At 35.7% G+C, this 72089-nt stretch overlaps 2 protein-coding genes across 6 annotated transcripts; one reads left to right on the top strand and one right to left on the bottom strand.

Moving 5' to 3' along the window:
- Positions 1-40864: 40864 nt before the first annotated feature.
- NPY5R (neuropeptide Y receptor Y5) lies at positions 40865-48328 on the bottom strand. Of its 2 annotated transcripts, none has more exons than XM_039876281.1 (2): positions 48275-48328; positions 40865-42451 (listed from the first exon to the last, which is right to left on the bottom strand). In XM_039876281.1, exon 2 carries the CDS (start codon positions 42440-42442, stop codon positions 41102-41104), a length of 1341 nt encoding a protein of 446 aa, XP_039732215.1. In that variant the 5' UTR covers positions 42443-42451; positions 48275-48328; the 3' UTR covers positions 40865-41101. The 2 variants fall into 2 exon arrangements, with proteins under 2 accessions (XP_039732215.1, XP_039732214.1); XM_039876280.1 differs by having other exon boundaries at positions 48008-48300.
- On the top strand, positions 47600-66716 carry NPY1R (neuropeptide Y receptor Y1). 4 transcript variants are annotated; one of them, XM_039876286.1, is made up of 3 exons: positions 47600-47736; positions 64011-64860; positions 64968-66716. In XM_039876286.1, exons 2-3 carry the CDS (start codon positions 64162-64164, stop codon positions 65418-65420), a joined length of 1152 nt encoding a protein of 383 aa, XP_039732220.1. In that variant the 5' UTR covers positions 47600-47736; positions 64011-64161; the 3' UTR covers positions 65421-66716. The 4 variants fall into 4 exon arrangements, with proteins under 4 accessions (XP_039732220.1, XP_039732218.1, XP_039732219.1 ...); XM_039876284.1 differs by lacking the exon at positions 47600-47736 and adding an exon at positions 58203-58347; XM_039876285.1 differs by lacking the exon at positions 47600-47736 and adding an exon at positions 58302-58431.
- Positions 66717-72089: the final 5373 nt, after the last annotated feature.

Below are 72089 nucleotides of genomic sequence, written 5' to 3'. Positions count from 1 at the left end.
TCACAGCCTTAGTTAAATTATTGGAACATAGCTGAGGCATTTAAGATCTCAACTGTTGGGAAAATAAGCTTATCGACAACTAGATAATATGTACTTTTGGTTAAGTAAGGATATCAATCTGAGTTACTAGTCTGGGAGTCATAAGTAACATTTGCTAAATAGAATAGTATGGTTAGATTATAGGAAGTAAGTAAAATTTGAGAAATGTCTTTTTGCCATTAAATATCATTAAAAGTTTTGAACATGATCTACCAAAGATATACTCAAATGTGACTGCATATAATAAAATATAAAAATTCAAGTAATATGATTTTAAGAGTTAGATAATTACAGACCGAACAGATATTTATTAATATCTGCTGCATTAGTGTTTATTTACCAAATATTTATTAAAAACCACTCCTTAACATTCACTCTGCTGGACACAGGTAAGACAAGGATGAATGCTCCACAAATCTGCTCTGAAATTACAGTTTGATAGAGAAGGTTGTGAAAGACCAAAACAAAACCACAATATCATCTACAAAGTGGCATATTAGATAAGTATAAGTATATAAAGTGCTCTGAAATCAGAGAGCAAAACATGGTTTTAATTTTAAAATATTTACAAAACTCTTCAAAATAAAATTGTATTTTATTGAAACATGGTGTTTTGGGAAAAGCAAGATCAGAATTTTGACTCTGTCCCTGACTGAGCCGGTGCAATATGTTTGTGTTTTAGCATCTCACATTTAACCGTGAGAGTAAGAATAGCTATACCAGGCATTGTTTTAAGTCCTTTATAGATTTTATCTTACTTAATCTTTACAACAACCCTATGAGCTAAGTACTAGTAATATTGTTTCCATTTTTCAGATGAGAAAAATGAGGCGTGGAGAAGGTAAGTGGCCCGCCACGTTCATAGCTAATACGTAGCAGAGCAGGGGTTAAAATCTAGTCAGTCTGACTCTAGAGGCTGAGTTCAGAACTGTTACACTCTATAGCCTCTGGCGATTATGATGATATATTTATTTTAATTCAATGTTTGGATTTCACAAGCCACGGACACATAAGCATTACTCTTTTTATATTTTGAAAGACCAAGTAATACCTTTTAGTGATGTGAATAGTCAGATTTTATTAGGCACCTATTTATATAGAGCCTCTCAGTCTTCCCTCAGCTTTTTCTACTGCCTCTCTCTCTCACACACAATTAGCCCAGTGCTCATTTGCAGAATAGGTCTATCTAACAAAATTTCTACTCAGAACTCATCATCAAAGAGCTGTTTAGGAGTTAGTAAATTTCCCTGAAAGGCTCCGAAATAAGAAAGAGCTCAGAAGGATACAGACCCTGATCGATGCAGGATGAGTTCTGGAACTTTGATTTGGCTCCCCAAGTTCTTGCTTCTTGCCTCAGACACATATTCTCTGACCCCTGATAATATATGAGGTTTCAAAGTAACCTATTGTGGGCATACCACACACAGCACATTTCCATTTTTATATTCCAGATTATGTGACATTTTCCACAGAGCCATGCCTATAAAACCGTAGATTTTGGATTTATTTTCACTTAACCAGACACACCTTATTGAAAACATTCGAGAGATAAATAGCCCCCTCCTGGCAAATGTTAGTCTGTTTACTCAGAGGTTCAGTTATCATGTTGACAAGGAGATTACACTGGGTTACCAGCCTTTTTACATTTTCCCGGAGGAGAAAAGAAGAGGATCACAGACCAATGCCTTAACTTCTTTCACATAGATATCTTACAGTATTACTGTGAGAACTGAATAAAATGATGCATATAATGTGCCTGGCACATAATAAATACAATGTATTAGTCAAGATTTTCCAGAGAAACAACCAATCATATATGAGTATAATATGAGAAATAATATGAAGAATTATTATGGAGGCTGAGAAGCCCCACAATATGCTGTCTGCAAGCTGGAGCCCCAGAAAAGCTGGTGATGTAATTCAATCCAAGTTCAAAAGCCTAAGAATCAGGAAAGCCGATGGCGAAAGTCTCAGTCCAAGGGAAGGAAAAGAACAATGTTCCCGCACAAGCAGCAGTGAATTCTCCCTCTATCTTTTGTTCTCGTAGGGCCTTTAATTGATTTGATGATGCCCACTCACACTGGGGAGGGCCATGTGCTTTACTGAGTCCACCATTCAAATACTAATCTCATCAGGAAACAACCTCACAGACAAACCCAGAAATAATGTGTGGCCAAATGTCTGGGTACTCTGTGGCCCAGGAAGGTTGACACATAAGTCTACCCCTTGTCAACTTGGCACCTGTATACAGACATCTCCTTAATCCATACATACACATGTTTTTTCTATCAGTTTCAATAAAAAATCACTTAAGAAAAAAAATTGTTTCCTGTAGTACAAAATTTAAGGGCATGTATTGAGTACATAGCAAACATAAATTTCTCTCCTGTTCCTTTCTACTACAGCCAATAGTTCCCTTGTCTAGAGGCAACCACTGTTACCATTTCCATATTGTTTACACGGTTTGGGGGGATATTTCAAACATTTAAAAATGTTTGGCTGTTGAAAAATTGGTGTTTAGTGTTTGGGGGGAATTCACCAGAGAAGAAGAGGTTGAAATGGTGGGTGCATTCTTTTATTCTCAGGAGTTGTGAATGGTGAAGTAAAAACAAGTACAAGCAGGAAGCCTGAGTTTTAGTCCGATCTCTTTAATTCAGCTTTGGTCAGCCTTGTCCAAGTTATTCAATTTTTATGATTTAAGCTACATAATTTAAAAAGTTTAATTTTTAAAATAGGGTCGTAGTTCCTCATAGTTGCATCATTTTATGATTCCTCATATAACTCAACACAGTTTCAGTAACGGTGCCTGGGGTTGGCTCCAACAGGAAATTTACTTTAAGTAATTCAGAATAGTCACAATATTTTCTCTTTAATCAGTTGCTTAGGTTGCTATCAAGAGGTTTTTAAACTGGGCAATCACAAAAACCCTGGAAAATGCAACCAGATCTAATGAAATAGCACTTCTTTTTCTTTGGAGGAGAGCATGCTTCCCTAAAGTGAGATGTTCTGTTAAGACTTATACTTCTTTTTTTTTTTCTTTTTTGGAAATTATGACATTCTAAATTGTGATATGGTGAGAACTGTATGACTTAAGACTACTGGACTGATCTTACTAACTGTTGGAATAATTTCTTCCTGAACTAATTAGGCAATCTATTTAAAAAAAACAAAATTCTGTTTTAATTTAATTTAGAGACTCTGGGGATGCTTCATTCCGTAGCCAGTAACATACTCAGAAGGAAATTCTTTTATGCTTTGGAGTTGATACAATTAAATTGTAGCCACAGGATTACTAAGAATGTTTCTGCCTCCTATGGTTTTTAATCAAAGAAGAAAATATGTGACTTCCAGGTAAGATGGCAAAGTAGTACATAATTGTTTAACTCCCCTACCTGAACTTTAAATGAAAGTAAAATTCCATAAGCAGGTAAATAAAATAAAACTAAACAAAATAAAACAACACAAAATAGAAAAAGAAATAAGAAACTACGGGAGGAGTCTTTCTATACTGAAATTAGAGGAAAGCTACAACTTCATACAAACATTTTAAATAATGTCTGCCTCATACAAATCAATGTACCCAATTGAAAAAACAACATTAGGATATGACAAAAATCTCTGATTTCAAATTTAGAGCAACATGGCTGGAAATGAGAAAGTTCAGAAACAACACCCGACTGATAGCCATACGTGAAGGCATTTGGGCTGTGGGTGTGTCTCAGCCATGGGCCAGACAGAGGACCTCTGCTTGGCATCTGTTTCTTCACACAGAGCAGGTGCAATTCGGGTCGGGAAGAAGGAGAGCACTTACCCCACACCACTGAGATGTTTGCCTATCCTGCTGAAGTATGTGCCAACCATGTCTGGGATATTCCTTACTCAGCCCTTCAGCAATCCTTGGAACCATCCAGCTTTAAGTCCCTTTCCCAGCCTGGTCTCCATGACTCATGTGGCTCTCCAGTCAGCTGGACAATTCATCATCAGTCTGAACAATGCACGATCTGTATGTTCATTTCATCTTTCTCATGCTGACCCTGCTGCTTGGTATGAATTTCTTGCTCTGGTTCCTCCAGTAATGTGTACCTGTTACAATCCAACCCAAACTTCAGTCTCCTCATAAGCAACTTTTTTCACAATCCTTTCTTGATCCACTAATGTTTTTAGGACCCCCAAATACTTTTTTCTCCAAAGAAGTCCTTCTTGCTTTATTCTTTTATGACATCTCACATTCTCTCTCATAATATATTTCTGTTTATGATATTAAGTTCCATAAAAATTGTAAGGATAGTACAAAGGACACCCACATACTTATATATACTTACACACATTATATATATATATATATATATATTATATATATATATACACACACACACACACACACTCACACACACATACATACACACACACATAGAAAGAATTGATATATATCTATATAGACATATTCTTTTCCCAGAATTTCTGAGATTAAGTTGCAGATATCATTGCCTTCCTTTACCCCTAAATATTTCAGCATGATTTTCTATTAATAAGGTATTTTCTTACATAACTACAGGACAATTTCCAACTTCAGTAAATTTAGCACTGATATAATACTATTATTTAACTTACTATCCAAGTGCTCAAATTCCTATTTTGGTTTATGATTCCTTATATATGTTATTAATAGCATATAATATAATCATAGTATATAAAATAATAAATAAGACAAAGTTTTAACTATTTTTTTTTTATAATTTCTTACTAGCTTAGTGATTCCCAAATTGCTCCCTGTGTATTTGGGATTTTGTACAGTTGGCAAAATTAATGTGATTTAATGAAAGGAACACAGGGCCAAAAGTCAAGAAAGCCAGTGACAATCACTCATCTTTAAGAAATTTTTCAAAATCATTTGCTGTCTTGAGTTTCAAGTCTGCTTTGTGAAAACTTTTCGATCCTGGGCTTCTTTTTCAGAACTTTTTTGTGAACCATAATCTGGGAACTATACTGGCACTGTATGTATAATAATTCTTTGACAAGAATTCTTTTCCACATATGACAGACGAAGTAACAGAAGGTCAGAGAGGTCTGGTTGCATTCCAAAAGTCACTCAGCCAAGAAATGTCAGAGCAAGCATCTGAACTCATATCTGATTGCAAAACAGCTGTTTTTAATGGCTTATCAGATCTAAACCGGACATGTCATTTTAGCACTGAAGCGCTTCACCTTCTGGTCCCACCATGACTTTTGATTCTGACTTGTTTGCCTCCACTGATCCTCTCACAGCTGCCTTCGGTCTTCTGACCTTCCCACGCCTACAGAGCTCCTTCCTGCTCTGTGGGACGGAAAGATTTAACTCATGGTTTTCCTTTCCTCACCTTCTTTATTCACATCCACATCTCTATATCTCATCTATCTTCGTGGCCCAGCTCTCCCCATCTCTTTCTCTGACTTCTGACTCAGTCTCTTGCTCTCTTGAATTCCTTTCACATCTACTACCTTTATCATCATTTTAGTACTTTATTATAGTTTAAAATGTCTCCATTATCTCCTAGTGTGTTGCAAGTAACTTCATGGCAAGAATTATACCTAATATGTCTTTTTAATGCACTCCGTTGTTATTCTGATGCTGGACATGAAATAAAAGCTTAATTCCTACGGATTGAATTCCTTTATGAAATTGATATGCAAATTATTTGAAAAGCCGGAAACATGACATAAGCATATATCAATTTTATTTCCAAATTTTGGTTTTTGTTTCTCTTAATCCAATAAGATTTTATGAAATGATTTGTTACCTTTCAGTTATCTTTCTAAAAGCATACTCTTTATTGTTGACTGTAGGTCAACAATGAGTCAACATGTCTATAGCCGTTCAGAGTAAGCTTCTGTCAATAGTAATGACCAACACTGCCCATAAATACCCATAATATGCTAGACATTATTACAGTTTAATCCCATAAAGCCTCAAAGAAATGGGAATTGCTTCACCATTTTATACATATCATTTACAACCCCCAAACAGCTTATCAGGACAGCCACAGCTATAGATACATAAGGCAAATATCAAGGATATCAAGGGTTTGTCCAAGTTTACTCCAATAATAATGACAGCTGTTATTACTGCAGTCCTATAGGGTGCAACAAGGGAGAGGTGCCCTGATTCTGGATGGTTGGTCCCAGATACAAGTATGTTGAAAATAGAAAAAAATCAATTTATGAGAGTACTAAAGCTTACCAAATGTGCCTTAGAAACATCTCACCTTATGGGTTATAATAATAAGTTCAATAAGCAGAATTTTTCTATAAAATTTACTTTCCGAAATCATCAGGGAAGGACTAGCCTGTTCGGATAACTGGCTCCAATTATTAGGCTAGGATAATGTTAGTTTCTCATTTGATATAAATAAATTAGAATTCAGTATATAAATTACGCAATGCTCAGAGGATCTGACCACAGTAATGTGATTCAGAATCTTGGAGCAAGCACTTAAAATTGAGTTTTGGAAAATAGAAGCATGGAGATCAGAACCTGGGCCCTGGTAGTCCTACCGAAGTCGGTCCCCTCTTACGCTTACACCAGAGCTGAGAGACCCAAGTTAGAGAACCGAGTAGCAAAGAGTGGGGTGTTAAGTACATTTATCTTGTCTCTGACCTAGAAAATGGTCTGACTCTAAAGGAAAAATTATGTATCTTTATATCTGCTCCCTTTACGAGGAGAATGAAAAGCAGAGTCTTAAAAGTTTATGATTTTATGACAAAATGAAGAGAAGCAAAAAATTCTCTGTGTTGATTTTGATTAAATGTTCCCTAACAGCATTTGTTATATTGGTTTACATCAGATATATAAAGGTAGTTACACAATATATATTAAAAAATACTTTTTAAATTGTGATTAATATCCCAGATACTTTTGTTCAAATATTCCTTATGACTTACTACTTATTCGATTGTTCTTATTTTCACTATTTCATGTTAATCTAAAAACTGTCGTTACAAATATCATATCATGTTTATGAATTACTACAGTTTTCAAGATTACAACTTTTTGTACATCAGATATATTTTTGTTGGATTCTTATTCGTCACCTTACTATTCTAAATAAAAATTTCTACAGATCATAATGTAAGATGGATTTCACCTACTTCCTGCCCATTAGGTGTTGATTCATGTGCACTTTAGTTTCACATAACTGCACTTTCTTGTTTCAGAATTTATCTTATCTATCATTATTAAAGTTATTTATTAATATATTTATATGCGATTTGTTACTCAATAGATATTTGTCATGATCCAATTGAAATCAGGGCACCGCACCAGATCTTTCTAAAAAGCACGAAGATGAAGATAAAGCTTTGATTCTTACTTACTTCAAAAAACACCATCTCATTTCTGAAAATTAAAAAAAAATTTAATTACAATTGACATACAATATTATATTAGTTTCGGGTATAAATGAACACTATCTCTTAAAGTAAACTTCTGGTTAAGTAAATAGGTCTGTAAACTTTAAATTGTTAAAGTTAATTTCTTCTAAACAAAAGATATGCATAAAATATATATTACAAGCCATTAGGGGAGGTAATCGTGTATAAAATAGTTAAAATCTGTGAATTTGATAATTGGTATACATACAGTATAAACTGAGTAACGTGCAGGCAAAAGAACTGAGAAATTAATTCCTTCATTGGAGAAATAAATGGGAATGTCAAGATGGCCAATCAAGTTCTGAGGGGAATTGTAAGTTTTGTCTAAAGATTTATTGTGTTAAAGGTTTCAATATAAAATTGGGTGGAATTACCTTTTAAATACTTGGAATTATGTTAAAAAACCCACTTTAAAAGTAGAGGTTGAAGATATAGTTTCAAATTGTAAAACAAATTGGATGTAACATCAGATGTTGTTTCCACTGCAGATCTAGAACCAAAGATACTACTTTACAATTCTAATCTTTTGAAAGATGTCTTTTTGTTTTGTTTCGTTTTGAAGACAATTTTCCCATCATTTTTTACAGTACGTTGTTCTATGCTTGATTCAGAAAAGATGTTCCTCAGGGTCCAGTTCTAACTTAGCAATACAGAGTTGTCTCAGTTTCTTGCTAGTACATGAAATTGTCTCTGAAGCAGTAACACTCAAGGAAAATCGACAAAGTGATTGTGCTGAGTTTTTTCTCTCTGTGCTGATATAGTGGGAAACCAAAAGCACAAATATTGGAGTCGAAGCCCGAGTCCAAATCCTAGTTCCAGCAACTTAAGTTTTTAGAGCATTAGACAAGTTATTTAACTTCCTCTGAGCCTTAGCTTCTCATTTGTAGCATGTGGCTAATAATATCAACCTCAAATTTGGTGTGAATATTAAATTCAATTTATATTATAGTAAGCAATGAGTATTATGACAGTTGCTGTTAACATTATCATTATTACTATTGCTACCTAATGGCAAATTTGGTCATTTGGCATTGGTAGTATATCAAAATGGTGTTATTTGAGCCTTGTAAAATACAGTTAGGATAATCGTATGTGGCCACTTGACACATTTTGATGGATCTATATTAGTAAGAAAATAGAGAACTCCAAATACTGACAAATCCCTGAATTTCAGAAAAATGTGTGGGTACAGTTTAAAGAATTAATGATTAAATTCCTAAAGCCCTTAATTTAGAGGTTTGTCACATTAGTTTATGCTAAGCAAAAGATACAAGTATAAATCACACTTTGCGTTATCTCTAATTTTTATTCAAGACCAAGTCATTTGTGAAGATGTATCATTTCCTTCTTCAAATCTTACACTTTAAGCTCCTAATAATTATATTTCTTCTCAATTTATGATTATAACTATATGAGACATCGATTTATCCCATACCAAGTCTGAGCCCAAAATTAATTAGGGTAGGCTAAGCTGCAGTAACAAATGGACCCCTGAAACTCAGTGGTTTAAAGAACAAGAAGATGATTTCTTTCTTCTATAGCAGTTCAAAGCAGGTATGAATATCAGTAGAGTGGCATTCCTTTCTGCAATCACTCATTAACCAGGCTGACAGCTTCTCTGCCATTTTGATGTGTTGCCTCCAAGGTCATCTGGGGTCATTACCTTCGTAACCATTCAGAAAGGGAAAGAAACATGGAGAAACATATGTAGGAGATGATGTCATCAGTCACTTCTGAATATGGCACATGTGACCTCCAATCATATTCCACTGGGTGGAACCCAACTCACATAGACAGACCTAACTGCAGGGAAATGGAGTCATGTTTCATTGCCAAGAAAAGAGAGGATGATGGATTCTAATGAACCTCTAGCAGCCTCTGCCTCATTTTTAAATGCCAAGGCAAATGTACTTTGTTGAAATGGTTTCTGTATTCACTAGTTATTTTGGGGAGATTTGTCAGAGCCATACAATTTGCTCTGCTTCAGTTTCCTGGACATGTCACCTTCTATAAAAAGTAATACATAACCCAAGGTCAAATCTCCTTCTGTCACTATATATTTGACCCCCTTTAACCTTATGGGTGATAAACACCACTGCAATATACGGATGGTATATTATAGAACTGTATGCTTAAAACATATGTAATTTTATTAACCAATGTCACCCCAATAAATTTAATTTAAAATTAATTAATTTAAAGAATAATACACTATATCCTAAAAGGTGATGTAAGACCATTGGTAAATGTTAACAAGAGTAAGGGACAAAAAGGAACATATGTCTATTAGTTTGAAAATTGACCCTTAAGTGAAACCATTAATCCATGGCAATTTCATGTTCTCTAGGTCACCATGGTAATGGAATGAATTGGCTTTGTATGGGACAAAATATGTACTTCAAAAATGTGATTTATATAGTGAATAATTTTCTTTAGTTTTCATGTTTATTTTTACAAAATGAATGTTGTCATGGTTTTAACCCTTTTTCGGCAGCATTAGTGCTGTGTTTTCAGTGAATGATGTTGCAATTATATACAATTAATAGTGGATCAAGTCATTTCACTGTTTACACTTTTGTTTGCTGAAAATCCATGCAAAAGATCCCCCTCCTTTAAATTTTAATGTAGAAGCAAAATAAATTGATACATGAAATAAAAATCTGAAAAAATTAGGGCAAAATTTTCTAGTTATTCAGTGGCCATGGGGTTTGGACCTTGAATGTCACTGAAAATGACCTTAGTTCTCTATTTTCAGGTAAAGTTTCAGGTAAAAGCCCTGATAGTTTGTCAGTTGGCTTTCTTTCTACTCTCTAAACCCTGTCTGGGACTATACTTTGTTCTAAATCAGTTTTGCATAGTCAGTATCCATTCAACCTAGCAATTACCTGACATTTACTGATAAGATATTAAGTATAATGTTCATTAGAAGTAAGTGCTTTATGGAATACAAACAAATACAAGACAAAACAAGATTCCCATTCTGAAGAAACAATCTACTGAGAAATCTAGATCACAAAAAGTTAATCAAAAATAAACTACAAAATGAAAAGATAAAAATTTCTCATCAGATATTATTTTAAGCAAGGAAAGATCACTGAAATATGTCATAAAAGGGGAAGACTGAGTCTTTACATTGTTGATGTCATGCTTGCCAATGACATGTAAAGTGGCATTACTGGACCATATGGTTGTTCTATTTTTAATTTTTTGAGGAAACTCTATACTGTTTTCCACAATAGATACACTAATCTACATTCCACCAACAGTGCACCAGGATTTCCTTTCCTCTGCATTCTTGCCAATGCTAGTTATATTTTATCTTTTTTATTATAGCTAAAGAATAGATTATTTCAAATTTATATTTTAATCAAGTAACAATTTTCTTTATAAGTACCCAATGATTTCTTAACTGCTAGAGGATATAAGCCATGTACATTTTGGTTCATGCCAAGAATCTCTATCCTCAGTAATTAAAACAGCAGTACAGGCAGCTAACAACAAACACGGCAGTAAACAGTGATAGAGACTATTAATGCTCTCCTTGAACACATGAGAAGAAACCATTTTCAGTCTCTTCTGTAATTTAGGCCATGTCACTAATTATGGCCAGTGAAATGTGAGGGAAACTAAAGTGAATTATTTTCAAGCTGAGCACTTAAGTATAGTATTCTGCCTTTACCTTCCTTCTTCCTCTTCAGGAGGCACCTTGGGTGGCATGTGTTAATATACTAGAATCATCCCAAGATGAAAGGATCCTGGATTCCTCAAAGTCTGTGCAAAAGACTGAAATATAAACATCATTTGTTTGAAGCTCCTGATTTAAGATTTTTGGCTACTGTAACATAGCCAAATATTAATTATCTTGACTAATACATATGGTCAGGAAAAATGTTGTATAAAAATAATAACACATATTATACTTTCCAAGGTAAAAAGTTGCATTAGGATTAATTCAACATTTGTTTTGTACCTACTATGAAACAGAACTTCCATATACATAAAGACATATATTCACAACAAATCTTAAGTATTACTAATCTCATTTTTTATAGATGAGGAGACTGATTTAGTGAGGTTCTGACTGGTTCATCTTTACACAGCTAAAAGGGCCAGAATCAAACTTTGAAATCAAGCCGACTATCTTCACTTACTCCATGTAGCTGTCATGTCCTGAAGAAAGAAGTCATAGATTCGACCTGTCCTTTATGACTTCTAAGATTTTCAGACAGATAATTTAGTATTTAATTTCTCTTGCATAAGAGACTCTGAGTGCTACTAGTTTTGACAAATTTTTACCTAAGAATTCAGATTACCTTTTGCAGGAGCACTTTGATTTCATAGCTTATTTTATCTGCCAGTATTTTTCCAAGCTTCATCATAATTCATACAGTAATTATTAAACTCATTTTTTTACCAACCACAATTTTTCATTTGATACCATTCAAATATTTTATGAATCTCTCTCTCCAAATTGCATTGCTCATCTTCTTCCAGGATAACAGTATACGGCACAGAGCTGCAGGGTTTTTCCTTCATGGTTTTTCAGCACTCACTATATGCATCTCATGAAGCAGACAGCAGGGCGATTGAAGCCTGGGTACTTAGGGTATTGCCCTTCACCTGTAGGGCACCTGCAGGTTAGTATTGTCCCCCCACCAAAGGCTCCTCTGAGAAAACGCTGTTCAAAGTGCCACTCTCCCATCTGTACTCAAGCCTTTTGCACCTTCAAGTCCCGATGTGGTAACAGCTTCTCCTATTGCTAGCCTTGGGACACTGTATTATCCCTAACGAATTTCTCTAAATCTTACTCCTGTCTTCATAAACACTGCACGTATTAAAATATTCTCTTGTATCTTGTTTTAATCCATCATCTTTTTCCTTTTGGGAGTATGATATAATAATGTAATAGTTATAGAATTTAAATACAAATTAAATGCCTTTTCTCTGCATCCTAGCCAACACTTGTTGTTTGATGATTTATTGATCATAGCTATTCTGACAGGTATGAGATGATATCTCTTTGTGGTTTTAATTTGCATTTGTCTCATTGGTGACCTTGAGCATCTTTTCATCTGTTGGCCATCTGTATGTCCTCTTTGGAGAAACGTCTGTTCAGGTCCTCTGCCCCTTTTTCAACTTGTTTGTTTCTCTGCTGTTAAATGGTATGTGTTCTTTATATATTTTGGGTATTAACCCCTTATTAGATATGTAATTTGGGACTATCTTCTCCCACTTGGGAGGTTGTCTTTTATTTTGTTGATGGTTTCTTCGCTGTGTAGAGCTTTTTAATCTGATCAAGTCCTATTTGTTTCTTTGTTTCTTTTGTTGCCTTTGCCCATACAGACATATCCAGAAAGATGTCGCTAAGACTAATGCTAAAGAGTTTACAGCCTGTGTTTTATTCTAGGAGTTTTGTGGGTTCAGGTCTTAAATTTAAGTCTTTAATCCACTGGGAATTTATTTTTGTATATACTGTAAGAAGTTGGTTTAATTTGTTGTCATTGTTTTTTGTTTTTTGTTTTTTGTTTTGCATGTGTCTGTCCCGTTTTCCCAGCATCTCTTATCGAAGAGGCTATCTTTACTGTCTCTTTACAATATACATTGTATATTCTTGTCTCCTTTGTCAGATTGATGGACCATATAGGTGTGAGTTTATTTCTGGGCTATGTTATTACATTGAGATATTCTGGGCTACTTGGGCTATTTTATTACATTGAGATATCTATATATAATTATCTAGCAGGAAAGAACACCAGTCCTACAGAGCATTGGCAGTGTCTTGACGTGCAGAAAGTCTAAGAGTTTGCTAGGGTAACAGAGGACCACAAGGTGAGAGGCTTAAACTAAAGGAATTTATTTTCTTACCATTCTGGAGGCTAGAAGTCTGAGATTGAGGTGTTGGCAATGTTGGTTCTTTCTGAAGGCTGTGAGGAAGAATCTGCTGCATTCCTCTCCTAGTTTCTGGTGGTTTTGCTGGCAATCTTTGGAGTTCTTTGGCTCATAGATATATTACCCTTATCTCTGCATTCATGTTCATGTGACATTCTCCCTGTGTGGATCTGTGTCTAAATTGTCTCTTTTTATAAGGACACCTATCATACTGGACTAGAGCCCACTGTAACAAACTCACTTTAACTTGATTACCTCTGTAAAGACCCTATCTCCAAATACAGTTAAATTCTGAGGCCCTAGGGGTTAAAACTTCAACATATAAATGGCAGGGGCGGGGGGGACATAATTCAACCCATAACAAAAAGTAAGGTCAAAATTTATTGATAATTTGGATGTTTCACTTAAGGTGAGGATTAAAAAAATGCAGGAAACTGGATGGGGATTGGGTAGGGTCCGGATACAACAGTCCAGGATTGGAAGAAGATCAAGGCAAGGATTTTGAGGTGTAATGTTGATGCTCTCCACTGAAGAGTAGATAGGTCTTTCAGGAAGTTCCTGTGAAGTGCAGTCAAACTGGTTGCTTGGGCAGGGGGCACTAGGAAACATAAAATCATGCTGATGAAGATGGTGATGTAGCAAAGTCATGTTACTGCAGTGTTTGTGGGACAGTAATTTCAGTCCTCTGCGTCCAGGTTGAATATAGTGGTAGATGGTTTTGGTTCTTACTTTGGAGACTAAACTTTGAGAGAAACAATCACTTCCACACAAAGGAAATTTATTTATTTATTACTATTTAGTTTGGGAAAATGCCTGCATAAAGAGCAGATTTGATTAAAAATAATTCATTTAATTATAGAAAAGAATTATGACAATTTTACTCCCCAGGGAAATGAAATCCATATCCATTAGAGTAAGCACAATCCAAAAATACAAGAAAAAAAAAAAAACACTTTTAAAATTACTTCTATAGATATTTTTTCTGAATGATTAATAGAAGCGTCCAGCCGTGTTTGTTAATCTCCGTTAACCAAAACCTTTGAATTGCCATTGTTGCCATATGCTAAATTCTGAAGCAAACTGCTTTATAGCATCACTTCATGATTAATCAAATGGGTGTCTCTTTTCTCCATTCAGATGATTAAATGGAAATGGGAAAATGTGGATTTTCATGCTTTGAGCTTTTAAATCGGCTTTTTGAAATATATGTTTCAGTTTGACTTTTTTTTAATCCTCAGGAACTTCTCACAGTCTAGTGCTCTGTTCTGTGTGGAATAATAGAATCATCAGAGATGTTAACAAGTAGTTGATAAAATATTCTTAAATGTCAAATAAATTTAGAGAAAATTAGATCAAACAAAATGAGAGAAATTTCTTGACTGCAAGATATCTCATACCTTTTAATATGGTACCGTAGGCATATTCTTTTTAGCAGATATTATTATTAATTATTCATATTTAGCATATTATTATTATTTAGCACATATTACCGTGAACCTTTAAAACAGACTATGGTATGCAGCAGTCTCCAAAACTTTTTCCTTCCTCCCTCCTCTTTAAAAACAGAACACTTATGGATTGAGATTTAAGAGCAAGAGCACAGCCCTAGTTTAGCACATCTGCCAACCAGTACTTTTCTATCCTGTTTTGTAATGCTTAAATATGGAATGCCTTATATTCCCAATAGCCATTAATTCAATTCAAATCTTAGAAAAAGATTTTATTACCTATGATGCAGGGTAAGGATATTTAGACTAACTTGAATTCTTCCAAAAGGGCACAACACACATTTCTTTAATACCAAAAATAATCATTCAATGCAGATTTCTCTTGTCACATACATCTCTTCAAATGTCCACTGATTAAATGCTCATTGTTTATTGTCCTGACTGTGCTCAAGACTCGAGTTTTATAAGCAGTTCTGATCCTCTGAAGACATGTTTTATCTTGTTGGGAGATATAATTAAAAATAAAATCTCTCCCCTATTCAGGAGACCTCTTGATAAAAGTAGAAGACAAAGAAAATCATTGTATTATCGAACAGACATTAAACCGGAATGTGACACTTATCACAATCAGCTGAAGGATTACAAAGATAGAAATATCACCTTTTTATATAGCAAGCAGATAGCAACATATGTTCTCAAACAAAAACTAGTCTTCAAGTACGAGGATTTGACAGCACCATTTGTCACACACAGTTCATCTTAAATTCACTTGATAATTGTGATGACCATTTATATTAGCTAATGGGCTTTATCCAAAGAAAAATCTCATTCTTTATGACAGGAGGTAGTTTTGTAATTGGGAACAAGGAGCTTACTGAAGTTAGGCTCCTCCCCTCCCACAGAAAAGAGAAGAGAGTGGCTTTCTCTTCCTTGATTCATTTCAAAGAGATGTTTGCTAGATGCTAAGAAAGACATTCCTGGGTCATAAAGCTGGCCTACTTAGCTTTAACAAGATTTACATACAAATATACAACATGATTATGGCTAACAATGCTGTATAAGCAGGAAAGTTGTTAAGAAAGTAAATCTTAAGAGCTCATCACAAGAAGAAACAAAAATTTTTTTTAACTGTCTCCATATGAGTTGATGGGTGCTAACTAAATCTATCATGGTAATCATTTTACAATGTATGCAAATCGAACCATTATGCTATACACCTAAACTTAAGATATAGTGATGGTTTCAATTATTTCTCAGTAAACACCACCAAAATGTACATTTATTTCAAAGGGACAAAGAAAGAACTCACAATTGCAGGTTTTCTAAAGTAAATGCTTTAAGAGAGAGGGGAAGTCCATATTTTCAACAGGGAGAATTAAGCCTTTTTTCTGAAATTTGTATTGCCTTTACACTTTTAGCAGATGACCACCTGTTTCTCACTATATAAAGATGGTCTTTTTAATGTTTAAGGTTTTTGGGGGGAGGGGGAGGGTTTTTAATAAAGGATGTGGCTGCACACTCTCCGGAAGTATTTTTAAGTTTAGAAATTAAGTTTTCTTTTTTGTTCCACGATGAAAGCATAATCACAATCTCAGTTTGTCTACTACCTTTAAATTTTCAAAACACCTCTCTGCTGATGATTTCAGTTCACATTACTACTCGGAGGCAGATATTAAGATACCCTTTGTTAATTAGAGTAAAAATAGAAATACAAAATGCAATAATTTAAATGCAAGAAGATCTTAAAGTATTGGTGACAACATGATGCAGTGGAAAGAGCATAAGTGAGATTTGGGAGCTGCTTCAATGCCAGAAGAGAAACACTGGATTTATATTTGAAACTGATTTGATAAGAAAAAAGAACCTATTTAATTCTGTATTGTTGGAGAGGTAATGAGACTTAACTTACTGGGAAAGGCACAGACTTGAGAGAGCAGTGGATCTATTTTAATCCGGGGTTTACTCCTTACTGGCTCTTGAATGCTTTGGAAAGCCTAGGGTCCTACTTGATAGTTTTAACCTGAAAACAGAGATACCAATCTCACAGGATTATTGTGAGAACTGAATGAGATCTATGAACAAAGAGTCTAAATGTCTGACATGGAGTAAGTCCTCAGTGAAGAATATTTCTTTTTTATCTTTTCAAGAATTCTAATTAGTGGCAAAAGCGGGGCTAGACTTTGCATCTTCTCATTGCTTCTTTGTTCCAAGGTCCTTCCTCTAGTGTAAGCTATGATATCGTTAATAAAGGGAGGTCCAAAATTTAATGAATTGAGCTAAACAAAGACTTTTACTTATTTTCATTTAACTTAATTTTGATTTTTAAAAATTAGAAAACTTATTCAATATACATATTGCCTTCAAATTTTAGACAGATTTTGTTTCTCTTTTCACGTGTATGTGCTTCAGCTGCTATTAAATGGTTTAATCCAAAATGCTTTCTACTCTTCAATTCTGGAAGAGTATAAACATTATAAGAATTATGTAAAGTGCAACTCATTTCTTTGGATTCATGTTTTATTATCTATGATGCGAGATAAGGATATTTACTATCAAAAAAGACTTTACTCCATATTAAATGGGAGTGAACCTAAGGTCTTGTGCTCTTTCCAGCTGCTAAATAGAAGGCTGTTTTTATTATCCTTTCACTGGTAATTGGGTGCTTTGCTGAACTGATCCAGCCTTGTTTATCTATTTATGTAACCATCAACTGGCACAACTCATTTCCAGGCCTCTCAAACTATAGCACCGAAGCCCAAAACTCATTAGTTAAAATATGTGACCTCCATAATCAAATCGCAGTTGAAAATTGTTTTCTCTGTAATTTAATTTTTTTCAAGGCTACGCACCCAAATACACTTTCAAAATCAAACAAATAAATATGACTGCTTTAGTAAAGCAGTGACTAGTGATATATCTCTGGAAATGTCAGAAGGTAAATTATGTGACTATCTTTTTAGCTAGAGAAAAGGAATACACTGCTTGTGCTCCTTTGTATGAAGGGTAAACCAAAAAAGTAAATGAAAAGAAATTACAGTTTCTCTTCTTTTGCATATCTTTTTAGTGCTTTGGCATTAAGAAATGAGAAATAAACTTTATTCAAGTGGTGACCAGGAAGATAAAAACTATTCGGTGTAATACAAATGTGTATTTTAGACAAGAGAAAATATGAATAAACAATCTCTTTCTAAGATACGATATTTTTAATTATACTACATTTTAAAAACCAAGATCATTTTGTCCTAGAAATAAATATATTTTGTCTACTGTTCTCAGAATAAATACTTCTAGAACTCTTTGGCAATAACTGAGATTCTAACACGTTTTTGTGCTATTCAAATATTTTCTTCTTTTATGTTAATTTTTCTTGTGGAACAAGAATCTGAAGTGGGGCAATGTTCACCATTGTAGATTTAGTCATGACTTGAAATGTCTAGAGATCTGCTAAAATGGGTCCTATTAGCATTGATTGTATGTACACAGGAGCGGAGGAAGTGCCTGGAAAAATAATTTAAACTATACATTTTTCCAAATTTCAGGCATATTTTATCATACCAACCAAAGCGATGAGCTTGCCCAATGAAACTATCTTTGCAGAAGGGCTCAGAAGCACTGTTAGTGCTTAGTCATTGTAGAGGAATACGAGCTTTGTTTTTGATGACTGGCACTTAAATCACTCCTGGACATGCCCCCCCACCCCCCCACACACACATGCATTATAGGTCCTATGAAGAGAGTAGGAGACAATATATATAAGCAGTCTCTGCTTTACACAATAGTGCAGGACCAAAATAAGAAAAAAAAGTCAAGCTGAAACCATGAAAGAATTCTTTAAAATTAATAATAAAAATTTCAAGTGTTCTCTGATCTTTAAAAATTTTTTTAAAACACTGAAAAAAATTTTCTTACCATGGGTTATAAATGGGTAGAGAAATTTAAAAAATGGTAAAATATTTATTTATTTATTTACTACACTATAATGAAAAACAGAAATATTGAGAATTAATTTTTTTTTTTGAAAAAACTTACCGAGACTAGTTTGAAAAGTGCCTGCTGCTTTCCATATAACTTACTGTATAATGATACAAAGTGAGCATCTTTCCTATGCCTTTGCTAGTTTTCATACTTCTTTCTAAATCTGGGTCATTTTCCAACATTTTGTCCTAGTGTTTTTCATGTCACAAAGTATCTTCGTGAGTTTGTTTAATGTGAGATTTGCTGCTAGCGTCACTTCCACCAGGAATTTTCCTCACGACCACTTTTTTTGTTTATGTTGATAAGTTCACCTTAATGAGTCCCACTGGCTGCATACCTAGAGTCTCTCAAACCTCAGCTACGTTAACATTCTCATAATTCACTATTTCTTCTCTAACTCCATTTGGTTTGATTTGAAATCCATATCCACATTATCATTTTTCATTTCTTTGCTTTTCTTGCATCTTTATTGGTCAATTTCCTCTATCAGTCATCTACTTTGTAAAATCAGGGAGTTTATGACCATGAGACAAGGAGGCGCTGCGGCTACATGCTTCACTATCTGAGCACTAAGCAAATAACAAATGTGCAGTGACCAATCACCAACAGAATTTGAAAGAAATGATGTGATTGGTCACTAATCATGATGCACATCTGTTACTTACATAGTAATTTGTGAACTGAAGAGTTTGAGCAGTGAGGTTCGCATTTTATAATTACTCAAAATTAATATTCCATGATAATTAAAATTTGAACTGTGTTGTTGGGGAACTAGTATTATTTAACTAAACCATGATAACTGAAATTTGTGTGTATCAAAACCATGCAAAGGGGAAGAGTGACTGTACTGAAATATCTGCTTAACTTGTATAATCCATTGAGACCCAAGCAACACAACTTAGCCTGTAATTAAGGTATACTGCCACCAGGATGATTGAGGATGTCTTGATCATACTCCACTGACAGCAATTACCATGAGAATTTCACACTCTTTCCCCTTAGTTAAGATTCAGCACCTCAAGTATTCAAGGCCTCTAGATAGGAAAATCACTATGGCTAGCAAAGCAGAGTTGTTTCATGTCCGTAACTAATTAGAATAAGTGGTTCTAGGAGAGATCAGGAACTAGGGCAATTGTATTCTGTATCCCCAGTGCCAAGCACAATGTTTTTTACATGCAGTAGGTGTTAAATAAATGTTTGTCGACAGAATGTATGAATAAATTCATTAATAAATATCAGTATGGGTAAAAAATTAATGAAAAGACTAAAGCATAACAAAGTATTGCATTTAATAAAATATGTATTAAAGATTGGAAACAACATTTTTTAAAAAGCTTCAAGACAATGATCTAAGTTTAAAATAAATGATAGCTTCAAATCTTCCCTCTGACTGAAGAAAGGAAATGATACACTCCATTCAAGATTTCATATTTGGAGCTTTATTGCAAGACATATTTTTCTCTCTTTTTCACATTGAAGGACAGAACTCTCAGCCCCAGAAAGTTGATTGAATGTGCATAGGCCACAGCAACACCTGCTCTCTGTTTAATTGGGAATTTTCTAATCTCTTTTGAGAACTGGCAAAAGAGCAGTTTGTACAGAGAAACTAGAAAGCGGGCAATATTGAAAATGAAACATAGAAAATTAAGCTAGGCCAGAATGGAAGGCATTATATCTAAGAGTTTTCACCATTTCCTTAGTGTGGAGAATTCTAAACCAATGTCAGCCCCATTCTATATTGTTTAATACTCAATGATGCTTAGTGAATGACACTATACATAGTATAGGGTTCTCATTCCATAAATACAGAGATGGGGAGAAGTCCAAATGGCTACTGTGGCCAGTACTGTGTTGTTTCAAGTGGACCAAGCAAGAAAATATCACTGTTTGCAGAATGCTGAATTAATAAGATTCATTTCTGCCTGGAAAAATTAAATATCACATTAGCAAAGATTAGTAGTATTGATAAAAATATTAAACTTGAAATCATGTTTATTTAAAAACTTTCATAGTATTATTTTATAAAACGTGATACATTTGGCTATTGTTAAATGTTTTATGTTTTTGTTTATTAATGTTGTTGAGTGGAAATCATGTAAAATTCTTATGGTAATTGCCATCAGTGGATTATAATGAAGGTACATCCTCAATCATCCTGGTGGCAGCATATCTTAAATACAGGCAAAGTACTAAATTCTTGTTTCTGTAAACCCAAATTCATAAAGTAAAATGACTCTCACAAAAGTAGCCTGCCAAGTGAGCGTGGCACCAGTTTCACTCTTGGACTGACAGTATAGAAAGAGAAGAAAAAATATTTTTTAAGGTCTCACACATTATTTTTAGACAATATTTATATTCTAAATTTATATTCCTAAGTTCTATTACTATCTAAGAATACTTAAAAGCTATTTCGTAGCTTTTAAAATTCCTAGCTTTGAATGAAAACTTTTGAGAATATAAAGATTAATGTCAATAGGAAAAAGACATTCTTTGATTATGATAAACATTTCATGGTTCCAAAAAAACGTACTTTTTATATTTCAATTCTGTGAAAGAGGGGTGAAATGCACAGTGCTTTTGATACCAATGAAGTCTTTATATTTAAAACTAAGTACATCTAGTCTTTTAGGCCAATTTTATAAAATATCATGAAACTTCTTTGTCTAGAAAAAAACAGGTTAGTTTTAGTGTGTAAGCATAAAATGCCAAAATTAGATTCGTTTATTAGAAATATTGTTAGGCTTTGGAGTTTTAAAAAAATGATGATTAGAAGATACGTGTTGATAAGTTGTTATAAAATTAAGATACCATTGAATAAAACTGAAGTCTTATACCAGCCTATATAATTTGTTATATGGAACCAAAGCAAAGCAAGGTAACCAGAGGAAAACATGAGGGTACAATAGCCACATATGTCGCATATGTGTGGCCTTCTGAGAAAGGACAGCAATACTTAACCTAATAGTGAGTGAACAGCAATCAGAATAGTTCATGGTTCAGAAAAACAAGAAACTGTCTGTCAGAATAAGCAAAAATCAGTTTCGTAAGTGATTTTACTGTCCCCAAATAGAAAAGCACTGTTGATTGTACCTTCTCTCGGTCATACACACAATTATTGCTCTGATGATTGTCAGTGGCATCATTTAATAATAAAATAGACATGCTGAAGGTTTTCTAAAAGGATTTATGTCTTAGTGATTTGCATTAAACAAAACATGCCACTTGCTAAACAGCAACATTTATTTCCTTTCACACAACACCCACTTATTCAAGCAAAATATAATACACTGAATCACAGCAGGTCTCTATCAAAATGCCAATTCCATCAAAGCTATTGAACTATTATTCATAAACCTTTATATCATTCTTATTTTTTCCTTATTTCGATTTTTTTCTAAAAGAAAATGAATGCTAACAGGTGACATATGAAATTTGCTTTAAAGTTATTAACATTCTTAAGTGTGAGCGAACACTATTATGTAATGGTTCCTTATTATTTGAACTGCAGCGTACCCGACAGAGCTTGAAAACTTTAACAATATTTTTTCTCTGTGATTCTACGTTTTGTGTATTTCTATGCCAATGTGTAAGTCATGGCTGCTTATCTTTAAGAGCATGGGTACAAACCAACTGTCCACATATTTCTTACTCAAACCTTTTGTCCATCCCAGTGGCAGAGGCAATCTGAACCACTTATGGTGAGAGAAACTGCCTTCAGCAGTGATGAAATGAATTGGTTCAATTTCATCTGACCCATGTCATTTTTAAAACAATTATTATATGTAACATATGTATATAGCTAATTAAAAATAAGAAGGTTCCAATAGCACAGGAAGGTAAAAGGTGAAGAGAAATGTTCTTCTCTAAGGCTATTCCCAGTCTCATTAACCAGTTGGGAATTCTTCCGGAGACTTTTCCTGGCATGTACAGATTTGTCTCTGTGTGTATGATACGTGATTTCTTCTCATTGTTTCAAGTCTTTAAAAATCTGTATTGGTTTTCTATTGTGGTTGGAATAAATTACCGAAAACAGTGAATTAAAGCAACACAAATTCATTATCTTGTAGTTTTTGAGATCAAAAGTCTAAAGTGGATTGACAAGGCTGTGTTCTATCTGTAAGCTTAGAGGAGAAACCATTTCCTTATATTTTCCAGCTTCTACGGGCTGCCTGCATTCCTCGTTTGGTGGCCTTTATCCCCCTGACCTCTGCTTCTTTTGTCACATCTCCTTCTCTGATTCTGACCCCTCTGTCTCCCCCTGGTAAGTATCCTATGATCACATGAGGCCCACCTGGACAATCCAGGATAATCTCCTTATCTCAAGATCCTTAATATACTTATATCTGCAAAGTCCCTCTTGCCATGTAATGTAATTTGTTCACAGGCTTCAAGAATACGACAGAGACATCTTTGGAGGGCCCTTATTCTGCCTATCATAATATTTCTCAGTACAGTTTTTAAGTTGTTTTCATTCAGGTCCTGTATTTTTCTTATTTTGTTTATTTAATTATGTCATTTTTGTTGTTGTTCTTACTGCTGCTGACTATTGCGTATACTTAGATTCTCATCTAACATGGGGTTTTTAGTACCTGGGAAAATATGATTTCCTTCAGCAACAGGGCTCTGTAAAGATCCTCAACTAAATGCAAAAAAAAAAAAGAGCTGTCTGTGTTGAAAACTTCAAATCCAAAGAAATATTTCCTGGAAATATTTATCACTCCATCTTCATATTGCTCCATTAGCATTAATTATTTCCTCCTGCTTTAAATGCTTTTTTCTCTTGTCCTCAAAATACTAGTCTCTCAAGGTTTTCCTACTTCACTAACTGCTCCTTCTCCAGTCTCCTTTGTCATTTTACCACATCCTCTCTACCTGTGTATGTACAGTTCTTACATTGCTGATTCTAAATTTATATATCTAGCTCCAACCTCGCCCCTTAATTCCAGGCTTGAAAATTCAGCTTTTCTTTTCTTTTTTCTTTTTTTCTTTTTTTACATCTCTACGGAAATATCTAATTGGCATTTCAAACTTAAATGTCCAAAGCAATTTTTTGTTTAATTTCTATCCAGCACTCCTACTAAACAATCCTCACCATCTCCAGTCTTCCCCATTTCAGTAAATGACACTCTCTTTTACCCAGCAAATCATGGAAACACACACACATATACACACACAGACACACACAACTTGACTTCTCTTACTCCCTCATCCAATTCAGCATCAAATACTGCAACTCTACTTTTGAAAACTATTCAGTGTCTCACTACTTCTTGTCACCTCTGCCGTTTACATTCTAGTCCAAGACACCATTTCAAAAAATGAGATTATTGTGATAGCTTCCCTTTGCTTTTACTCTTGCTGTGATCTTTCAAGAGGGTAATAGATCATATTACTTCTTGTAAAAACCTCTGGCTTCTAATCTTACTCAGACTAAAAGTTCCCCATTCTTTGGTATTTGAGTATGTTTGGTACATTGTCTTTAAGATGACAAACAGCCTCCCCTTGAGATAGTTACAGGGCAAGTGGTGTTGTTAGAGAGGGAAACTTTCTAGACAGTAGAAGAAGTATTCCATGAAGAGGTTTAGGATGTAAACAAATGATCTGAGAGCAGAAATGATAGAATGGTCGGGGAAGGCATTAGGAGCTTGTGCTTGGATTGTGTCCAGTGATGTCAAGAATGCGAAATGTAGTGGGAGTAGCTACTTCTGAGTTTCTAATTTTAATTTTAGGTCAGTATAGGCCCAAACTCCACAGATTTAGATTCAGTCTGAAAGAATCATGGCAGGGCTGTTTGCATGCTAAAGGGAAGCCTGCAGAACCAGCATATTCATGGCAGTGGAATCATAAAAAACCCCAAAGAGAAGGTGAAAATCAAAGGGAGAGAATCATTGCCACTTGGTTCAGCTTCCCTTTTCCATCCGCTGATTCTCCAATCAATGCCAACTGTCGGAAGTTCTGAGTTTCGTTAATTTTTCAATTTTTTAAAACTTTTTAAAAGTTAAGTTTATTGGGGTAACATTGGTTAATACAATTATATAATTTTCAGGTGTATATTATCATTTGACATCTATATATTCTATTGTGTGTTTACCAAAGTCGAGTTTCCTTCAGCTGCTATATATTTGATCCCCTCTACCCACTTCATCCTCCCCCTAAACCCTATATTTGACCTTCTTTATCCTGTCTACCTACCCACTCCTCCCCCACCCCTACACTATGGTAACCACTAGTCTATAATCCATGTCCATGAGTCTCTGTTTGTACTGTTCATTTGTTGCTTTTAGGTTTATATCCCACATATAAGTGATATCATGTGATTTTCAACTTTTTCTGTCTGGCTTATTTCTCTTAGCATGATTATCTTGAGGTCTATCCAAGTTGTCGCAAATGGCAGTATTTCATCTCTTCTTATAGCTGAATAATATTCCATTGTATATATGTGCCACAGCTTCTTTAGCCAATCATCTATCATAGGACGCTTCCATGTCCTAGCCACTGTGAATAATGCTGCTATGAGTTTCATTTTTTAAAAGGAGTTATTTCACTTCTAAAATCAACTTTTCTTTTTATTCATTTTTCTTGAACTCTTGTTTTATCCATGACCTTTCTAAAACTCTTTCTCCATATCAATTTTCATTGTATTTTTAAATGTTAGAGGTAATTTGTTAATAAAACCTCCAATAAACAAGGAAAAAAAGATCATAAGGCTTCTTCCACTTTGATGTTTTTAAAGATAGCTATGTGGCCTCAGTACTTTACAAAGCCATAATGTTCCTTTTCCATGTGCAAATGTGTATTTTGGTCAGTTCATGGGCTTTTAAGCCATTAGTACATTAGGGCAGTTCAATTTCCCATGACTCACATTCTCAAAAAGATCAATTACTGTGAATATCTTTAATAACCTTGTCTCCTAGATCGTAAGTTGAACAGAGTGACTTTAGGGTGTCGCACATCAGCAAAAAGATTTTGCCCTGGAAAACTTCCTGTCTAGGAGACAAGATTAAAGACATTTACATTTACATATTCCATAACACTATCTTTATGCAGAAATAATTTCACTTGTACCCTTTTCTGAACTATAATCTTAAAATAAATGTATTATAGAGAAGCGACCAGCAAAAGTCTCTGTATAATAATGCCTTAGGACTATGAAGTGTTTTTCTAGTATATAAATTGTTTTTCCTCACATTTTCTCTCTGGTATTCCAAAGAACGCTATACGCTGGACCCAGACCACCATGCCTATTTATAAAGAGGAATATAAACGAAGATCAATCAGACCTTCAGATTCTTAATTCATTCTTTTTTTCACTTTGTGATACAATAGCTGGTAAAAGCTTAGCCAGAAAAATTCATGAGAAGATATAATTTAGGATATAAACTATATTACATTGCAACTATTATGACATTTATTTATTTATTTTTCTACCCAATGGAGATTCCTTTTCAGTTCATACCCAATCAGGAAATTATTCTTCATGCCAAACTTTGGCATAATGCAAGGGAGAACAAAATGTCTTCTTATGGCAGCAGTGCAGAAAGAACAGAGAACACTGGGGCATCTGGCCAAAGAACGGAACACACTCAGAGAAGAGAACACCAACCAGTCACAGCAGCTTGCAAATAGGAGCTCACATGTAAAATTGGCAACAGGTATTTTGCAGAGCATAGTGGAGAAAATGGAAGCCTCACAGACAATACAATAGGTAATGACTCAGTACTTTAAACGAACTTTGTGTAGTTGTAGAAGTAAAAACCAATCATTTTCTACAGAGCGTTAAATAAGCTTTCTCCTAAAAGTAAATGGCATTCAGGCACAGACAGGGGTGGGAAAAGAATAGTAGAGAACACACACAAGAATCAGCAGGGCTCAGCAACAAAAGAAAAGTAGGTACCAGACAGAATCAGGAGCAATGATCATAACCTCACTCTGTTAAGTTTTCTCAAATTCCTAGAGATTCAGAAATAAGCATCTCATAGTAAATTTTATATATATATACACACACACACACACACACACACACACATACACAGGTACATATATGTGTATATATATGTGTATATATGTATATATGTGTGTATATATGTATATATATGTGTATATATATGTGTATGTATGTATGTATTTTAGTGGTTTCTACTTGTATCTAACCATGTATTTGCAATTGGGAGAGATTCTTCATACGATGCACTTCTCAGTATTGTATGTGCACGTTGTGCGCAGTGCATCTCTAGGGGGCGCCATTCACATAGACTACGCTAGACCAGGTGGTAAATGCGCTTGCTTAACTGCATTTCAGCTGCTCTTCTGAATGCAGGACCTATCTCTTTAGCTTTTGTTCGTATGAGCTTTATGTGTGTGTGGGGAGGTGTGTGCGTGTCCTCTTATCCTTGCTTCAACTCAGTTATCATCTCAGAAAGACTTTTTTTTCACTACTCGATTTAATATTTCATCCAACCTCAACTAAGCTCCACTTTCTTACCCAATTATATTGCCTGCAAAGCACTGTCTACTACCTGAAATTATCTTGTTTATTTATTTATGTTATTTTCATTTTCCTGCTCCATGAGAACACACATCTTCTGCGAATAAGCTGTAGTTACAGAAAAGTGTCTAGCACGTAATGGTGCTCAGCAAATATTTGTTGGATAAAATAAATGAATATAATAGCTCATAATGTTTTGAAGATTAAATGAGATAATGAAAGTAATCTATCTGGCACAAAGTGTCTGGAACTTACTAAGTAATCCTTCACTTACCTGTTTGTTCATTTATTTATTTCTAACATTCTAATCACTCCTTTACCTGTAAGCTTGATTCCTTTGCCCTCTTTTTGCTTCATCATGATTGCCCGGAAAAATTCCAGTACTGGTTAAATCCAGCTTTTTACACACTCTTTGCTGCACCCACCCATCTGAATGCTGCTGGAGAAAAGGATGCCACCTTGCTGCTCGGTGTCTCTCCAGCATCACGGCTGTTAAATCCAAGTAGGGCCCTTGAGTGGCCCAGAAATCCAGGTACATTTCCCTGGTTCATGTTCTCTCTCCCACCCTTCCTAAATGATTTTTAAATTCTTCTCTCTCCTGGAACCACCACCATCTTGTCCCCCTTCTGCCTCTCAGTTGATAACCTTATTCTATGAAAAAATAAAAGCAATCAGAAGAATTCCATGAACTCCACTAAGACATTTGCTTGTCTGTCTCTGTCTGGGTAGAAACATGCTTGGTAGGGGTGGGGCCACTATTCACAGGGTCCTGCTCTTGGGGCTTTGTGTTCTCCAGTCCTTGTCTTAAGATACAGTTCTTAATAATTTTATCTTTAAATTTGTGTTTTGTAAGTAAAGTCCAAAAGGACAATGGAGCATGCTGCAGGGGCTTGGAACCTGGGCCCTGCCCCATATTGCATGTCACCATCTCCAGACCACTCCTGATCTCTGGCCTGAGCATATCTTGGAGGGATTGTCATATTTTGGGAGTCACCCATTGTGATGATTTATTTTATGTGGCAACTTGGCTAGGCCACAGTGCATAAGACATTACTCTAGGAGTTTCTGTTAGGGTGTTCTTAGATGAGATTAACATTTAATTTGGTGAACTTGGAGTAAAGCAGATTGCCTTCTATATTGTGGGTGGGCCTCCTTCTATCAATTGAAAGCCTGAACAGAACAAAAGACTAACCTTCCCTGAGCAAGAGGAAAGTTTGCCGGCAGATAGCCAGCAGACTTTGTATTAGTCAGGGTTCTCCAGCAAAACAGAATGAGTAGAATACATAAAGACATATAACAGGAGATTTATTATAGGAATTGGCTCACATGATTATGGAGACTGAGGAGTCCCATGATATCCTGGAGAACCAGGAAAGCTGATGATCTGAAGTCCAAGGCCTGAGAACCAGGGGGCTGCTAGTGAAAGAACTGAAGTCTGAAGACCTGAGAACCAGCTCCAATGTTCAATGTCTGATTTCAGGAGAAGATGCATGTCCCAGCTCAAGGAGGGAGAGTAAATTCGCCCTTCCTCTACCTTTTTATTCTATTTGGATTCTCAAGGAATCAGATGTTCCCCGCTCATATTGCTGAGGGCAATCTTGTTTACTCAGTTGACTGATTCAGATTGTAATCCCTTCTGGAGATGCCTCACAGACACACCAAGTAATAATATTTTACCAGTTAGCTGAGTGTTCCTTAGCCCCGTTAAGTTGACACATAAGAGTAATCATCACAGATTTGAACTGCAGTATTGGCTCTTTCTGGGTCTTCAGCCTTCTGGATGGGCTATTCTACAGATTTTGGACTTGTTATAAACACATAAGCCTATCCCTTTAAATAAATATCTTTATATTTTATATATACACATACACATAAACATTCTATTGGTTCTGTTTCTCTGGAGAACCCTGACTAATACACTTGTCCACCATGGGTTGGAGCAGCCATATCCTAGGAAGCAGAGAATGACTTCTCTGCCCTTGGCCAGGGCTCAAAATTTTTCACTTGGGTCCCAAATTATGTCATGATCAGTCTCATATATTCTCTGTCTTATTTTTTGTCTTATAGATGACCTTCCATCCTAAGATAACTCCTCCACTTATACACTAGACCCCATTTTTTTCTCATCTGCTCAAGGACATTGCTTCAATGGTTCTTTCTACCCTTCCCTGTGTGATTCTCCTCCTCCTACTGACTCATACAGTCATCAGGCTAATTTGCTGTAATTTCTCTCATTCTTTGAAAACAATCCTATTCTGATTCTATATACCCCTTCGTTCACACCTGATTTTTCCACTGTCCTTTAGGTCAAACATTCTCAATAGAATAGTTTATATTGGCTGTCTCCAATTCCTCCCTTAGTCTAGAATTACGTGACTGGCACAGGGGCTTATTTAGTTATTCCACTGGCCTCTGGAGTGCTAGGAGGGTTCTATAGCCACTCGCACTCTGTCCAATGCTGATGGTTGTCTCTGCTTTAATGTGCCTGCTGACGTTCTATACTTGCGACCCCAGTCAGGGGCAGCAAGTAAAAATGAACAGTGAACCCTTACATCGAACATTCTATAACTGCCAACTCTACAAGGAGCACATTGACAAGCATGTAACAGCTATCATCCTTAGCCAAGCAGACAGCGTACCTCATCTACATATAATAGAATTTGGCAACTTTTCTGAAGTAGTCTAGAATGTCAAATCTTCATTTTCTTTGTTTCCTGAAGTAAAAGAGAAGTAAGTCGATTATTCCTATGTCTCTAACAGATAGCAGACTATCAGGGTCTCTGTTCAGCTGGCATGTCAGTGCTTTCTAAAAAGATGTCTGTCAAATGAATTCATCTTTTCATTAAGACAAATACAGTGAACAGCAGGAAATAATCTCCTACCGGAATAACTAATATTTATTTATACTTTTGTCTTTAAAGGTGATGTTGGTTTCCTTTTTTTTTCCCCTGCATGCTCAGAGACCTAAAGCTATAATTGTTTTTGGACTGGAGTCTTTTTAATGAGTGTTTTATAATAAAGTATTTATTCTGGGGAGCCACATGCCCCAAATCTTCAGGTCTCAGAGTTCGTATTTATCATTTCTTTTATACTGGAGAATAGAGGAAACAAAAGTACAGGAAGGCAGACAAGCCAAGCTAAAAGCAGGATGAATACATGGAAAACTACAGGAGAACATGAAAGAAAATGAGGCAATGAGCAAAAAGTGATCCAGCAACATAAAACCCAGAGGACAAATAGGCACATGTCCTCAGAGGACAAACAAATATTTGATAACAATCAGTAATAAAAGCATCTATATTTAGTTGGAAAATTCCTGCTCCTGTCTTTCCCATCTCTCTGTATCTGAAGACTGTCACTTTTTTATTATGTTGTTGTTATTTCTTAACTTGATGACTTAACAACTTATTCCCAACATTCTATAACACTCTTTAGATACATTTTTCTTCTCAATAGACTTTATTTTAGATTCTCAGCATAACTGAATGGAAGGTACAAAAGTTTCCCATATAACCCCTGCCCCACACATGAATACCCTCCCCCGTTATCAACCCTTCACCAGACTGCTACATTTATTACAACTGAAGAACCTACATTGACACCTCGTTATCACCTAAAGTTCATAAGAATTCCAAGGCTTCTTATTTTGCCATCTGGCTGATGCTATCTTCTCTAAAAAATTAGTTTTAACGGTCCCCTGTTTGGACAGTCTGATCATTTGTACTTTTAAAATTATGTACAACTTTCCATGAATAGCTTATAGCTAATCTTATGCACATTTCTGATTATTTCCTTACTAGAAAATTTATCGGAATAAAATTACTGGATCAAAAAGTATAAACTTTTTAAGGCTTTAGAAATGTATTTCCAAGTTATACTCCTGAAAGGCTGCATAAATTCATAGTCCTCTGAGTTTTGAGAGTTATCAGATAATATTTAAGCCATCATTTAATAATATCCTTTAGGAATTAATAGAGTCAGGTATAAGAAAGACACCAATATATAGGAGAAAAGAAAATTGAGTTGGGGGGAAAGTGGGCAATGACAGCAAATGAGTACTAAATCTTACATTAATAGGATAGTTAATTGGTCTTCAGATTATAGAGAACATGGGCCATGTATGCTGTTTATGAATTTATTGTGTTCTTGAATTCTTGTGAAAACCTTTTCTCTTAACATTTCTATCTTGTAACATCATAATAGTCAAAATGTAGTTATCCTGGAAACAAGAACATGAGCGCTCATTCTTAAATTTTATTCTTAATAAACCAAACTCCGAGAATCTCCCACAGTCCTCTTTTCTAATCTTCTCCATTAGTACTGAAGCTATTTAGATAAGATGATGTTTAAGAGTCCATTTAGCTTTTGGCCAATAGTAATTTGCTGTTGGAATTCAGTGGAGATTCTGCTATAACATAATCCTTTCCTTAGTGTGGGGGAAATTGGACAATTATCAATTTGGGGATGATTTATAGAGAGAGCTACCAGAGAGCTAGTGCCTGCTAGCTTTGCAATAATATGGCTGTCACGGGGCCAAAATATCTCTTTCATCTACCTGAAATTTACTTTGTTTTACTTTTTCTTTCTCTTGGACCAGATTGAAATCTTATAATAAACAGAAAAAGAAAAAATAAGAATGATATACGATGTTGAGAACTATTTCTGCCTTTTCATTAATAGCTCTTTTCCGTCTTCCTAATTTTTTGATACATGTTCTGTGCAGAAGTGTGTAAACATTTTTGGCTTCGGCTTTGATCTGGATATTACAGAAGAAAGATAAAGGGAAAAAAGTATTAATCCATAATTGGAAACCCTTCACTGATGGGAAAACTCACAAGCCTGGGACTCAGTACCACACATGAAGGATAGTAGAGAGGAGAACTTAATGTCTGTGTGTTATTTGTGAGTATGTCTGTGTGTAGCCACCTGGCGTGAGCTCTTGGTTTCTTAAATAATGAAGAAAAAGAGACAATGTGTGTATTCACTGAAATTGCAATATCATTCAATTTGTAACTTCTTTCTAGATAACATCTATAATTTTATAAGTTCTCAGGCTACGCCTATTCATATCCAGCCTGAATATTAGACAGTTCTAATTTTTGCTAACCACTTATATAAAAAGATAACACATGCTAACCCAATAGTTAGCTATACTTCTGAGAATAATTAACTGATCTTGCCATCACATATAGCGTGCTTTATGAAATACTGATAACACCTTTCTTTAAGACCTGGCATTGTTCGCTTTTCACAAGGACAACATGACCTTGTGAAAAGTGGCTATCAATAATAAATCTACCAGATGCTGGTTTGCTTTATTATTTTTTAGCATGCATCACTTCCCTTAAACCAGGTTGCTAGGGTGATATGTGATCTCTTTCTTTAAAAACTTCTTTAAGCTGTGAAGACAAAGAAGTAACTAAAACCAGCAGGCCTGTTTTTAGAAGAGTGAAACACACAAGAACAATGTGAGAGGAAAGTTACAAAAAAAACCCAGAAAAACATTAATAGGATAATAGTTGATGCTCTCTCTTTCTAAATAGACAAAACATTCACGCTGAACAAGAAGCCCAGTGGTAAGCAACCAGTTTATGTCCAGTTGAACTTTTGAACTGAATACTTAAATTTCAGCCATTGTATATTTAATTGGAATGTTAGACATAATAATTCATGGGCATATACTTTCAAAATTCTATTCATTTGCCTCCAAAGAAAATAATGAAAATGATATAGTAAGTATGACAACATATTTATTTTATGAAACATTAAAATGAAGTTCATTGCTGGGAAAATCATCTAGAAACAGTAGTAAAGGAACTGAGAAATTTGTTTTTTATATTTTTATAAAAAATGTGTGTGTGTGTGTGTGTGTGTGTGTGTGTGTGTGTGTGTATAAAGTATTTTGTAACCTTTTGGTTGTTAAACCTCTCAAATGTTTATCTAAGCCCACCCGTATGGTTTTCTGTCTCTCATTCTCCTTATCCCTCTTTGCTGTGTAGGTCAGCTTAGCCTACTTGCTTCTTCATTATCTCTTAGCTCTATTCATTCTATAGATTTTGCATCACATGCAGAAACACAGGCAAATATGTGATATTACTTGAGGTAGAGATTAGGGCGCACAACGTGAGTTAATAAAAACATTCTCTTTAGGGTGTAAGGAGTCTCTAAGCTAAATTAACATATGACATTTACCCTTAGTCATCTAAAAACTCTTATTTTAGCATAATAAATATGGTACAACACTTCGGTAGCACACTTTGCTGTAAAGTCTGGGTATTACGTGACTGTCGTTTAGTTTGCATCATTTACCCAGCATTTGTGCTCAGATGCGGATAGGCTAACATGTGAGGGGTTGTTTGAAAGTGACCGCCTTGTGATTATTTGGGATGGGACTTTTCTCAATTCAACGTGAGTTCATTTGTGTACACCATAGGTTTTACCATCTTTACTTTGGTACGTTTATGACAATACAGACTAGCTGAAAAATAGTATTTTTTCACTTACCATCTCAGAAACATGACATACATTTTAAGAAACTGAATTTTGTAAATCCCATTTATGTTGTTATGGTAGGAGTTACCTTATATTGCCCTTATATGTAAACATATGTAAACATACCTTATATGTAAACAACACATGCTTGTTATAAAGTATTCAAGTTGTACAGAAAGGCAAAAGAAGAAAATAAAAGCTTCACTCCTAATCTTGTCACCTGAATACAATTGGTATGAATACTGGTATGGAATATTAGTCCATGCTTCTCTCTCTAATACATATGTCTTTATATTTCAAATAATAAAAATATTTTTTAAAGAACATCCTCATATATAAAACAAAAGAGGTATCATAAAATAAATAAGGCATGAGCATGTAATGTACAAACACACAAAAATTTTAAAAAGTAGATCTTAAGAGTTCTCATCACAAAGAGAATTTTTCTTTATTGTTTCTATATGAGATGATGGGTTTTAATGGAATGTATCATGGCAATCGTTTTATAATATATGTAACTCAAACCATCATTCTGTATACCTTAAACTTATACAGTGATGTATGTCAATTGTTTCTCAATAAAACTGAAAAAAAAAAAAAGGTATCTGAAATAGACATCCTAGAAAGTCTTACCACAAGGTAATAAACTTCTATCACAGGTTGTCATCTTAAGAAAGACCAGTCTTTCTGTGTGAGCATCAAATAAACCTAGAGCAATGGGACATAATTTACAGTTTGCTGCCCAGCTCATCTCAATAAATCTTTTATGCTCTTAGTATAAAACTACAAAATAAGGAGCATGAAGAGTACTTCTTTAAAAAGTACTCTTTTAAGAGCAAAATTATTCTTACTTTTAAGAGCCTCAATTGATGGTAACAATCAAGATTCTCATGCTCAGGAATCAGCAAATGAGCTCAACTGCAGCTCTTAGAAAACAGAGCTTGAGTGGGCTTTTTTTTGGCCTGTGTGTTAAACTCCCTATACGTTCATCTACCTCTGTGGTTTCCTGTCCATTTGTTCCAGCATGTTCTCCCTGGCATGTGAAGTGGTGTTGAGTTAGGATAGGGTGATCATAGATTATTTATCCCCTGTTTGTAATCCTTATAGAATTTAATTATCCCCTATAGAGGCAAAGGTGAATAAAGTCAGTTATTTTATGTAGGACAAGAGGGTACCAGGTTTATTTTTTAAAAGGCAATTTAGGGGAGAATGAAGAGAACAGTGACTTGGAACTCAGACAACTGAACCTCAAATCCTGGCTCTGCTACTGGCAAGCTGTGGACATGTGTAAATAATCCAGTTGTATAAGCCTCATTTCCTCACCTCTAAAATGAAGATAACACTGCATTAAGTCGTCGAGATAATTAACTGAAGCAACAAATATCAAAATTTAATTTAATTTTAATGAATGTTAAAATTCCTAGTTCATCTTAATTCCTTTCCCTTTCTTTAGATTTCTGATTACCATTATACTGGTAAGAAAGAACTACGACACATCACCAGTGAGAAACAAATCACATTACCCAGATGGTCAGGTAGGATCCAGAAAAATCTACATTTTCCACCTCCTGATCTATTTCTTTGTCCTCTGGGACATGTTATTTCTTTTAAAGGCCAATGTACTATCCTTTAGTCACTCTTAAGAGTAAGTCTCTGTCTAACTTACGAGTTAAAAAGACTGCATTTAGTTTCACAGCATGAAAGAGGAAGAAGTCTTTTGTGGTTCTCTCAGATACTGAACCTAGCTGTTTCTTAGGAAAATGATTCATTGTGTCCTAATGGGTAAAATTCATTCATGTATATCTACTTCTGTTCAGGAAATGAAGATCCTAGACCATTAAATAAGAGGCAGGGAAGCTAACTGGAGTCCAGATAATATGATTAGCAGCAGGTTAAAGACGCCGAAGGGAAGAAAACGCAGGGCTTTCAAATGTCTGAACAGTGACAGTCGTGGTCTTGCTGGGTTTTGGTGAGAACACCCAGGTAGCCAGTTTTGAACAGCTTTTCGTAGAAAAGTCCAAGCGATATTTTTGAGATGACAAACACAAGATCTTATTTCTATATCTGAACTTAAAAACGACCAAAAAAATGCATTTTGAGAAGATAGGTTTATCAGTGAGAAGTTAACTCACAGGATAAAGGTGGGTGTGCAAAGACTGTGGAAAATGTAAGGAATTATTTTGTCCTTTACACTAGGGGTCCCCAATCCCCAAGCCACAGATTGGTACTGATCTGTGGCCTGTTAGGAACCAGGCTGCAGAACAGAAGGTGAGAGGCTGGAGAGTGAGAGAATCTCATCTGAATTTGCAGCTGCTCCCCAGCACTAGCATCAGCGCCTCCGCTCCATGCCAGATCATCAGGCATTAAATTCTCATAGGAGCGCCGGTCTCTGGTGCCAGAAAGGTTGGGGCCCGTTGCTATACATACCTTTTATTAATTGTACTCATCTGTTCAATTCTGACCTTTAGAAGTTTGGAATTGCAGAGTCAATCTCTAACAGAGGTGGTGGAAGCAGTAATGGTGATTGCAATAGAGTAGTTTTAACACTTCTAGCTCAGGCACTCTATCGGGGCTTTCCATATCCTAGCTCACTTAGTCTTCACAATGTTTAACAGTGATAATACAATAGCTACCATTGATTACAGGCTTCTCAAGTACAGAAACTGTGCTAAGCCTTCAATGCACATGCTCTTCTTTAATTTTCATTTTAATCCTATGAATTAGTATCCTATGATTCTACTTTATAGATATGGGGACTCATTTTCAGAAGTATTAAGTAACTTAGCAGAGGTGCGAATGTATTCTGTGTATTTACATACTTTGTAACTGGTGCAATTGAGATTTATATGCACATCTATGTGATCGCACGGCCTGAACCAGTTTTTATTATATTGCATTATTCAGATATATTTTATTATTGCCTTTGCTATTAATAATAGATATTTTTATTTGAGGCCTAATCAGTGTATCAGGCATTAGACAAGACACTTTATTATGTTATTTTGATTAAAGCTCATAGTTGTCTATATTCTGCTTTTATTCCTATTTAATAGATGAAGATACTGAGGTTCAGAGAAATGAGTCCCTCGGGCCAAGGTTACACATCATGTGAATGACTGGTGAGATACTGATCCAAGCCTGTACTGGTGAGTCCTTGAGACTCCACCCCACCCATCTTGCAGACCCACCCTAGCTGTTTCCAGTGGCTTTTCCATACAAATGTCTTGTTTCAGCTCATGCTGAAGACGAAAATCTCTCAAGGGTTCACAAACCCCAAGCAAGCAACATCTGGCTTCGCTGTAGCCCATACCTCTTGCTGAGCAGCCTTAAGCCCAGCATGAGTGGCAGCCATCTGCAGATTGCTTTGTGGCTCATGCCAGGTGGCCTTAGGCAGGGTATAGGCTACAGTTGAACTTGGCCCTTCCAGGAGGCTCCAGGGCTGGCACACCTGATAGCCGGTTTCGGACCAAACCAGAGCACCACCCAGCTGCCTCCGTGAGTGAAACACTCTAAGGGCAGACTGGGCAGGCACCAGAGTCCCACTGAAGCAAATCCTTCTCCACAGGGTCAGCCCCTGCAAAACAGCTCCTCTACTGTAGTCAGGGCCAGCCCGAGGGTCGATCCCTCCCATTGACTTGTAAACAACAATCAAGGCTCAACTACAACAAGAGGGCACACGCGAGCCACACAAGGAGACACTCCCGGAGCACCTGACTCAGATGACCAGGGAGAATGGACCACTGGGCCCCATAGAACATCTACCACATGAGGCCTCCGTACTAAGCCTGTGAGACATAGCAGGTCTACCTAATACATAAAAGCAAACACAGGGAGGCCAGCCAAAATGAGGAGACAAAGAAACATGTCCCAAATGAAAGAACAGAACAAAGCATCAGAAAAAGAACTAAACAAAATGAAGACAAGCAATCTACTAGATTCAGAGTTCAAAACACTGGTTATAAGGATGCTCAATGATTTCAGTGAGCACTTCAACAAAGAGATGGGAAACATAAAAATAGAGATAGAAAACATAAAAAAGAACCAGTCAGAAATGAAAAATACAATAACCGAAATGAAGAATATAATAGACGGATCAAAAGTTGAAGGGTCTTGGAGCCCTCTCTTTGAACTGAAAATATCAAGATAGTACCCAATCTCCCTGTCTCTGTTGTGTTTACTTTAGGTGCTTGGCTCCTGCTTGTTGGAGAGATATATGGCATTTTATTTTGTCAGATAAGGACAATTAGCTAAACACAGATGTCACACCAATACCAAGTGGATTTATTATGAAGTGTAGAACAAACAGTTCTGTCAAGTCCCCTTACGTAGCCCTAGGGAATGAATGTATCTGCTTACATTCGATATCTTTTCTATGTAATTCGCTTTTTATTGTTCTTATTGCTTATCGTTTGTCCACCTCCTGCCATTGACTCCCCACTATCCAGAAGGCAAATATCAAAGGAGCAGGGATCTTTTTCACTGCTGTATCCCAAGCACTTAGAATAGTTCCTGGTACACAGCAGGTATTCAGTAGATATCTGAATAAAATAATCCTCATCTACATTTATTCACCATTTAATCATTTTAGTTGCTCTTTGTGTATTTCCTGGCCTTTTTTTTTTTTTTTTTATTTAGTGTTTTATTATCCACAGTAATGGACAATATAGCTAGCAGGAATAATTTCACCACTAAAACTCAATTTAACACCTCTTCTTAAATTAAATATTTTAAAATAATTATGAAGAGTAATGAGGCTAACTCTTTTTAATTTCATCTCCATTTATTTCCTTTAGCCATGCTTTGTGAAGGTGCTATGGAACAAGGAATCAAGTCAGACACAAGGAGAGAATAGGAAATAGTTAATCAGATCTTAAAAAATGGAGAGGTGATTGAACATAAATAGTTTAACTCACTAAGAAGTCTCCGTGGAAGAAACTATTATTTATAATAATCTTCTAAAACCATTAATCCCTTTTTGAATGACTTTTATTTACCCACCCATTCAAATTTCTCAGCTTTCAATTATTAAGAACATTCAGTCATTTCTGGTTAGGGAAAATAAATTGCTTCTTCTGACTTCAATAGTTAAAGAGCCCCAAATGAATTTATACAGTTTAACTATACTCATCTATCAGCAACCATAAAATTTGTGATATTGACAGTTATTTCACATTTGCTAATATAAGTGCAATTGTGAAAAGTAATGTAAGAAAATACTTTTCCATGTATTTCTATTTGCCCTTTTCAGAGAAGTCCTCCCTCCCCACTTTAGCCACTAAAGTTAAACCTTGAAATTGCCCTAGTGAAAGTGAAAATACATATTGCTTTTAAATAAAAAGTCATTCTTCAGCTTAGATTTTTTTTGTTTTGGGTCGGGATGAGATAATAGACTTGAATCTAATCCTTGAAAGGGAAGGTTTAAATCACAAGGCTTTGTTTTCCAAAAGCAAACCTTGATGTTCTAAACATAGTTTTACTGTAATCCATAATGCAGAGAAAAATGAAGATGTTAGTGGGCAGAAAGAAGCAGAAGCCCTTCAGATAAAAAAGAGAGGGGAAAAAAATAAAAACAAACAGAAACCAGAGTTTCTTCACTTTTTCTATCTGCTATTGTATAAAATTTGGAGAGGGCACTCATATAGAGCCAGATAGATTAGAGAGAAGCCTACGGGGCTTGTACACAGTCTCATATTTGAAACTGAAAAGCAGAGTGCTTTTGCAGCAACGTGAGGTGAACACGACAACATAGATATAGCAGCTAACAGTGTTTGGCCAGAGAAAGGTCCAAGTAAGCCTGCGCTGCCCGTCTCAGTTCACAGTGACCTACAAGAGGAGTAGAATTTCATTAGTTCCTGCAGAGTTCTCAGAGATGAGTTTAAAGGTCCTGAACAGCCCCTACACTTGACAGGGGAAGGACACCACGAACAAACGGCCTAGGTCAGAACAAAATGGAGGATGTGGCTTAGTCTCAGAGTAACCACAGTCAATGAGAGTTTACATCTGACAGTGTCAGCATGGGTGGGGGATTCTGGGGCTAGATTCTCAGCCCCCAACCTTGTTGAGAACAGATCATTCATACAGCACAGGCAGAGGCCGACATAACATGGAGAACAGGCAGGCTCATCACTGCATGCTGGTTGGGAGGAACCAGCATAGGGCACCGTGTGAACCAGTGATATTTCAGCTTCGCTTACATGTAGACACCATCTAGAGAAGGTGGAGAGGGGACCAAAGAAAGCCCTGTAGAGATTTGAACTTTTAATAATAAAATAACTACCAGAATTACAAATTATTTGCAATTTGTAATTTTCCCTTATGAATGAGAATCAATACAGGGAATGGTTAAATCAACATTATTTTGCACATCTGAGCCATATGTGCGAAATTCAGTTATTTTCAGGGCTTCGCCTCTTTAAAAAACTGGTTAAAACAAACAAAAAGTTCTAATTGAAAAGAATGACCTCAGTTAGTAAGACAGCATATGAGACCTTAGTACTAAAATACCATAAAGTATATTAATCATTCTATATCCTGGCCAAAAAAATTTTTTTGACCTTTTTTTTTCCCCTGTGGACACTTTAAGTATTCTTTAAAACTATTTAATACTTGGAAATACAAATACCATTTATATTTCACATTTTATAACATGAAATATGAAACAATATATGAAACAATATTTGTTAGTATTAATGTTGTGGTATAATTCTGGAAAAGACTTAAAACTTATTTTTAGTGGGTAAATTAATTATGTATTACTAGGAAAGTGGGGATAAATCGACACTTTGGCCAATTACAATAATAGGAGATAAGCATTTTCATGTAAGAGTTCTAAAACTGTACCCAGTGTTTACATTTATAATCATGACTGGCATATATCTGTTATTTAGTTATGATTTATTGGGCATACTAAACATTTTCTATATTTTTACAAACTAAACATGAAGAAGTTTGTGAAGTAGAAATAAAGATAAATAGATAATAGATATGTTTCAAATTAAATGTTTCTTGGGAAAATATTTTTGCTTATAATAATTTTAAATAAAAATACTGAGTTGGTAGATATAACTTTTATTTTAAACAAAAAATTACAATTTATTTGTTTATAAGACAAGATGAAATGAAAGGTAATATAACTACTTTTTGAAATGAAATCACAGGTTGACTTGACACTGACTTTATACAACAAAATGAATTCATTGTATGATATTAAAATTTTCTTCCATGTTATGAACTGACATTCAAATCCAGAACTCTTATACATAAATTAAATTCTATAAGTTAGCAAAATTTGTTTATTATACATAGTTATCATAAATATATTTTCATTGATCCCAACATTTGTTCTTTCCTTGGTAAACAGTGAGAATTATGACATATGAAGACAATGTATAAGGGACATTAAATCAGCTTTGATCCCATTATTAAGAAATCCATATAGAATTGGATTAAGACAACAGGACATCATGCCTAACAAATGACAAATGCAATACACCAACTTGAAATGCCTATTTGAAATAAGGTTATCATTAAAATCTGTTACCACATGGAAAAGGTGGAGTGGCATCCAGCTAACAGCAAACACTAATATCAATATGGTCAGTCTGTAGAAAACACTTCGAGATCTCTTTTTTATTCTTGTGATAGAACGGTTTACTCTCATCTCGTGAACATCTGAGTTTTCTTCAGGTTTCATCTCAAAGCAGGTGGGGACTCCTGGTATAAATTTACTGGATGAAAAGAGCTGACTTTTCACAGAGCCGAAGTTTTCTGGAAGCGTTCTTGAATGATTCTCCTGAGGAGGTCTTGCTGGAGCAGGTAGCACACATGCCGTCTTCTTGCTATATCTTCTTCTGTGTTTTCTGATGAATGCATAGCTCCATTTATGACTGTTGGAGAGTTTCACCTGAGGCCCACTCTTTTTGGATGGATGAAGAGTTAAGTTGATCATCTCGTTTTCTTCTAGTTTGTTTTCTTTATTGGACAATCCACAGCTTATACTCCTGCAGACACTGGTATGACTTACAGTTAGACAAACCAAAGGTAGAATATACTGAACTAGCAATAAAGAAATAGTAAAAGCAATTCTGTATGAATCAGATGGCCATGATTCAACACATAAGTACCTGCTGCTCAGCAACGCGGAGCCAAATGTTTCCTGAAGTTCCACAAGACTGTGAAACACTGGGAGAGGAGAACAAATCACAAAACCTAGTGTCCAGACAGTAGCTATCAGGAAGTAGCCATGGTTTGCTGTTAGATTATTAGATATAGGATGCTTTATCATATGATATCTGACAATGGCAATTGATATTAAAATTAAAGTCGAAACCAGAACAGATACACATTGAAGAAAAGGCATAATATGACACATGACTTTGCCAAACATCCACTGATCCAGCAAGACAGAGGTCAAGGTGAAAGGTGAGCAGAACAGCACAACCAAGATATCAGAAAAGGCCAAATTTCCTATAAGGAAGTTTACCGTAGTCTTCTGATTACGCTTTCTCATGAGAGCCATTAAAATAAGTAGATTCCCCATAAAACCAAGAAGACTTACAAATGTATAGAGTCCAATCAGAAAATACTGCAAATCATCTACACTGCTTTTATAGTCATCCCAGACTGGGAAATCAGAATTCCGTGGGGCAGCAGTATCGTTCTCTGTGGCAAGTGTCTGGTTATAATAATCCTTGAGCCCTAAATCCATAGTATAGTCCTGCTTGGAATAAAAAGACATTAGTTAGCAACATAAAAAATATTACATGACTACTGTAAATTAATCCACTGAGAGAGAAACTAAATTTTACAATTTGTTCCCATTACCTGATTAATCTCCTAAGAAAGTTTAGTGAAGTCTTTAATTGGTTCCAAGTGTAGTACAAATATCAGTCAATAACAATTACAGTAAGTTTAAGTCTATCATCATCTCTATGGTGTGTTAATGTGTTAAAACAGCAGATTTTGTTCTTTTAAATTTATGTAGGAAATAATGTTAGGGAAGGGAAAAGCAAATGTAGATAAGAACTTCGAGATACCTAATTTAGAATAGCTCATTAATATTATGCTCTAGTCAAGGTATCTGGCGCATGGTGTAATCATATAATCTTACCTTAAACATTCCTTCCTTACCTACTTGAATCAAGGCTAAAGTTAAGAGTCACTTGAAGTATTCTTTAGTCTACTCAATTGGATGTGATCTCCTCTTCCACACTCCATAATGCTCTGTTTATAATTGTTTGATGCTACATGTTACAATCTGCTTTGCACTGCAATTACAATGTGTACGTCTACCTTATTTATTTATAAGCAATAAAGAAGCAGAAATTGTCTCTTACTTGTGGTATCTATCATAATACATGCTACAGTAACTTCACCATTATAGATGTTAAATAAATATGTATGAAAAAATTAAAAATTCAAACAAAACTCTAAAATCCTAACTAGTATCTAGTTCATGCAGTGTTCAAATTAAAGCTTATCAAGTGTAAAAACACAATCTCAGGACCTACGTTTATGTAGTAGGCACTCAGTAAATGTTTATCGAGTTGTTCTGTTGACTATGTGAACACAATATTGGATGGTAAAATCCTTCCATGATCAATTCTCAGTCTTTTAAGATGTGCTAGATTACTATGAATTAAAATAACCACTGACCAGCAATATTGCTGTTTTTTTAAAAAAACAAAATTTATCTGTTTATTTCTTAATTTAAAAATTAAAAATAAATTTCAACTTTAAAAATTTAATAAATTCATATCATTTAAGGAAAATATTATATCTTAAAGTTAATGTAGAAGTGATACTAACATAACATCCCACAGTAAGTTTTTTCATTTCAAAAGAAATTAATAATGTAATACTATTACTATTACAATGGTATTACTTTTTTACTGCTACCTACTAAAGATTTGATAGTATTTCCTGATGAAACACAGAACTGCCTATAATATACCAATAAAAAGTAAAAGGAACCCCTTATAAAAAGTAAGTGCCCTTTAAAAAGTAAGTGCTCTTATTTTTTAACAAAAATGTTTTTCAGAATACTCAGGACAGCAATAGTTTATTAGTTCTGATGAATACATATTGTTACGGAGATCCTGATCTATACGTAGCTTACAAAAACAATTTGCTTCATATCAATACACATTTATCTACCTATTTCTATATCTATAGTTGGATAATTATACTTAAAGCTATAAAAATACTATATATTTAAATTAATAGTAAACACTATTATCATCTATTTATAAGGAAATTATAGGTCCTGGTGTAATAAATTCCCAAACAGTAAATCCTATTGTGTACATACATTCATTATAAATAGCTTTCACTTCAGTTTTATATACAGCTAGTTTCAAATAAGCACCATTGTGATGAGAAAATTTGAAAGTTTAAGTTTTTTACAACTTCCACGACTGATTCTATGTTGACTGAATTACTTTCTGAAAGCTGATTATATCTTTTGAAAGGTAAATTAATTCAGAAACTCAGGATCTTATTCATTTATTCTTAGATACCAACTAATAATTTGCATTGATATTACCCCAAGTAATATAGAAAGAATAAATGGCACGAAAGTGACTCACGTGGCTTACTGAATCATCTTATTCATCACGTTACTAATCAATGGCCTCACTGCAATACCCCAGATAGATGAGTGAGTTTCTAATCAAAGCAGCCTGGATTGGCCTTTCTGCCAATGAAATTACATGAGTTCTGATGACCCTTGTGGCTCCATCTAGCTTGTCCATGATCCTGTTTAAACTTATAATGTATTCAGGCTATGTGTTACTGTGATCTTGCTTAGTTATTCCTCTTTTGATTCACTTTCTTGAAACTATCCTTTTTTTTTTTGTTGTAAATCAGTACATACTGATTGCCTTTTCTAGTACCAAGGTAAGGAAAAGAAAAACATCAGATAGTTAATTCTACACAGGCTTTGTGCTTTCTTGGGACATGTAACTAACTGTAAGATGACACTGATTTAGAGTAAAATATTACTGTCCAAATTTTTTGAGGAGGAAATACACCATTTGTGGTAATAGAGACAACATGGTTTTAAGTCTAAAGTTCAGAATATCTCCAACAGATGTGGTCAGTCCTTTCTATTAGAATCTAATGGAGATTAGAGAAAATATCTTAATTCTTTTCATGATAATAATGATGTTTAATAGAGTATGTTGTACATAGGGGACACTAAGTAAATATTTGTTACTAATCATTTTAGAAAAATGTAGTTTAATTTTTTCAGCTTTAAAATAACAGAAATAAATCATCCTAGGAATATGGTTAGAATGTGACTCTGTGTGTGTGTTTACATATATATACATATATATATACACAAATATATATATACATACACATACATATGAACCACTGAAATTAGATAAGTTTTTAAATAGCCCCAAAATGAAACAAAGAGATACCTACATGGACAACTGTGATAGTTCAACACTTTAAAATTTTAAGTTAGATATCTTCATTGATAAAGACTATCACATAAGCAACATAAATCTAAAATAGCAAAACATATTTATAACATATGTTTTTATTTAAATGAAAAAGAAATATATAAAGTTATACAGTTTGTCCCCAAAACTTTTTTTATTTTGAATATATGTACATACAATGTTGCATTGATTAAATTAGAAAACCACTGCCTCCTTAGTAACCAGATGAAGGAAACATTATCCTGAGTATTCATTGGACACTAGAAAAACTGAGGCAACTATTCTTTCCCTCCCTAAAAAGCACTAACTAATTTATATGTAATTTTAAAGGGTAAGCCCCTTTTATTAATGAGTAGTTAAGAAAGATTATTTGTTCTTTCCTTTATTCATTCAACTACCATTTCTTGAACATTTTATATAGTAGGTGCTCTACTAGGCTCTGGTAGCATAAGGAGTTAAAACAAGGTACTGTGTGAGGAATATTCTGTGAGGGATTAATTTAGGGTTACACAGTGAGTAATGGCAGACTGCAAGTGCCTGAGATACAAAAGGCCTTAAGTAGATAATTGATGAATAAACGAATGACATTCTCCCAACTGCTGGTGATGTACTTTTTTCCCTACAGCCTAGTTACTTGCACTGTTCCTAAATATAATGGATACTTATTTGTACCTATTGGTAGATTGATAAATTATCATTTTTCTTATTTTTTTCTCTCTCTCAACATTCATTAATTCATTTTATTTTGGTGTAACTATGCAGTCAGTCTTTTCCTGCTCTCTCTCTAGCCCCACCCCACCCACCCCATCTACACACATACACATATATAACACCTAACATGGTGCTCTGCACTAAATGAGCATTCTATGAATCTTTGCTCCACTGAAAGACCTCTGACAACTAAATAATGGTATTGCAAATGGGGCCAGGGGTGAATGTTAAGCAGTTTCTTTACAAGTGCCTTCTTATAGCCAGGGACTATTTTAACACTAGGAAAATTTTATCCAATAAGATGTATGTCCTGTTTTTGTTTTTTTTTTAATTGAAAATCTGAGATAGAGAAATCACTTTAAAGTAAAAGATAAAAAGTGCCCAAAGGATTTCTTTCCTTAAACTTACTTCTTCACTTCCTTTTTCTTGAAAAGCACAGTAAGCGAACTTATAATGGAAATATGTTTGTCTTTCAAGGGTGTTAGAACGCTGTACAATTTATGCAAGATAAATATTTTATACATAATAAAAGTAATGTTATATGTGAACTTTTCTTCATCTCAGATCCCAGAGAAATTATGAACTATAACCAAAAGAGAGAATGTCTTAAAATGAAACATTATTTGAGAGGTAATTTGATATTGACTGTGTGAAACCTTTGTTGTGCTTAAATATGAGATTTTGTTCTCTTTTGTATCTAGTTTTATCTTCCACCGTCTCAATTACCAGGCTGAAACATAAAATTTTAATCTTCTGAGTAAAAAGTGAAAAAAAAAATAAAAGTTCTTCATCAAATTGTGTTCATTGTAATTTTTTAATAAAAATTTATCTGACAATGACAAGTGAAATCTGAGTAGACTTTAAGTATGTTAAGTAGATAGTTCTTAGAAAGAATAATAGGAGAAACTGCAGGAAACTCAAAGGATACTAAAGATTGAGTTTATACATTTAAATAACATTTCTTTATTAGGATAATTTGCTGCCTAATAAAAATGCACATCTTTCTTCTCACAAAGGATGCCAATCACACGCCGGAATAAAATACACGTAATTTTTTCCCCCTCTAACAATGACAAAATATCAACTATTGCCTATTTTGCTGTGATACTGGAACGATGGCGAGATTCCAGGTTCTCGAATATTCCCATGATTTATTTTTTAAAGCCAGAATCTGACAAAATTTGAATTGGAAAGATAAATACAGCTATGCTGCTCGGCTGACAAACGCAGGCACACGCCACCCTCTCTTCTCAAGTCTAACAGCAGAGTTTCTCTTCCCCTTGAGAAATCTGAAATTTAAAATTGCATTCTGGCTGCAAAATTCTGCTGAGAGCACTTTAGGCTATTTCCATGGTCTATGGCAAAATCTTTTGGCTTCGACCCAAAGGAATAGTTCAGTTCCTTTAAAAAAAATAAACTAAAGGTCGATAAACTTGGAGATAATGCCTGTTTTTGGAATCCAAGGTGTATGGATGCATGTCACTGCTCGCATTTGTGCTGAGGCCACCTCGCAAACAGGAGCGCAAACCCAGGGTCACAGCTGCCTTGGGTCTGCGGCCAGCTGCGGGACAGCGCGGCAGCTGGACGCCCGGAGTGACTCCCGGTGGACTGCGCCCCGGGGCCTCTCCAGAGTCCGGCTAGGGCTGTGCACTGGCCCGGGAAACCCTGCGGACGGCCGTTCCCCAGCCTCGGACGCCAGCTGGCCTGCACCCTGGGCTAGCCCCGCCGAGGGGAGCGCTTAGTTCTCTCCAATCCACCTCCCCCATCCCCTCCCTCCCAGGTTCCGGCTCGGATCCCCGACACCCTCTCTCCGGATTCGGCCCGTGCCTGCTCCGCCCGGGTGAGTATCTGCCCCACACCAAAGAATTCCTCTAGGTCCCTTCCCCGCTCTCCCTTCATGCCTAAAAATTGCCTGTTCTGCCCCTCAAACCCCCATTTTTCAAGCCGAGCTGCTTTCGGCTTCCCCACCCCGCCCTCTCCGGAGCCCCGAAAACGCCCGGGGACCGGAGACCGGAGTACGGCTCCCAGGGCCCCGCGCGTACTCGCCCTTTCTTCCCTGCAGGCCCACCCACGCTCGGAAGGGGGTGGCGGGAAGAGGCTGAACCCCGTACCTCGGGGTGCCCCGGCCGCTGCGGGCGCCTCTGCTCCAGGGAACGCGGCGGAGCGCAGTCGCTCCTGCGCGCGGGCGGCGGTGGCTGCAGGAGGAGACCTGGAGGTGGCGGTGGGGAGAAGGAATCGGGGAGCCGCAGGGGTTTTAGAGGTACCTCGGGGACACGTGACTGTTCTCGCGACCCCCGCGACCCCCGAGACCCTGCTCCAGGGCGCCTGCTCCGCGCCAGCCTTTCCCGGAGACTGGGCCGGGGCATCCCAGCTCATACCTTGCTGTTTGGGGGCACTAGAGAGAAGCTGCAGGCCCCCAGGATGGCACCATGTTACCGTGGCCTCGCCGAAGCCAAGTTAACTTGATGAACGGGAAGATTCCTGCCCTTTCTTACCCCGGCCCGGTGAAGTGAACTCGGAGGAGTGTTGAGCTAGTGCTCACATGCGGGTGCGGGGGCATCTCTAAGAGCTTAGGCTCCCTGAGAAAAAGCTGTAAGGCCCAGGTTTTCTCTTTGTTCGGAAAAATCAAAACCCAAAACAAACAAACAAACAAAAAAGACCCAAACAGACCATTGCTGTTTTGCACCTTTTTGGAGTGAGGAAGGGAAAAGTCTAGGCACAGAGGCTGACCGTGTAGGGGACACAAAGGAGTCAGCGGCAATGCGCCACGCATAACAGGGAAAGGATTTATTCCCATTGCTTGAGAGTAGAAGTCGTGGGCGTGGGCAAGCTTGAAGCTGGGAAGTGAAGCTGAAACGGACAACGCTTTGCAAGACTATGCTCAGTGACAAAAAGATGACGAGGGGGTAAAAGTGTTACAGTAGATTTAAAAAGACAAAGAAAAAAAAACTTTCTGTTTCTCTTCAACGTGATTTCCATCTCCAGTGTTTCCAAATCTGTATTGCGCAGGTTTGCCTTATTTTTAGTCATTAGATGTGTGTGTGTGTGTGTGCGGTGTGTGTGCGTGAGAGTGTGTGTGTGCGGGTGTGTGTGTGTGTGTGCGATAGAGGAGAGAGAGAGAGAGCCGAGCACAAGGAAGGGTGTATTTATTGTATACTTTAAAACTAAAAACAATTAAATGACAGTCACTTCATGGTGAGTCTGGTGACTGGTGATGAGTGCAATTCTGTGGGACTGGAACCCTGTAAAGTGGAAAGGACTGTATCCTTTGGGAGCAATGTTGTTTGTAAATCTAATTTTACATTATTCCAGAAGCAGACAAAAATTCTCGTGCTCTTTTTCTGCTGAATTTTAGCATTTGTTATTCAAGGGATCTGTATAGATGTTCTTTGTATCAGCCAGAGAGCTTTTAAATACCTCAAGTATATCTAGTTCCTATTTCATTCTTTTCTATTTCTGGAATACTAGTATATTCACCCCCACATTTTACCCCAGGCAGTCTGAGCAGGCCCATGGGATTCTGCAGTAGCTGAGAGGAGGGATGGAAGTGTCAAGAAGTGAGATCAGTGAGAAAAAGCTTGGTTCTTAGACTTTCTTAACTGCAATATCTGGACAGTTAGTGTACTACACATTGCCACATAACTTTCCATCCTCCCATCCCTTGCACAGGTATAGAACATACCTACTTCGCATACACAATGGCTTTAAAACAATTTTCAAGGGAACCTCCTTGTGACTCTCTCCCAAAAAACTAGTGTATGCTATAAGCTTTTGTATATTAAACATATAAGGTGAATATTATTTTTTCTTTTCCACAAATCTTCTTGTTCGTTGGATGACATGAACCTTTAGGTTGAAATGACTGTTATTATAGTATTAAAAATAAAAGGCCAACACGTCATTAAGATGAAGATTTTGATTAACCCACCATTTCCCTTCCTGCCACATACACAGACACGCAGATCTCAAAAAGGGAGTCAGAATTTCTTCTTTAAATACACGTAAGATGTACGTAAGATGTAAGAGTCGAAAAAAATAATTATTAAGAATTCTTTCTAGGAGAAGAAATTGCAATTTGAAAATCCCTACAATATTGTACACAAAGAAGAAGACATGAAAATATATGTATTTTTATCTTTAAATTTCCCAGGAGGGATTCAAGACTAATCATCATCGCTCTTTGTAGAACAGAAAAATTTTGTTTCTGTTTTATGAAGTAACATTCAAACAGGGAGAGTACTACCTCTGGGAACAGAAATAGTGATGTCCACCTCTGCTCCAGTAATTTTCCTACTCACTATTTATAAAATGCTCATTTGGGAAATTAAGTTGGATTTTATGTGTATTGCAAAATTAAACTGGCTGTTTCCCAGTAGTCATGGTTCTTTAACAGTTATGAAAGATAGCCTATCTGTAAAGGCGAAAGTTAAAATAACTTGGGACTCCTAAATCAAATTATTGAATAATAAAACATGCTACAAACAATGCCTGGGGTAACATTTCTCTCGAGGAACATGTCTGTTGTTTTTGTTGAAGTTATTGCTGCATTTTAATAACAGCTACCATTTGTGGAGGACAGTTACTAAGTGCTTTGGTACAATCTCAAATGATATGTGATCTTGATATATTAGTCATAGGAATAATGGGGTAGATAAAGTAGAGAAACTAGTACTATTTTATTTGATGCATTTTTTCCTCTGAGAATTTTTTTATATTAATTAAGAGTAATGTTTCTTTATCCACAGTTTCTATCATGGTAAAGTTAAATCCTTAATTCTTAAAAGATGTGGAAAGAGCCATTTCTGTGTGTTATCGAAATATTTTTATTATGCTCATTGCTTCATTGATTTCTGTGGAATAGTCATAGTTTATCACATAATCAATATTAGAACTTAAAACAAGGAAAAACTTATAATTGTGGACACACACCGTTTTTTAAGGAACACAACTATTTTTTTTAAAGTAAACGGTATTTTAAATTTTCCAAGTTAAAAATACATACACACATATGTGATACATATGTATATATAGTTGTACAATCACATACATATTTGTGTAAGGGACAATACAAGTCAAAACACTTGTATTGCAGCCAGGTTTTTATCCCCAATTAATGGTGTAGTTTTACACAAAGCACTTGATCTTTTTAGTCTTCACTTTCTTTGTCTGAAAAATGAAATGTTTTGACTAGCAGTTCTGGAGCTCCCCATGAGCTCTAAATACCTATGACTTTATGCCATTAACAAGCATATGCATTACAGACATACGTATAGAAAAATAACCTTTTTGGATATTCGGAAAAATTTAATGGTCATAGAAATTGTTTCTCTCCCTTCCATATAAGAAAAAAATGAAGAAATACTGTTAAGTTTCCCATTAATACTGTGACATTCTCTTTCCTGTAGCTATAATAACTATATAATGATATTTGATTCATTCTGTTATAAAGTTGTGGATGTCTTATAGGTCAGTTCTTTTTCTAATTATATTATTTTTAAAATTCCAGCACAAAATACATAAAAAAAAGAACATGGATTCTTCTGGAGACATTCTATCATATAAATCTATATATGGGCCATAAATTCCACTCTTTTGAATCAAAACTCCTCACAAAAAGTGGTGTTGTTGATAAGTATCTCCCCGATGTTGTTTTTTAAAAATAAAATTTCATTTCTTAGCTAATTTTTAATAGTTAATATTTTGTCTACTTGTAAGTCTAAATATAGTTTTTACTCTATTTAAGTGGATGTGAAAGGGAAAGAATTTATTTATTTTTGGAATGTTGTTTTGTTTTGAATAGTCTTTAAAAAGACTATTTAGTAAACTGTTCAAAGCATAAGCCCAGAATAAAAAATTGAGATGATTTAATAATATGCTCTTGAAAAGTGCATCTGTTTCCATATTCTTACTCTTATTCTTACAGGTAACTCAGTTTTTAAAAGTATATTATTTAGCAGGAAGAAAAAGATATGAGATATCTCCTCTGCTAGACATCGTATGTGTTTTCAAAGGCATTATTTGAGCCTCTTCTCATCTAAAAATATGAGAAGAATCATCAAGAATAGTACAGTAATAAGCATATATCTGTATAAAATGTAGACACGTATACCAGCATTATGTGTATGCATAAAAATAGCAATAATTCATCATGGCTAAAATGCCAAAGGCATTTTTTAAATGTTTGGGATGAACAATGGCTTGATTTGTGACGCTCATAATTTATGCAACCCCACCTTAATATTCTTCGATCCTTTAACAAAAACTTTTTCAGTATCTTATAATATACCAGATATCATTCCAGTCTCTAAGTTTAAAAAGGTTAAAGAAGTAGTTACCGCTTTCCAGTAACCACAGTGTAGTTGTAGATCTGTGCAAATAAATAATAAATTGCAACACAGTGTGATAAGTTCTGTGTCAGAAATAAACTTAATGAGCTGTAGAAATGAAAATAAAACAAATTCAGCTTATGAGGAGTTTGAGGAGAGGGCAAGGTATAAGAGAGGGCTTCAAAGTTGAAAAGATCCTTCAGCTGAAGTTTGCAGAATTGGTGAGAGTTCAAAAAAGCAGATGGAGGGGATGGGCAAGTAAGGAGTGGGGAAACAGTGTGAAGGTGATAGAGTGTAACATTCGGAGAAGTGCAGATAGTTCAGTATGACTGAAGTGTGTGGGAAGTGATAGAGGATGATGCAGAAAATGTTACTTATAAAGGACATTGTGCTTTACTGGAAGGATCTGGAGAGCAACTAGACAATTTAAGCAAGGGATATAATTGGATTTCTGTGAAAGCAGTTAGTGACAGAGAGACCATTTCGTAGAGAAATAAGTAGAGCTTGATGGATGTAAGAGAACGCATTTGAGAGGTATGTAGAGAGTAAAATGAGAAAATGGGAATCTGCCTAATTGAATTTGAGAGTATGAGAGAGGGAAATCCTGGGGACGATTCTTAGATTCTGGTTTGAGGGATAGAGATGATGGCAATAATGGCCATCTAGTCCACTATCTGAGAAGCACACTGTCAAGGAAAGGTGAAAAAGATCTGTACTTTAGATAGGCATTTAGAGTTAGGAGCCTACAAGCATGTACTTGATGACAGAGGGTTTGATTATGCATTGAGTGGGGAAAAAAAGGAGAAGGTTAATCATGAAATCTCCAGTAAATTTGAGCAATTCAGAGTTGATCGCAGAAGAGACAGAACCGCAAAACGCAAGCAACACACAAGAATTATTTGGTGGTCTTGGACAGGCTTGAGTGACAGGGGAAGTCTCGTTTTAGTAAGAGACCTTCTGGAGACAACATGTGAGGCTACCACCCAGAACGGGGAAAGGACAAGGAGACTCTTGGAGGAGGAGAAAATAGAAAGAGAACTATTAGGCCTAGGTGGCATCACTCATCAGCAAGGTGGGGAGACTTGAGGCAGAGAGCTCCAAAGGATAACAGCAGATTGGTGTCTTTTATGGCTACAGGATTTATCTTCTCTATGGTTAACAAATGATGAGTACAGTTCCTCAGAGTATGTAAAGTAGGTAGGGTTTAACTAGCCAAAAAATATATTTATTTGGACTACATTTAAAGCAATTAGATGTATGAAAATTTGAATTTGGAGCAGTTTGGCTTTGGGCTAATAAATCCTAGCCTGCTTTGAAGAAGGTTACAATATGAGGACCATTTTAAGTTAAACACACAGGTGCCGTCTCTGGCCCATTTGTATAACAGGATCCCAGGGAGAAAAACACCTAAGAGGTAGATGAGACAGCGGATCCTGGGGGAGAAGACTGAGGAACAGCCAGTAAGGAAAGAGAAAAGCCTGAAATATACAGTTAGTGAAGTCAAAGGAAAAGAAAATTCCAGAAGGATAGAATGGTCAAGAGAGTCAAATGCAACATAAAGAATAAATACAATAAAGTCTGAGTTGTGTCTCCTGGTTTTGGTCATTGATGTCCTGGGCAAAAGCAGATTCAGGTTGGCCATATTGAGGAACAAATGAGAGGACGGTATTATTCTTGGAGAAGCTACCAAGAAAGAGAAGACAGCCAGAGAAGCCATAACATGGGTGAAGGAGTTATAATGAGAAAGAGTGAGCAATTTTGTTTTTATTTTAATGTTAACCCAAGAAAACTGAATTATTGAATAAACAGGTGTTATGTTATTGTTTAACAAACCTCCCAGAATTTAGTAGAATAAAACAACTTACCTGTGAATTTTATGCTCATGGATTGAGTGGGAGAGCACAATGGTGATAGCTTGTCTCTGCTGCATGATGTTTGGGACATCAGCTGGGAAAATTCAGTGAGCTAAGGTGACTCAAAGTCTGGGGGCTGAAACAGCTGGGCTGAAGGTCCCACTGCCCAAATGAGGGATGGGAAAGTTAGGGAGTAAATACCTTATGGCTTTTACTCACTTCAGAAGGAAGAGGAGTCCATTGAGACTGAAGGTATGAGGGGACAATCTGAAATATATTCTAAGAAGAGAGGAATTGGGAGTCACTCAAGTCCAAGAATTTCTAGGTAATATTTAAGGTTCGACTATGGTTTTGAAATTGTAGTAGTAATAATTCGTGCAGTTGAGTTATTTTCAACTACATGCTCTGCCAGCAGAGAGTTGGTAGCTAAGTAGTTTCCTGGGTTGAGAAGAGTCAGATTATACCACAGCCCTTCCTTGAATATTTATCCTCTTTCTAGATTTATACATACCTAAGGGGAAGAAAAAGCAACAGCTAGACCTTAAACAAAGTAATAAAAAAAAGATACTGACCTAAGCAAAGTGATACCTGGGAATACTTTATACCACCTCTGTGCCTGTTTGTGATATTATTTAGATGCACATAAGGAATCTTTTTCTTATCTTTGGGGAAAATTGCCCTATCTCAGGGATGTGGAATAGTTTTACACCGTGAGATCAAGTCTGATCTACTCATGTTGGCTACCTGAAGTGCTGTATTGTGAAGAGGTGTAACGCCGAGTCTGAGATTTTGGAGGTGGGGGTCAGGTAGGGGTTGGAGGGGAGCAAGATGAACAGTCAGAGACATTTGCTGTTGACGGTGGAAGGTTCAGTGGTGGCATTCATGCTTGCCCTTTTCACTAGCAGTTCCTACTCCATTTCTCTGAAAGGAGATATGAATGGTAATAATTATAATAAAAAATAATAGTAACAGTGGCAAAGCTCTTTTCATTAGGCATGCAACAAATACAAAGTGTTACTCTTTTGTAAAATAGCATTACATATTTGTCGAATTACTAAAGGGTGTCTGACAAGATGAGATCTTCAGGAAAATGTTTGGATATTTATTCAGTTTTAAGATCCTAGTCCTCTAGAGTCTTATTCTGTCAGTTTTAAAACAAAATGCTCTAAATTTGTAGTCTATGTAACAAATGAGAACTTTCTTGAAGTGCATTTCTATTTCAAATCAAGAAGAAACCCATAAATAGTATTTGTGACCTCTATTCTAGGAAGATAACTGAATTGTTTGTCTATATACTAATATACTAACATTTTAACTAAATTAGTTGTCAGTTCTTTCTGCTAGTTAACTTTCTCAAAAGACAATTGAATAAAGTAATTGTATTGACTAATTGATCATACTAATCAAGTTAGTTAAAACTCTTTAACTACTATATATTATAGGTTCTAGCATCAAGATTTTTTCTTTAACGTTTTAATACTCTAACTTTGAGATTCATTTGCAATTGATTATATGTCATTGCTTTACTGGAAGCATCTTTTTCTTTCTTGGTGGTCCATAAAATAACAATGCAACTTACATTCTGTGGCATCATAGATCAAAAAAAAAATGCAGTAGGTAAGTCACAGAAAGAAAGAAAAATTGGCACCTAATTAATTCATAAAATATGAACTGATTCACCAACATGCTGGATAGTAAGTTCTACCCCAGTAGAATTTCCTCCTTATAAATATCATCTACATTCTAGTTTTCTACTTACATTTCTAGTTATACATAGTGTTAATGCCTATCAAGATTTTTTCTAAATGATTATTATAATTTTCCTGTATCGAGGCCTAATAGTATTTCAGAAACTTTAGCCCTTGCAGAAGAAATTCATCAGGAGATCGAAAAAGTAATTACAGTGGATAAATTCCTGTACCAAGTATAGTGGCACTCTTTTATGTAGTCAATTATCGAATCATAGAATTTAAAGGGTCAAACCATAAAGATGTTCTATTTTTTGTCTTCTAAACTTAAGATCTACAGAGGTTTTATAAGTAGATCTTACCCTTCAGTTTAAATGGTAGAATAAGACTGTTGCCCGAGAGATTATGAGAATAGGTCATTAATTTAATTCTCCTAGTTATGGTTTATAGGTCTTACTATTATGAAATTTCAGAAGGAAATACAAAACATGCAAAAAATTTTCTCTCCCTAGCCAAGGTTTTATCTAGTTTGAACCCCAAATAGGAAAGTATGTGACTGACTATTCACCTAAGAGTAGAAAAAGAAATGATCTTTAATTATTTAATGTGTCTTCTCTTTAACACATCTTTTGAGGAATTCAGATACTTGACACATATCTTCTGAGGAACTCAGATTACTTTATTCCAGTCTTTCCAAGATTATATTATACGAGGATCTTACATTATATTTGGTGATTATGCTATGCTTAATTTTTCGATTTTACACTTAGGAAAGAGTACTTAGTGAATGATACTCCCAGAGTATTAAAAATTTTGCTGCCATCGAGGAGCATTTCAGAACTGCTCTTTGTACCACAAAATTTGACAGAAAAAGTCTTTGAGACCAATGATCTATCAAAGGTTGGTATTTGATATGACTATCTCAAGAATGCAGCTTTATAAATTTTCCTTAGGGGGGATACTTTATAAAAATTAATTAAGATAACAAAATACAATGGCCACAGTAGTTCAGGCATTCTTGCAGACATGCCTTTATTAGCATTTTGGAAAATACATAAAGGAAAGTATCTAATGAGTCTAAACTATATTCTCAAGTCCAAAATACTTGCTGATAAAGCAAAAATGTTTACATGAAAATATGTTCTTCGTAAAGATTTAAAGTATTTCATTTATAATTCTTGCAACAGGCTAAAAATAGCCAATTTGATGATCCAAACCTTGGTGTAAACTTGTTTCCAAGAACAGAATATGTCTTAAGTGAATGGAATGGACAAAGGGTGAATAGAAGCCTAAATGAGTTATAGCTCTTTAAAAGGATTGAAATTCCTAATTATGCCTTAATTTTCATTTTTGGTAAAAAAAAAAAAAAAAAAGAAAAAAAAAGAAAATATCAATGTCATTTTACTCTCTTTAACCATTAGTGAGATTTTTAAAAAATGTATGCTCATGTGTATTATAGTACACTTATTGCATAAGCATGATATTTTAATTCTTGATCATATCTCTTTCCAACTATATAAAAATATCTAATGACAAATATTTTAAAACGCTTTCCTGGGGAAAAAAACAGATTTTGTACATTACTATCTATATATATAAATAAATGAGCTGTGACTTATATCGAACTTTAAACAGTGTTTATTCAGCCTAACAACCAGAAAAAGAAAACATTCCTTAGCAGTGGAAAGTTCAGGCAATTCCATTTGCCTTGGGATTTAGTTTTGTTTTTAGTTTGGAAACAGAATGCAATCATAGTTGTTATGTAATAAAAGCTTTATGTATCTCCTAGGCAGTGTCCTATATCTTTACTTAGGAAGACTTCTTATTTCTGACAGTTTGATTTGGAAGGAGTTTTATTCATCTACATCAGTAAATAATTTCTGTGTGTGTGAATTACACAACTTTAACTTTTCAAAATAGAGCAGAACTATGTAAAACATCTAAGATCAGTGTATGATTAATTATTCTGAATCACGGGGCACCATGATGGTTTGGCCACCATCGATGTACTCTGTGTACGTTCTATTCTTTTCTCCATAATGTTCAGTACAGCAGTAGATTAAGCACCGAGGAAATGGTACTGACTCTTTGACCACGGAAATGTTCCATTCATCGTGCTCCCCTAAAAAAAGCAGTCAGGCGCTGAGAACAAAGGTGACTCAATGCATTTTCTTAGTAGCAAGAAAGGAGGACTGAAAGGCCAGGCTCTCTCATTCAATTCTCTATTTTTGCCTTGTTAAAATCTTCTCTTCACTTATAAAAGGAGAGAAAAAACTCAGCATTGGCTTCATTGGTTTAAGAAAGGTTTGAACGTCACAAAAGAAAGCAAGAAACATATAGTGGCCTATGTCATCTAAATTTCACATTTTCTCTTTCCGTAAATAGCAACCCATTTCATTCTTGAGTTGGGCTTACGGTCCAGCTTTTTCTGCCGGGTGTAACTTCGGCCGCAAGATGGCACTGACCTGCAAACAAAGGAAAACGCGGTGGCATTGACTTTTTAAAAGCCTTGTAAAATTGCCTTGTCTTCGCGGAGTCAAGGACTGTGTGGGGATGAGTGATTACTTTCCTCTGCACCGCGCCTGTGAGTCTAACAATGTGTGGATTTGTTTAATTGCGTTTCTTTTCAGAATTCCTAGGCAACGCACCCCCGAGGTGTATATCCAAGGTGAGGTGTTTGTGGGGGGAGCTGCGGGCGCTACTCGTGGGGCGCGTCACGTGATCCGGGGATGAGCTGGAGTTCGGCTTTAAGGGGGCGTCTCTGCTTATCTCCATCAAGCTTTAGCATTTGAGCAGGAGAAACACCAGCGGATCTTTCCTCCCCTCTCCACTCCCTTCCATTGCCACCCTTCCAACTCCAATAAACAAGGTCGGAAAAGACGAATCCAACAGAGGGGTAAGTTTCAAGTTTACACCTTTTAAAGGACTTTTGAGAAATCTCTCGTCGATGGAGTGAAGGATGAGGAAGAAAAGGCATGCAAGAGCCCGAAATTGGCTCTGGGGAACTGTGGTGGGGCGTGGAATCAGCCTTTCGGGTCCCTGTGCGGGCCGGTTGCAAGATGCTCGGAAAGATCCGACAACTCCAGCACTCCTGCCTAGGGGTGTGGGGACATTGGGAACCGGGACTCGCGGCATCCGCACACCCTACTCCCGTTGGATTTCTGGACGAGATCAGTTCTCCCCGCCTCGGGTTCGCCGTTAAGGCCGAGGGGGTGGGCAGGTGCGCTAGTTGGTCTTCCGCTCACCTCTCTCATCTTTCTCGTTTTCCTTGAGCTGGTTGCAGCCTCTACTGGGGCAGCTTCACTGGAGTTTTCGCAGAGGAGCCAGCGCTGGCTGTTTGGGGGAGGCGGGCTTGGCGGGTCGTCCTCTCTGGCGGCACGTGCGGGGCGGGGAGCGGGTGGAGGCCCGGGCTTCACCCGGGGACCGGGGACCCCAGTGCAGGCGTGGCCCCTGGGGACACTGGTGGGTCCCGGCGACTGGGCCGGAATCGAGCCCCGTTCGCCTATGCTGGGCCCCCACCGTCCGTCGCTGCGCCCTGGTAGACACTCTGAACCTTGTCTTATTTTTGAGTTTTAATCATGGAACTCTGTAGCTCCTTTTAGAAGTGTTGTTGGAGCCAGGCTGCCTTGGGACTTGGGAGACTGGGGATGGACTGGAGGTGGAGGTGACTTGAGTGTTCCATTGGTCTCCAGGTAGACTGGAAAGAGGCAGCGTTTTAAGGACTGATGTTGGGCCAGAGGGAACTCACTGAATTTGGGCTCTGCTTGTTTCTTTTTAGTTGGTTTCGATGTTTTCTGTTTTGTCAGTCTCATCATCACAGGTAAAGACATTCCCTGATAGATGAGTGGCAATTGTATGTGCGGGAGGGGGCGTTAGGAATGAGGAAAATTTGGGGCAATTCACCTAATTACACAATAAAGGTGGGCGTCTAAGCTTGCAGCACAGGAAAAACCTAGGGGAGGAGAGAGCAGGAGTGTGATTAGACATTGCCTCCCCCTCCTCCTTTTTTTAAAGAGCTCTCAGATTTGCCACGGCCACCTGGATCCTAGAAGAAACCATAACTTTTTAGGTGACATAGAGGCAGGGGTAAGTGTAGAGCTTGCCTGTCTCTCTCTGTGAACAGGGAAATGGTAGCTGTCAGTCCCAAGACTCTAGGCTGCTTTCCTAGTGAAGCGAGACTGCAGAAAGCTATCCAGCCCAGTTCCCCACCAGTGACTAAAGACCGAGTGCCTTTCGGTGGGTCGCTCTGGCTTTATTAGTCTTCCTTATTGTTTAAGGCAGCCGTCTGTTGAACAAGCCCTTCCGCAGAGAGGAAGGAACAGGGACTTATGTAATTCATGGGAGATAAACTCACAGTAAATTTGGGAGGCTGCAGGTAACAAGGCTGACATTTCTTTTCCAAAGCAAAGGAGGTGAACAACTAATGCTGAGTATATGGAAAATTTATCTGCAGCAGATATGACCAGAAAGCTATTTTCAGGTAGTAACTAACAGCACTAAGAACAGCTAGCAGTGAAAGGCTAGTGTTCTAACCAGAAAGGAGAAATTTCCATTTGGAAAGGGGTTAATCTGACAACTGGTGATTTATGCAGTGTCTCTGTTTTGTCTGTAAATGCACATGACAGTTATCGTGAGATTTAATAATCTTTAATTTTTTCAATATCTGTAGTTACATACTTTATTTTAGAAATATATATTGGAATAGCAAATGTCAAATTATTTTCTTTTGCAAAGATAATGTATATAAATTCTTTATCTCTGAGTATTGTTATTTTCTGAAAATTACTCTTTCCTAAATTATACTAAGATAGGCTTAAAATATACATTTTATCCAATGGGGAACTGTTTTACCCAAATGGAATGACTACTCAACATGCATTTAGCAAAAGAGGCTAGCAAATACTTTTTAAAAATAGTTTACATTTTCTCTATAGCTAACTTCTTAACTGCTATTCCTCATAGGAAATGTCAATCAAATATAATTTCAAAGGTATCAGAGTAGAGTTTCAGTATACTTACCTAAATTCATCTGCAAGAAAGCTGTCTTTGTAACCCATACATTGTAAATGTTTGCATTAATTCCCATACATGATGAATTTTGTCAAAGTTAGTCAAGGATGTAAAATTTCTATTTTTCTTCCTTTCCACTGCAAACACCTTGGTCTGCACCTTCATTATCTCTCACCTGGATTAATGCCCTAGTTTCATAGTAAATCTCCCTGCTTCTCTCTTCTGTCTTAAGTCTTGAAAACAGCAACTAGAATAATAATTTTAAAACAAGTTCTATAACTTCACCCTTTTACCAAAGACTCTCCAGTGACTCTTCATCTTTCTCAGAGGAAAATGTCAAAGATTGTCCCATGGAATGGGACACTTACACAGTCTGTTCCTCCTCCGTTTACCTTTTCCTATGAATTGCATACTAGTCTCTCTCACTGTTTATACTCTTTCCAAATGGGATGCAATCCCTGAGATCTCTACATGGCTTCATTGCTCAGCACTGTCACGTTTTAATGCACATGCCATCTGCTCGGGCAGGCAGAGGCCTTCCCTATTACCCAGGAATAAATTGCAACTACCAATAATCATAGTTTCCTTTACTTGCTTTAATTTTCTCCATAGCATATATTATAATCTGGCATACTGTTATTATTATTATTATTATTATTATTATTGTTATTTTGTCTTTCTCTGCCTACAAGACTAGAAACTCAATGAAAATGTCACTTCTGTCTCCACTAAAACCAAGTCTGACACAAAATAAGTGTTCAATAAATATTTATTGGATGAATAAACTTTCTTTCAGAAGCAATTTCTCTTTTTTAACACAAAGTGGAACATTTTTCCTGTATACCTGACCCAATAAAATGACTATTGTAATTAGCATGTGTTTTGCATGTAAAAGGACTAGGATAGATGTTAAGATTAACTCAAGAAAGAACCTACTATTCCACCCACACATCGACTATATCAGTCAACACATTTTGATTCTAAATCTAATATTTGCAAGGTATTAACTATGAGATATATGCAGCACCTACCTTAAAGAGGTTATATTTTAATTGAGAGGAGCCAATTAAGGATTCATGAGACTAAATGATGCTTTGAAAGATACGTAGAATTTGGATTGTGATGAGACGGAACACCCAGCAAAGAATGGCAAGAGCAAAGATGCAGATGCTAAAACAAGCCAGGCACACTTGGTGGACGGTAAACAGACTGGCCTGCCTAGAACAGAGCATTCACAATGGGGTTATTAGAGCAAGGGCAAAAAGCGAAAGAGAAGTATAATGTAGAGCTCTTCAAGCATCAGGCTGAGGAATGTACTTAGTGGTCCACACCTCCTGTGTCACATCTGGGTACTTACTCACCCTGGTGGTATTTGGTGACAGGGAGCCATGAGAAGTTGTGAGATAAAGAAGATGTATTTTCCTATCAAGCTATTTTTACTTGAAATAATGAAGAAAAACTCACAATTAACTAATAAGTGATGTTAAATATGTTGATAACAACCCAAATATGAAGTATGATGCAAAGTTTTCTTGAAATCTTAAGTGAGAAATTTCCAGAGAATTTTTAGATTATTATTTGCTTCTTCAAGGTTATTCCAGACACTAAGAGACACAAATCATTCTCTCTGCCTTTGGTATTCCTGAGAGAAAAAGTGTGGTTACCATGCAAGTTTAGGAGTCATTACAGTTATAGGTTTTCACACAGAGGAGGGGAGAACCATATTTCTAACAGCATTCTCATTTTAAATCATTCCACTACCATTTCTCATCTTAATACTTTCATTCTTACTTAATATTAGCAACCTTTATTTTTATTCTTCTTCAGTTTTATAAATCCAAGTTGTGGTTTTATAATAAAAAAATTACTCTATATTCTAGAAAGCAGAAACACTCAAGGGAAGGTTCATTAGAGGCACCACTTAAAAGGCACACATGTTGTTGGTTCATTAAATGTCTGATCTCCTTTTCAATGGAAGTAAATCTGCATGATTTTCTTTATTGTTCTCACATAAGAAAGAAATAAACCCAATTCACTTTAATAACACAGACACAATGGCCTGTTAATTAACATAAGAAATCTCATTTCATATATTTACTTAGTAATCTAGGGTAAATCTGAGATTTTTAAAAAGGAGTTTTTAATCTTTACAAAACTATTATCTGTAATTTATTGGTAAGCAAAGAGTATTTATATCACAAAATTTATATCACAAGATTAAAATTATGACTAAAATTAGATCCCTGTATTGTACCTATATACACTCTAAAGGGGAGGGAGTATTTACACGAAAAGAATCTTAGAAATCCTTTGAAAGCTTGCCTTACTAATAAAATCATAGACTCTTACAGTTAGAAAGAACAGAGCTATCCAAATGAATCTTCTACACAATCCTTGAATGTCTTACATGTAGCAGTAATAAACTTTTGTGTATGAACACTTGCTAGATTTGAGGGCAATTCATTCCATTTGATTAAAACTTTGTTCCTCATAATGATGTGAAATTTGTTTTGTTTTGGTTTTTTAATATAATATACTTCCTTCGGTTCTACTTCTAACTTGTATATTTACACATACTATTCTAAGCCCAGTTCTCTATGCCACAAGCGACCCATTCAAATATGAGAAGACGTCTGTGCCATTCCTATTAAGTCTTTTCTGGATTAAACATCTGTTCCTTCAACAGTCTTTCATATGACAAAGTTTTTTGATGTTTCACTGTATTAATCATCTCCTTTTGAATATACTTGTTACATAACATCTGCCTTAAAGAGTAATTCAGTGTGTGGTGGAGCTATTAGTACAACTTGACCTCTACGTCAATGCTTTCATTTCTATAGTAAGAGGAAGAGTTAAGTCAATTTTTTTGTTTTTCTTTGCTTGTTTCATATGTTTTTCTTATGTTTTGGGCTGTGCATTACATTTTTTGTTATACATTCATATTCTTACAGTGTTTAGGAATGTGCTGATAGTACCGTTTATATAAGATTTTGAGCATTACTAATTTACAGGCCACTATGTTTTGCTATAACAATGTATGAGCAAGTCCAATTAAAATATTGTGAGATTTTTTTCAAAGTCTTGGCACTGTTTCTGCTATTTTAAAAAGATGTTTATACAGATTTCATTTTGTTTATTTATTTCAGTGTCTTCACTTTAGATAGTACTATCAGTCAGAATTCATTTTGACTGCCCTCAATAAAATTAGTAATACAATTGGTCATTTTCTCTTTACAGATTGTTCAGTTCAAGGGAATGAAGAATTCAGGCTGATTTTGATAAGTGGATTCCAATATGAGGAATAAAAATAAGCCGAACATTTGACCTGCTTTGAAGAAACGTACTGTCCATTTGTCTAAAGTAGTCTATAACAACCAAACCAATCAAAATGAATTCAACAGTATTTTCCCAGGTCGAAAATCATTCAATCTACTATAACTTTTCAAAGAAGAATTCCCAGTTTTTGGCTTTTGAAGATGATGATTGTCATCTGCCCTTGGCCATGATATTTACATTAGCTTTAGCTTATGGAGCTGTGATAATTCTTGGGGTCACTGGAAACTTGGCCTTGATCATAATCATCTTGAAGCAAAAGGAGATGAGAAATGTTACCAACATCCTGATTGTGAACCTTTCCTTCTCAGACTTGCTTGTTGCCATCATGTGTCTCCCCTTCACATTTGTCTACACATTAATGGACCACTGGGTTTTTGGTGAGGCAATGTGCAAGTTGAATCCTTTTGTGCAGTGTGTTTCAATCACTGTGTCCATTTTCTCTCTGGTTCTCATTGCTGTGGAAAGACATCAGCTGATAATCAACCCACGAGGGTGGAGGCCAAATAATAGACACGCTTACGTAGGTATTGCTGTCATCTGGGTCCTTGCTGTGGTTTCTTCCCTACCCTTCCTGATCTATCAAGTCTTGACCGATGAACCATTCCAAAACGTTACACTTGATGCATACAAGGACAAGTACGTGTGCTTTGATAAATTTCCGTCAGACTCTCACAGGTTGTCTTACACCACTCTCCTCTTGGTGCTGCAGTATTTTGGCCCACTCTGTTTTATATTTATTTGCTACTTCAAGGTAAGAAAACTTTTTTCCCCCTACCATTTCCATTTTTATCTTCTTTCCAAAGAATTTCTTGTTAACTGAATGGTTCTACTTGAACTCATTTTTTCTTTCCTCTATAGATATATATACGCTTAAAAAGAAGAAACAACATGATGGACAAGATAAGAGACAGTAAATACAGGTCCAGTGAAACCAAAAGAATCAACATCATGCTGCTCTCCATTGTGGTAGCGTTTGCAGTCTGCTGGCTGCCGCTTACCATCTTCAACACTGTATTTGATTGGAACCATCAGATCATTGCTACGTGCAACCATAATCTGTTATTCCTGCTCTGCCACCTCACGGCAATGATATCCACCTGTGTCAATCCCATATTTTATGGATTCCTGAACAAAAATTTCCAGAGAGACTTGCAGTTCTTTTTTAACTTTTGTGATTTCCGGTCTCGGGATGATGACTATGAAACAATAGCCATGTCGACCATGCACACAGATGTCTCTAAGACTTCTTTGAAGCAAGCAAGCCCGGTCGCATTTAAAAAAATCAACAGCAACGATAATGAAAAAATCTAAAACTGCTGTAGCATGTGGTTTCATCTGACATCTGTTTCAAAAGAAGCACAACCTGCAACATACTTTCAATACCTATTCGACCAAGGAATAGGGTTGAAATCACTGAGGAAAGACCAGGATTTTCTTGTCTTGCTTTTTACTGCTTTTGTTGTAGCTGTCAAAATTACATTTGGAACCAAAATGTATGGATGTTGAAATCTTCCGGCAATAGTTTTGACCAGACATTCTTGAAGTGCTTTTTGTAAACTTATGCATATATTGTATTTATTGGAACGAACTTTCTTTAAAGTAATACTATTAACTGACGTTAGAAGCACTATACCTGATACTCTTATTAGATTGGGCCGTCCTGATTAGATTAGATTGTCACTGGATCGGGCGATCTTGGTGTAACAGTAGACATCATTTTGGTCCATTACAGAGGTGACAGCATGTAAAAGCAGCACTCAGGATGTGAAGGTAAAAGAGAGTCTGTGTCTTGCATATATACAGACTAAAGTCATTCAGGAGTGATCTGCATTTTTTTTAAATTGTAAGACAGGATTTATTTTGCTCCTAATTGATTATCACTTAAGATAAAAATGCATTCGAAAATACTTCACAGCTCTGAATATCATGGGGAATTGAGCCACCCACAAGAATTAAGTGGGAAAGCAGTTCCTTAACTTTAAAACCATTTTGGTACTGGGCAACCAAAGGATTTCAGAGTAATCAGCTTAGTGATTAAATTAATACTGCAAATAGTTGAATTATATTTATTTGGATTGATGGTCAAGAGGCTTTCCATTCTTCACATACTGTTCAGTGTTTGTCAAGCTTTCTAGCATAAATACACACGTAATTCAAAAGGCATTTCCAGCTTACAGTCTATAAAAAACACAAAGTATATTTTGCATACATCAGTGCCTATATAGTAACTCATTTAAAATTTTCAATGTCCATCTTTCAAAGGAGGACACTGAGGTACAATATTAAAAGAACGTATACCCTGGCTAGCAAGGATAAATACCTGAAAACTGAGAACACTTCATATAGTCCATGTTAATTTATATAAATTGTGTGCCTTGTGGAGTCTTATAAATAATGCACTATATTGAGTACCGAGTAGTTGCGTCATTTTAATATTCTTAATTTCATGTATCCTGTAATCATGATTGAACCCCAGAAACATTTGGAGAAAAGATATTTTAAAGAACAAGACGTATCTTTGATGTATTGTACACACAAAGTATTAAATGTGTTTGATTTTAGAAGAGTAGACATTTTCTTTATTAAAATTCCGTTTGCTTTTTCTGAGGTCTCTCTTTTGTGTCTCTTCAGTTTCATTTTCTTCCTCCTCTTTTTCTTTCCTTGTGTGTGTGTGTGTGTGTGTGTGCGCACACGCGCACGCGTGTTTGTGTGGTTTCATATCTCCCCCCCTATGATGTTCCCACAGCATCCTGTATCTGCTTGCTAATAAAACATTTTCTATAGTGGTATAACCGTTGATGGCCCAATCTCCCTCCTTTATTTCTTGAAGCCTCTTGAAGGCAGGGACTGTTTTAAATATCTCTGTGTCCTCAGTGCATTTAGCACAGTGCCAAGAACTTAGAAGTTTAAAACAAAATATTTCTAAAACAAATGAATTAACAATGACCCAATTTCCTTCATTCTCATTTATAATCATATTGACTTACATCCTGAAATTTTCTTGGCTTCCTCCTCATAAGTCCATCTTTACCAAGAAGGTGTTTTTTATTATGTTATTTTCCCTTCTAAACTAAGCAAAAAGGACTTGTAGATTTTATAAACTTACATGATTAGTCTTGTGAGTCAAACAAGTATCAGAATTTTTTACATTGAATGTTAATATGAATTCAAATTATAGCCTAAAAATGCCTTTTAGTTTACTGAATAAGAAAAATATTCTCAAACCAACTTTTAATGTATATTGAAAATATCATCATCTTTTCTTACCCAAACCTGGAAATTTAAACTACTTGCTGTATTTCTGTTTGGGTGGACTATGGGAAATTTTGTCTTTCTCTACTTAGGTGTTATGGAAACAAATTGCTCCTTGAGAACAGCCTTAATAGGTAGGTTCTTCTTTGTCAGCACTTTTGCTAAGATGGCTATTTCTAGGATTTTCATTCAGCTGTGCAGGCTGCTGATTCCTTAACTTTACAGAAATAATGAATTGGATATCAAATTCTTCTCTTTTATCCAAAAATGTTGATGAACTAATAGTAAAGTCTGGGGTCAGCACAGATCCAGTATCATTCAAGAAGAAATAAATGTCCATGTTAAATACAAACTATGGAACCATTGGGTTTTCTTAAATCCAAGAACAACATAAATTTTTGGCTTAATATAAGAGCATAGTTATGGTGTAGCTTATATAAATTTAGAATAAAATGATAATAGCCAGGATTTTTAAACAGTATGTGCTAAGTACTATGTCAAGTACTTAAGTACCTGTAAGGATGTGTAACTAATATGACCACTTTACATAAGAGGAAACTGAAGCTCAAGTTGAAAAATTTGAGCTACACACTGAGTAACAAGTAGAGCAGAAATCAAACCCAGGTCTGTCCAGTGCCAATAAACTAATCAATGAGCTGAACTTGAGATAGAGTTTTAGAAAATAATTTTTTTCTTTCTTTACAAGTTACATTATTAGGATATAACATATACTATTCACCTTCTTTCTGATTTTAGCTGCTGCAAGAAATGGAGTGAAGTATAAAAGTTGAGAGAAAATGCCCATTATTATTTTTTTCCATAATTTCATTTCGAATTAGAGAAGTATACTTAAAAATAAAATGTGACTATTCACATTAACTTTATTTATTTACTGTTAACTGGATATTCTCTTCCCCTCTTCTATTCCACCAATTTCCAAGGAAATATAAATGCATATTGTATTATAACTTCAAAATTTGACACTCAAATAAATGGATATTTTCCCAATGAAAGTATTTCCCCACCCACAGTAAAAGTGCTGGAAAGAGGCAGATTTGAGCTGAGGTTTTAGGGTTAACTCAAACCTGATTCCCTCGCTGCAATTCATTGAGTTTATGGACATTGTTCAGTCTTTCATCACAGCCAGGATTGCTTTTCTCAGCAATTTAGGATTGTGCTGGAGAATGCATTTTTTAGTAAGATGTGAATTCTTTCACAGTCTTCATATTTTCTTCATCTGCTGATCCCTGTGGTCCATTAAACAACATGTGTTAGACTTAACAGCCTGAGCCCATGAAATTGAGAACATAGTTTTTTAGGGCAAGTCAATAAGACTTCTTAAATTTTTTTACTCAGTGATTTCTTTTTTAATATATTTGTGCGTGTGTGTGCACATGCCGCACATTATATAGGTATATATATAATATGTATTATATATATATACGTATATATATAATTTTACAATGGGTTTATGTTTATTGATATTCATTTTCTGATTTTTTAATGAAAACTTACCTATATAACAGTTATCACAATTTGCCCTACAAAATACTATTTCTTTCCTCATTTCATAGAAAAGGAAACTAAAGCATAAAGAGGTACTTTGTCTATCACTCAGCTAGTAAATGACACCCAGGATTGAAATCCAGACAATTTGGTTCCTGACCATAAGTCTTTAACACACTGAAAACCTTTCCCACATGCCAGACTCTGCCTGAATTCCCCAAGCTCTGCCTCTCCAGTCTTTCTGTTATTGGATCTATCTTCACTCTATCTGCACTCTAGGCCTGCCCCAACTCTACCTAACCTCAGAAAGATCAAAAGTAGATATTTTTCAAAGCCGTTCTCTAAAGTCTAACACGAACTCCTCATCACGGTGGTTTAGGCACAGCTGCAGTATTGAGACACAGATCTGTTCCACCCAAGGATTATCAGTGCAAATCTATTTTCCCTTTTTCCAGGTCTTTATCCCCTCTGCCTTCCTGGTTTATACAATCCCTAGTCTTTCTAGATTCCCAGCCAATGCCTGAGTCAACTTTTAGGATCTTTTTCCCAATAAAACGGTAGAGTTTTAAACCTGACTAAACCAATTTCTGCTTGGAGCCTAAAGCATTACCCTGCATAGTCTCCTGGTCTAGCCCACAGGCTGAAGAATTGCCCTCTGCATAGTCTTTGAACAAGGACTGCTGCCTGCCTGACTTCTACATCCTGAATCCTGCTCGGGAGAAAACACAAAGCACCCTCAATTAAATTCACTAAAAGTGAACATTATTTCATTCAAGCCAAAGAATATACTGTACAAATTTTATTGACAGAATTACACAACTGCCCCTTCACCTATGTTATAGACTGTTTTTTTTTTTTGACGTATTTTAAAAAGCAATTATATTTTATTACAAGATTACCTTTGTCAAAAATATCCTTGCCTAAGGTGTTGTTTGTTCTGACATTAGAAATGAAAACTGTGACAGAAATCATTTGGATTTCTGGCCAGTTTTTTCTCTTATTTTTTTTTTTTATTTTTTATTTTTGAGATATGACTGACATACCATAAAATTCACCTTTAAAAGTGTTTCTCAGTGGTTTTTAGTATATTCACAGAGTTACATGATCATTATTACTCTATAATTCCAGAGCATATTCATCACTCCAAAAAGAAACCCCAACTTCTGGTTCCAGTCTGGCAAGTAAGGAGCTTGGAAGTTGTCACCCGCCCTAACAAGTAAAAGGCTGAGTAAACTGGAAACCCAATAACTCTTCTTAAATCTATCAGAGAAGTAAGGTCACAGAACAAACTGCTGCTCCCCAAGGTGGAGAGGTAGACACAGAGAATCACAATTTTGTGTAGCAGAAATTGCTAAGCTGAAAACTCCATAGGAACAAGTGTTGGTATAAAAAAACTTGAATTATGATTGATGAATTGGTGGAAGTTTAGCGTGGACAAGTCTTAGAGTCAAAAACTCCAAGGGGACCCAGTCACAGGGAGGCCCCTGTATGTTCTACCTCTGGGAACTTGAACAAGTTTTCAGTTTATTGACCAAATTTTAACAAAATATCAAAGAAACTTTAAATATAAAGATCCACATAGTTTAAAAATAAGGAGATTGTAACAAAAAATCCAACTCAAAAATGGGCAAAGGATGTAAATAGACATTTTTCAAAAGAATACATTCAAATGGCTAACTGGTACATTTGAAAAGGTGTTCAACATTCTTAATCATTAGGAAAATGCAAATTAAAACCATGATGAGATATCACCTCATTAGGATGTCTATTATCAAAAAGGCAAGAGGTAAGTGTTGGTAAAGAAGAGGAGAAAAGAACCCTTGTTCACTGTGGTGAGAATGTAAAGTAGTACGGAGCATTTCTTTCCTCAAGAAATAAAAATAGAACTAGCATATAAACCAGCAATCCCATTTCTGGGTATATATCCAAAGAAATGAAATCAGTATCTCAGAGAGATATCTGCACTCCAATGTTCATCACAGCATTATTCACAATAGTCAAAGTACGGAAACAATCTAAGTTTCCATCAGTGGAATAATGCATAAAAAAGATGTGCTCTGTGTGTGTGTGTGTGTGTATGTGTGTAAAATGGAATATTATTCAGCCTTAAAATAGAAGGAATCTGTCATTTGTGACAATATGGTTGAAACTGGACGGCATTATATGCTAAGACAAATTCTTCATGGTATCATAGAAATAGGATAGAAAAGTGATTGCGAGGGCTGGGGATTAGGGAAAAGGATAGGCTGGTAAAAAAGTATAAACTTTCAGTTATAAGATAAATTAAGTCTGAAGATCTAATTTATAACATGATGACTACAGTTAGTAATGTTGTATTGTACCATTAAGATTTACTAAGGAAGGAGAACAAAAATGTTCTGACAAAAAAGGAAAGGTAAATATGTGAGATGATGCGTATGTTAATTAATTTGATGGGGGATGTCCTTTTATCATGTATACAAATATTGATTCATCACATTGTACACTTTAAATATCTGACACTTTAAATATTGTATACTTTAAAAATCTTACAATATTATTTGTTAATCATATCTCAAGCTGGGAAAATTAAATCAAAGTACTGCTATCCAGATTTTATTTAAAATATTGCTAAGAAAAAGGAAGAAAACTCAGTAGAAAAATGGAAAAAATGAGTTTCGCCAAAAAGGAAATTCAAATTGTTGCTAAATATATGTTCTTCTTCAGCGTCTTTAGTAATCAGGAAAAGGCAAATTAAAACCACAGTGAAATACCATTGCATACCTACAAGACTGGCTAAAATGGGAATAGTGTGAGTTGCATACAATGCTGATAGGACTGTAAATGGGTACAGTCACTTTGGGAAACAGTTTGGAATTAGCTAGTGAAGTTGAAGATGTGAAAATCTTATCCTACACTTTCAACCCTAGGAACAGATCCCACAAAATTTCTTCTGCATATGGACCAGAATACATTATATGTAAAAGAATGTCTATAGCATCATTGCCCTTAATTATCTAAACCTAGACACAATCTGAATGTCCAAAGATGGTAGAATGGATAAAGAATCACATGTTCACAGATTAGAATATTTTATAGCGATGAACTAAATAAACTCTGACTCTATTCCAATTCTTCCGCAGATAATATTAAATAATATTGAATAATTTATGCATGAAAATAGACAAATAATAATACATTTTGTGTGATTCTATTCACATGAATTTCAAAGAAAACACAAAA

This window comes from Pteropus medius, unplaced genomic scaffold (assembly GCF_902729225.1).
Source record: "Pteropus medius unplaced genomic scaffold, Ma_sr-lr_union100, whole genome shotgun sequence".
NCBI lineage: Eukaryota > Metazoa > Chordata > Mammalia > Chiroptera > Pteropodidae > Pteropus > Pteropus medius.
Note: the sequence above shows the minus strand (reverse complement) of the source record. Positions and strands in the feature narration are given on the sequence as shown.

Excerpts from the sequence above, each read along its gene's own strand:
- NPY5R (XM_039876280.1), bottom strand. The coding sequence starts at position 48,262 with ATGCCCCGGCCCAGTCTCCGGGAAAGGCTGGCGCGGAGCAGGCGCCCT. Across the intron at positions 42,452-48,007 it reads AGCGGCCGGGGCACCCCGAG|GACTATACTATGGATTTAGG; the intron begins GTACGGGGTTCA and ends TATTCCAAGCAG.
- NPY1R (XM_039876286.1), top strand. The coding sequence starts at position 64,162 with ATGAATTCAACAGTATTTTCCCAGGTCGAAAATCATTCAATCTACTAT. Across the intron at positions 64,861-64,967 it reads TATTTATTTGCTACTTCAAG|ATATATATACGCTTAAAAAG; the intron begins GTAAGAAAACTT and ends TTTCCTCTATAG.